Below are 59372 nucleotides of genomic sequence, written 5' to 3'. Positions count from 1 at the left end.
AAAGACAAGTAGGTGTCACGACTTTGGCCGAAGTCTGTCCCTCTCCTTGTTGGGGCGGTGTTCGGCGGTCGACGTCACCGATCTTCTAACCATCACTGAGCCACTTCTCATTTTCCATTGGTTTTGTCTTGTCTTCCTTCACACCTGGTTCCAATCCCATCAATTACACGTGGTGTATTTAACCCTCTGTTTCCCATCATGTCCTTGTCGGAGATTGTTTGTTTGTATGTTCGAGTATTATGTATTGGTGCGCGACGGGTTCTTGTACCCACTTTTATTTATGTTGAGTTTTGGTTTTGGAGTTTATGTAAGTTTATTAAACGACTCCATTTATACCAAGTCCGATTCTCCTGTGCCTGACTTCCCTGCCACCGACACACACATTGTTACAGTAGGTATATTTGATTTCAAATACGTACAGTGGCTTGTGAAAGTATTCACCCCCCTTGCCAACTTTCCTATTTTGTTGCCTTACAACCTGGAATTAAAATATGTTTTTTGGGGGGTTTGTATCATTTGTTTTACTCAACATGTCTACCACTTTGAAGATGCAAATTAAGTTTTATTGTGAAACAAACAAGAAATAAACAAAAAAACAGAACTTGAGCGTGCATAACTATTCACCCCCCCCCCCCCCCCCCCCCAAAATCAATACTTTGTAAAGCCACCTTTTGCAGCAATTACAGCTGCAAGTCTCATGGGGTGTGTCTCTATTAGCTTGGCACATCTAGCCACTGGGATTTTTGCCCATTCTTCAAGGCAAAACTACTCCAGCTCCTTCAAGTTGGATGGGTTCTGCTGGTGTACAGCAATCTTTATTAAGCCATACCACAGATTCTCAATTTGATTGAGGTCTGGGCTTCGACTAGGCCATTCCAAGACATTTAAATGTTTCCCCTTAAACTACTCGAGTGTTGCTTTAGCAGTACGCTTAGGGTCATTATCCTGCTGGAAGGTGAACCTCTGTCACAGGCTAAAATCTCTGGAAGATTGAAACAGGTTTCCCTCAAGAATTTCCCCGTGTTTAGCGCCATCCGTCATTCCTTAAATTCTGACCAGTTTCCCAGTCCCTGCCGATGAAAAACATCCCCACAGCATGATGCTGCCACCACCATGCTTCACTGTGGGGATGGTGTTCTCGGGATATTGGAAGTGATGGGTTTGCGCCATATATTTGGGGAGTCTCCCACATGTCTTTTGGTGAACACCAAATGTGTTTGCTTATTTTTTTCTTTAAGCAATGGCTTTTGTTCTGGCCACTCTTCCATAAAGCCCAGCTCTGTGGAGTGTACGGCTTAAAGTGGTCCTATGGACAGATACTCCAATCTCCGCTGTGGAGCTTTGCAGCTCCTTCAGGGTTATCTTTGGTCTCTTTGTTGCCTCTCTGATTTAATGCCCTCATTGCCTGGTCCGTGAATTTTGGTGGGTGGCCCTCTCTTGGCAGGTTTGTTGTGGTGCCATATTCTTTACATTTTTTAATCATGGATTTAATGGTGCTCCGTAGGATGTTCAAAGGTTTGGATATTTTTTTATAACCCAACCCTAATCTGTACTTCTCTACAACTCCACAACTCCCTGACTTGTTTGGTGTGCTCCTTGGTTTTCATGGTGCCGCTTGTTTGGTGGTGCCTCTTGCTTAGTGGTGTTGCTCTGGGGCCTTTCAGAACAGGTGTATATTTACTGAGATCATGTGACAGATCATATGACACTTAAATAAAGTCTACCTGTGTGCAATCTAACTAATTATGTGACTTCTGAAGGTACTTGGTTGCACCAGATCTTATTTAGGGGGGGAAATAATTTTTTTAAACAAGATATTTTTACCATTTCACTTCACCAATTTGGACTATTTTGTGTATGTCCATTTTATGAAATTCAATTAAAAATCCATTTAAATTACAAGTTGTAATGCAACAAAATAGGAAAAACGCCAAGGGGGATGAATACTTCTGAAAGGCACTGTAGTTCCACCAGCAAAATGGGATGAAGTGGAATAATAAAAAAGGATGAGAAATAACAGTAACCCAGCCTACTGTTCTTGCTGACAAGCACACTAATTATTATATATACAGTGCCTTCTAAAGGTATTCGCACCCCTTGATTTATTCCACATTTTGCTGTGTTACAGCCTGAATAAAAAAATATTAAATATATTTTCTCACCCATCTACACAAAATACCCCATACTGACAAAGTGAAAATATGTTTTTAGACATTTTTACAAATGTCTTGAACATGAAATACAGAATTATCTAATTTACATAAGTATTCAAACCCATGATTTCGATACCAGGTCTTACCATAGATTTTCAAGTAGATTTTAGTCAAACTGTAACTTGACCACCAAGGAAAATTCACTGTCTTCTTGGTAAGCAACTCCAGTGTAGCTGTTTCAAGTTATTGTCATGCTGAAAGGTGAATTCATCTCCCAGTGTCTGGTGGAAAGCAGACTGAACCCGATTTTCCTCTAGGATTTTGCCTTTGCTTAGCTCCATCCCGTTTCTCTTTTATCCTGAAAAACTTCCCAGTCTTTAACGATTACAAGCCTACCCCTAACATGATGCAGTCACCACTATGCTTGAAAATATGGAGAGTGGTACTCAGAAATATGTTGCGTTGGATTTGCCCAAACACAACACTTTGTATTCAGGATAAAAAGTTAATTGCTTTGCCAAATTTGTTGCAGTATTACTTTAGTGCTTTTTTGCAAACAGGATGCATGTTTTGACATATATTTTTTTCTGTACAGGCTTCCTTCTTTCCCTCTGTCAGTTAGGTTAGTATTGTGGAGTAACTGCAATGTAGTTGATCCATCCTCATTTTCTCCTATCACAGCCATGTTTTAAAGTCACCATTGACCTCATGGTGAAATCCCTGAGCGTTTTCCCTCCTCCCCAGCAACTGAGTTAGGAAGGACGCCTGTATCTTTGGAGTGACTGGGTGTATTGACACACCATCCAAATTGTAATTAATAATTTCACCATGCTCAAAAGGATAATCAATGTCTGCTTTTTATGTTTACCCATCTACCAATAGGTGCCCTTTGTCGAGGCATTGGAAACCTCCCTGGTCTATGTGGTTGAATCTGTGTTTGAAATTCATTGCTCAATTGAGGGACCTTACAGTGTGTACAGAGATGAGGAAGACATTCAAAATCATTTTAAACACTATTATTGCACACATAGTGAGTCCATGCAAATTAACCACATTTTTACTCATGAAATGATTTAGGCTTGCCATAAAAGGGGATGAATACTTCTTGACTCATGACATTTCAGCTTTTAATTAATTTGTAAACATTTCGAAAAACAATTACACTTTCACATTATGGGGTAATGTATGCAGGCCACAATCCATTTTATATTCAGGCTTTAACACAACAAAATGTGGAAAAAGTCAAGGGGCGTGAATAATGTGTGTGTGTATATATACAGTTGAAGTCGGAAGTTAACGTACACCTTAGCAAAATACATTCAAACTCAGTTTTTCACAATTCCAATTTAATCCAAGTAAAAATTCCTTGTCTTAGGATCACCACTTTATTTTAATGTAAAATGTCAGAATAATAGTGGAGAGAGTGATTTATTTAAGCTTTTATTTCTTTCATCACATTCCCAGTGGGTCAGAAGTTTACATTAACTCAATAAGTACTTGGTATTATTGCCTTTATATTGCCTTCCACAAGCTTCCCACAATAAGTTGGGTGAATTTTGGCCCATTCCTCCTGACAGAGATGGTAACTGAATCAGGTTTGCAGGCCTCCTTGCTCGCACACGCCTTTTCAGTTCTGCCCACACATTTTCTATAGGATTGAGGTCAGGGCTTTGTGATGGCCACTCCAATAACTTGACTTTGTTGTCCTTTTTGCCACAACTTTGGAAGTATGCTTGGGGTCATTACCCATTTGGAAGACCCATTTGCAACCAAGCTTTAACTGATGTCTTGAGATGTTGCTTCAATATATCCACATCATTTTCCTCCCTTATGAAGCCATCTATTTTGTGAAGTGCACAAGTCCCTCCTGCAGCAAAGCTCCCCCACAACATGATGCTGCCACCATCGTGCGTCATGGTTGGGATGGTGTTCTTTGGCTTGCAAGCCTCCCCCTTTTTCCTCCAAACATAAAGATGGTCATTATGGCCAAACAGTTCTATTTTTGTTTCATCAGACCAGAGGACAGTTCTCCAAAAAGTACGATCTTTGTCTCCATGTGCAGTTTTAAATCGTAGTCTGTTTCTGGTGTCTTTTGACAGCTCTTTGGTCTTGGCCATAGTGGAGTTTGGAGTGTGACTGTTTGAGGTTGGGGACAGGTGTCTTTTATACTGATAACAAGTTCAAACAGGTGCCATTAATACAGGTAACGAGTGGAGGACAGAGGAGCCTCTTAAAAAAGAAGTTACAGGTATGTGAGAGCCAGAAATCTTGCTTGTTTGTAGGTGACCAATCTTATTTTCCACCATAATTTGCAAATCAATTCATTAAAAATCATACAATGTGATTTTCTGGATTTTTTTTCTCATTTTGTCTGTCATAGTTGAAGTGTACCTATGATGAAAATTACAGGCCTCTCTCATCTTTTTAAGTGTGAGAACTTGCACAATTGGTGTCTAAATACTTTGTTGCCCCACTGTGTGTGTGTGCATGTGTATGTATGTATATGTGTGTATATATATATATATATATGTATATATATATATATATATATATATATATATATATATATATATATATATATATATATGTATATATATATATATATATATATATGTATATATATATATATATATATATATATATATACACATATATATATATATATATATACACATATATACACACACATATATACACACATATATACACACATATACATACATACACATGCACACACACACACAGTGCCAGTCAAAACTGCTATAGAATAATAGTGAAGACATCAAAACTATGAAATAACACATATGGAATAATGTAGTAACCAAAAAAAAGTGTTAAAATCCAAATCTAATTTATATTCTTCAAAGTAGCCACCCTTTGCATTGGCATTCTCTCAACCAGCTTCATGAGGAATGCTTTTCCAACAGTCTTGTTGGAGTTCCCACATATGATGAGCACTTGTTGGCTGCTTTTCCTTCACTCTGCGGGCCAACTCATCCCATACCATCTCAATTATGTTGAGGTCGGGTGATTGTGGAGGCCAGGTCATCTGATGCAGCACTCCATCACTCTCCTTCTTGGTAAAATAGCCCTTACACAGCCTGGGTGTGTGTTGGGTCATTGTCCTGTTGAAAAACAAATGATAGTCCCACTAAGCATAAATCAGATGGCATATTGCTGCAGAATGCTGTGGTAGCCATGCTGGTTAAGTGTGCCTTGAATTCTAAATAAATAACCAACAGCTTCACCAGCAAAGCACCATCATACCTCCTCCTTAATGCTTCACGGTGGGAACCACACATGCGGAGATCATCCGTTCACCTACTCTGCGTCTCACAAAGACACTGTGGTTGGAACCAAAATTATCAAATTTGGACTCCAAACCAAAGGACACATTTCCACCGGTCTGATGTCCATTGCTCATGTTTCTTGGCCCAAGCAAGTCTCTTCTTTTGGTGTCCTTTATTATTGGTTTCTTTGCAGCAATTTTACCATGAAGGCCTGATTCATGGAGTCTTCTCTGAACAGTTGTTGAGATGTGTCTGTTACTTTAACTTTGTGAAGCTTTTACTTGGGCTGCCATTTCTGAGGCTGGTAACTCTAATAAACATATCCTCTGCAGCAGAGGTAACTCTGGGTCTTCCTTTCCTGTGGCGGTCCTCATGACACCCAATGAACTCCGCATGTGGTTCCCACCGTAAAGCATGCTTAAGATATACAGCGCCTTCAGGAAGTATTCAGACCTCTTGACTTTTTCCACATTTTGTTGTTACAGCCTTATTCTAAAATAGATTTCTTTAAAATCCTCAGCAATCTACACACAATACCCCATAATGACAAAGCGTAAACAGGTTTTTAGAATGTTTTGGCAAATGTATTCAAAATTAAAAAACATTAATCCCCTATTTACATAAGTATTCTGACCCTTTGCTATGAGACTGGAAATTGAGCTCAGGTGCATCCTGTTTCCTTTAAATCATCCTTGAGAAGATCAATTGATTGGACATGATTTGGAAAGGTACACACCTGTCTATATAAAAAGGTCCCACAGTTGACAGTGCATGTCAGAGCAAAAACCAAGCCAAGAGGTCGAAGGAATTGTCCGTAGAGCTCAGAGACCAGATTGTGTCCAGGCACAGATCTGGGAAAGGGTACCAAGAAATGTCTGCAGCATTGAAGGTCCCTAAAAACACAGTGGCTTCCATCATTCTTAAATGGAAGAAGTTTAGAACCACCAAGACTCTTCCTAGAGCTGGCCGCCCGGCCAAACTGAGCAATCGGCGGAGAAGGGCCTTGGTCAGAGAGGTGACTAAGAACCCATTGGTCACTCTGACAGAGCTCCAGAGTTCCTCTGTGGAGATGGGAGAACCTTCCAGAAGGACAACCATCTCCGCAGCACTCCACCAATCAAACCTTTATGGTAGAGTGGCCAGACGGAAGCCACTCCTCAGTAAAAGGCACATGACAGCCTGCTTGGAGTTTGCCAAGGGCACCTAAAGGACTCTCAGACCATGAGAAACAAGATTATCTGGTCTGATGAAACCAAGATTGAACTCTTTGGCCTGCAAGCTAAGCGTCTGGAAAGGCACACTCCCTATGGTGAAGCATGGTGGTGGCAGCATCATGCTGTGGGGATATTTTTCAGCAGCAGGGACTGGGAGACTAGTCAGGGAAAGATTAACGGAGCAAAGTACAGAGAGATCCTTGATTGAAAACTTGCTCCAGAGTGCTCAGTCTGGGGCGAATGTTCACCTTCCAGCAGGGCAATGACCCTTAGCACACCATCAAGACAACACAGGAGTGGCTTCGGGACAAGTCTCAATGTCCTTGAGTGGCCCGGCCAGAGCCCGGACTTGAATCCGATTTAACATCTCTGGAGAAACCTGAAAATAGCTGAGCAGTGACACTCCGCATCCAACCTGACAGAGCTTGAGAGGATCTGCAGAGAAGAATGGGAGAAACTCCCCAAATACAGGTGTGCCAAGCTTGTAGCATCATACCCAAGAAGACTCAAGGCTGTAATCGCTGCCAAAGGTGCTTCAGTAAAGTACTGAGTAAAGGGTCTGAATACTTATGTAAATGTCATACTTCAAATATGCAAACATTTCTAAAAACCTGTTTTTGCTTTGTCATTATGGGGTAGTGTGTGTAGATTGATAAAGGGAAAAACAATTTAATACATTTTAGAATAAGGCTGTTACGTAACAAAATGTGGATAAGGTCAGGGGGTCTGAATACTTTCCGAATGCACTGTATATACACACATATACAGTAGCTCTGGTGAAATATGTTTTGAATGGTTTAGGGTAGAGACACAGTTTTTAGTGAAGTAATGGTATGAGTCAAATCTATGCTCAATTCTTCCCCATGGCATAGTGTCTACACTTGACTTCTGCTATCGGAGTACAACGATTGCATTGAAAAGACTGTTCGAGACGCACAAAAGTCGCTTTGTGGTCTGATTGTGTTCAGATCTGGCTGACCACCTCAGGTGGTCGTCATGGAAGATTCCTGGATGCAAAAGGCTACCGAAAGCACATCCAGTGGGCGACGTAGTCGACACTCCTCCCACAAGTCTCCAGAAAACTTGTGTTTTGGGACCTAGAGGCACCTTTTCATTATAATGTTGAAGAAAATATGTTCCTAACTTGTGAGGACCGTGTTTGGTGGCCTCAGAAAATGCTAGCTAGTATTTATAAACGAGTTATGCTAACCCGTTTGCAATGCCTTAAGCATTGCTTGCTAGCTACAGAGGTTAGCTGGCTTGTTAGCTACAGTAGAGCTACTGTCATCAGACATGGGGTTATGTTTTGCCTGTTCCACTACTTGTAGAATGTATACTGGCATTTGAACGTAGCACGGGAATCTGGAAACACAGTAGACATGTATACTGAACAAAAATATAAAACACAACAACTTCAATGATTTTACGGAGTTAGTTCATATAAGGAAATCAGTCAATTGAAATGAATTCAGTTGGTCCTAATCTATGGATTTCACATGACTGGGCAGGACGCAGCCATGGGTGGGCCTGGGACGGCATAGACTCACCCACTAGGGAGCCAGGCCCAGCCACTCAGAATTAGTTTTTCCCCCACAAAGGGCTTTATTACAGACAGAAATACTCAAATTTCATCAGCTGTCCGGGTGGCTGGTCTCAAATGATAGCGGAGATGAAGAAGCCGGTGGTGGAGGTCATTGACTGGCGTGGTTACACATGGTCTGTGGTTGTGAGGTCGGTTGGACGTACTGCCAAATTCTCCAAAACGATGTTGGAGGTGACTATGGTAGAGAAATTAGCTCTGGTAGACATTCCTGCAGTCACCAGGCCAATTGCAAGCTCCTTCAACTTGAGACATCTGTGGCATCGTGTTGTGACACAAAACTGCACATTTTAGAGTCTTTTTTTTTGTATTGTCCCCAGCACAAGGTGCAGCTGTGTAATGATCATGCTGTTTAAATCAGCTTCTTGATATGCCACAACTGCCAGGCGGATGGATTATCTTGGCAAAGGAGAAAAGCTCACTAACAGGGATGTAAACAAATTTGTGCACATAATTTGAGAGAAAAGCTTTTTGAGCGTATGGAACATTTCTGGGATCTTTTATTTCAGCTCATGAAACATGAGACCAACACTTTACATGTTGCATTTATATTTTCGTTCAGTGTAAATGCAGGTGTATATAGAAGCATCACGCTTAGACACAGCCTAATGGGACCTCAGACAAACCAGGTTTCCATCTGCCACGGTATCTGTTAAAGATGTCTACGATGAGTATGGCGTGTCTCCTCTAATGCCCAGGAAGCTAAGATTCAAACTCCCATTACAGCTCTGCGACAGTTATGTCAAAATATAGACTTCCTGTAAGTGACAAATCAACTGAAAAAAAAATGCCTTCATTTTTCATATTAGATCATTTTTCCTACTGACAAAGAAACCACAAATAATTAGGTACATTTATTATCTGATTTTATTGAGAATATGTCATTTCAAGCATTAAATTATTCTGTTTAGTTTCTGGAATGGAAAAGTCTACGACTGTATTGGTCAATATTTGTATGAAGACGAGGATCATTTTATAAATAACAAGAAAGGAAATATATAATAATCAGAAACACAGTTCCAGTGATGTATGAAAACAAGGATGGTGCCAAATGTGGCACAATGGGCTGAATAGTTGACAGCACAGACCATCTCTCTCCCATTATGACAAAACTAAGGGAAAAACACTTTGGTCAAAGGTCAAATAGGGATGAGCAAGTCCTAATGGCGCCGTCTTGATTGTAAATCTGCAGTAATCACTTAGATGGTGGCACAGCCTTCCAGGTTTACTCCCCTTTATATATTAATTGTTCATTTCCCGAATCCTCTTTTCACCATTTCCTTGCTTATGACCCTCGCAATTGAATCACAAATGGAGGGTGACCATTGCATTGTGGGGGAAAAGATTAAGTGATACAGAAAAAAAAAAAAAAAAGGTAGTCTGGACAGATTTACGCTCCAGTACGCTGACATTCTTTTCCCTCAAACATGAAACAAAACCATTTTCCATATAAACATACTCATTCTCTTTACATATACACATTACATGGTGGTGTAAGAACCAGAGAAATTTACAAGTATTTACACATTTTACAAAGTCACAATTTCCCATGGGGTGCTCTTAATAGCTCAATATCCCCAATAACACCAGAGGTTACATAACCACATTTCATACCAGTAACTGATGTGAGAAAAGACCAACAAAAAGGAAGTAGAAAATTATTTCACCAAATGGAAATCATAAAACAGTAGCACTAGTTACTGGCTAAATGACAATTTTCATATGCATCAATGTCAATTTCATGTTTTAGGTAAGAGAAGGCTTGTTTGATGATTTACAGAATGCAATCAAATAGGCATGGTCTTTACAGTTTTCAAGTGTTCATGTGTTGAACCCAAGTTCTGGAATTTCACCCGTAAGTTTTTTACCAGACTACCCTCAGTATTTTTGCCTGAAGTCAGTGGAGACGCTTTGGCACAGTACTGGTAGTCGAGGCTTTTCAAGATTTTGAGTTGGCCCTTTCCTTTAGCGCCTTCCTCCTCTACTCTCTCCTTCCCTCCAGTCTCCACAGGCCTTGCGCCAGGAACCCTCTCCACTATAATTACCTTGTTCTCGTTGGGCAGGGTGGTCTGACCAGCCACGCAACAGCTCCTCGTGGGCACCTGGAGGTTTTGCAGTTCATGTAGAGGCAGTGTTCCCAGCATGTGATCCAAAGAGTTCCACCTGCACAGCGGGGGCTGAGGCTTAGCCTTCCCCACAGAGCCCACACCCCGGTGGGCCATGGATGACATAGTCTCAAGGGAGTCTGTTAGGGCACTGTTCATTTCTGTGGAGCCGTTGCAGCTGGATGAATAGCCAGCGGTGCTCCATGAGGTGCTGCACCCCTCAGTGCAACTCTCCATCCTCTCTGGGACGGAGTAGCTACGGCTTACAGGTGAGGCATGGGAGGAACCCGGGTCCAGCCTGGGGTCAGTGTATTTAGAGCGCAGCTCCTGGACATGTGGCCAGTGGAAAATCTCTGTCTGCACTGGGCTCGGAGGACCGTTGGGGCAAGGGGACGTGACCCGTGAGCTGGCCCCAGAACTGAGGCTTGGGGCTGGGCTTGGGGTCCTCAGCTCATGCACAACCACTTGCTCATAGGAGTTGAGTGACAGCATCAGGTTAGCTCTACCTGCATACACAGAAAGACAGGGCAGAGCAGTTTTATAATTTCAGTTTTACAGATTAGAGCATCACATCAAATCATAACTGATCAGCAAAAAAAACAAAAAAACAAAGCTTACCCCAGTCTCTCTTTTGGACCTTCTCCTCATAGACAGCTGGCAGGTTCTTGGGGGCAAGGTGTTTCTCAACTTCCCTGTTCCTCTGCCTCACCACAGGCCTACTGTTCTTGATGCGCTGGCTGTACTGGCGGGCCAGCTGGAACACCTTGTTCTTCATCTTCTCCATGTCCTGCAGGATCAGGTCCTCATCTACCTCTGAACACAGACTGATTATCCTGGGGACGGGAGCGCTACTGACCCTGCCTCTCTCCCAGGACTTGGGAATATTATTCTGGCAGGACTCATGCCCTGAGAAGGGGTCTGGGGTGATTATGACAGGCAATGGGACTGGGGATTCCTTTGAGACACTGCCCATGTCTGACTCCTCCAGGATCCTCATGGGCTCGATGTACTCAGCTTCAGGGCTATCTCTGCTGGTTCCCCCCTTCCGGGATAGATGTGATCTGGGATGGAAAATTTCCTCTGTACTACTGGAACCCTTGGGTTCCTCAAGGGTCCCATTGACATCTATCGCTTGCCACACTTGGACCATGTCCGAGGAGGGTCTGAAGAACTCTTCCTCATCTCCAAGAGGAGCATCATTGACACTCTGGGACCTGGGCTTTGGGTCTGCAGCTCTCTGTGGCTCCAGCACAGGGGTATTATTAGTCCTCTGCTCCTTTTCTATGCCAGGAAGGTCGAAAGCTGACCAAAAGGTGGGCCGGATGTTCGGGGAGCTCCTCCGGTGCCCTGGAACCGCCTGGTCCTGGGGTTTGCCGTTAAGCTGCCGGCTCAGGTGTCTGACCAGGCCTGCAGGGATATAGGACAGGCTCTCCCTGCGTGTGATACTGAAGCTGGCGTCCTGGTGCTCAGCATGTTCATAGTACCTCCTGATCTTGTGGATGAGTATCCGGTCTTGCTTGGAGAGAGTGAACTGGCGCTCCACCTCCATGAGGTGGTCTGGTCTAGGGTCAGACGTTGAGGTGTTGGCCTCCAGGAGCAGTGGGGGTTCTGGGGTGGAGTTGACCAGGGTCTGGGCCTTCTCCTGGAGCATGGTGCTCAGACAGGGGTTGCTGCTGCTCCTGCTGCCCGGCTGAGGTGAGGGGCAGCCCAGGGAACGCAGCTCCTCTGAGACCACCAGGCTGCCTCTCCGGGACAGGCTGCTGACAAAATGCTCAGCAATTACACTGGCCTGGTCCAACACAGAGACAGTTAGAATGCTGCTGGGCTCAGTCTGCACCGCCCCATCCTCCAACTCTGAACACTCTCCATTGGTCGCTGATGAGTTCATCTCATCCTGTTGGTGGGCAGAGCAGTCACTCTCCTTCTCTTCTCCTTCTTTGTACCTTTCCTCTTTCCACTTCTCAAGCTCCGGTGTCTGAGATGTCTCAAGCTGTCTGGGAAGCAGGGTGGGCAAGGCATCAGGCTCTGTGTATAGGGGTGTGTTCTCGTCACTCTTTTCCATCACCACTACCTTAGGAGCACTGCTTTGAGGAAGCACCTCCTTCACATACACCTGGATAAGGAGGACAGAGTCTACATTAACATCAGGATGGTTAAGGCAATATGTACAGTGCCTTGTGAAAGTATTCGGCCCCCTTGAACTTTGCGACCTTTTGCCACATTTCAGGCTTCAAACAAAGATATAAAACTGTATTTTTTTGTGAAGAATCAACAACAAGTGGGACACAATCATGAAGTGGAACGACATTTATTGGATATTTCAAACTTTAACAAATCAAAAACTGAAAAATTGGGCGTGCAAAATTATTCAGCCCCTTTACTTTCAGTGCAGCAAACTCTCTCCAGAAGTTCAGTGAGGATCTCTGAATGATCCAATGTTGACCTAAATGACTAATGATGATAAATACAATCCACCTGTGTGTAATCAAGTCTCTGTATAAATGCACCTGCACTGTGATAGTCTCAGAGGTCCGTTAAAAGCGCAGAGAGCATCATGAAGAACAAGGAACACACCAGGCAGGTCCGAGATACTGTTGTGAAGAAGTTTAAAGCCGGATTTGGATACAAAAAGATTTCCCAAGCTTTAAACATCCCAAGGAGCACTGTGCAAGCGATAATATTGAAATGGAAGGAGTATCAGACCACTGCAAATCTACCAAGACCTGGCCGTCCCTCTAAACTTTCAGCTCATACAAGGAGAAGACTGATCAGAGATGCAGCCAAGAGGCCCATGATCACTCTGGGTGAACTGCAGAGATCTACAGCTGAGGTGGGAGACTCTGTCCATAGGACAACAATCAGTCGTATATTGCACAAATCTGGCCTTTATGGAAGAGTGGCAAGAAGAAAGCCATTTCTTAAAGATATCCATAAAAAGTGTTGTTTAAAGTTTGCCACAAGCCACCTGGGAGACACACCAAACATGTGGAAGAAGGTGCTCTGGTCAGATGAAACCAAAATTGAACTTTTTGGCAACAATGCAAAACGTTATGTTTGGCGTAAAAGCAACACAGCTGAACACACCATCCCCACTGTCAAACATGGTGGTGGCAGCATCATGGTTTGGGCTTGCTTTTCTTCAGCAGGGACAGGGAAGATGGTTAAAATTGATGGGAAGATGGATGGAGCCAAATACAGGACCATTCTGGAAGAAAACCTGATGGAGTCAGCAAAAGACCTGAGACTGGGACGGAGATTTGTCTTCCAACAAGACAATGATCCAAAACATAAAGCAAAATCTACAATGGAATGGTTCAAAAATAAACATATCCAGGTGTTAGCATGGCCAAGTCAAAGTCCAGACCTGAATCCAATCGAGAATCTGTGGAAAGAACTGAAAACTGCTGTTCACAAATGCTCTCCATCCAACCTCACTGAGCTCGAGCTGTTTTGCAAGAAGGAATGGGAAAAAATGTCAGTCTCTCGATGTGCAAAACTGATAGAGACCTACCCCAAGCGACTTACAGCTGTAATCGCAGCAAAAGGTGGCACTACAAAGTATTAACTTAAGGGGGCTGAATAATTTTGCACGCCCAATTTTTCCGTTTTTGATTTGTTAAGAAAGTTTGAAATATCCAATAAATGTCGTTCCACTTCATGATTGTGTCCCACTTGTTGATGATTCTTCACAAAAAAAATACAGTTTTATATCTTTATGTTTGAAGCCTGAAATGTGGCAAAAGGTCGCAAAGTTCAAGGGGGCCGAATACTTTCGCAAGGCACTGTATATGATAAGCCATCGGGTGCTGATGTTAAAATCCGAAGTCATTATCTGACATTTGACAAATGAACAGAGTTAAATGATCAGGCTAATCTGTTACAGCAGGCACGACTTCTGATAGTAGCACATATCGTCTAATATTATGTAAAAGGAAAGGACAGTATAATGGATAGTGGGACATTTTGATTCCATTTTTAGCTTTACAACTAATTCCTCAGATACAATTGCCACGGGCCATGCCATACACCCCTGCTGAACAAGCAATTTCAAAAATGTTGAAGACACCAATTTCACTCATGTGCAGTTATAACAGACTCATTTCCAACCGCCGTCTGGCTGTGATGGTGTGTGTGTGTGTGTGTGTGTGTGTGTGTGTGTGTGTGTGTGTGTGTGTGTGTGTGTGTGTGTGTGTGTGTGTGTGTGTGTGTGTGTGTGTGTGTAGTGGAATGCAGCAGGGAGCTGCGAGAAGGAGATAAGGGAGGGATGAAAATAACTTGTCACACTCGGCTTGGAACCAGCCGTCCCGCAGAGCACCCAGGAGACGCAGGTTCTATCAAAAATATTCCCCAATATCAAAATGTTGCATTTCTCACCGTGAGAGATGACAGGCGGCAACAGCATGAAGGAGGGGACGTTCTCATTTACAGGACATAAATACACAACCCCCTAGAGCTGGGATGATAAACCAAAAATTACCAAAACTGCCTTCTTACCGAAGCATTTTATTTAGGGTCCTAATAGTCAGTGATTTTGCGACACAATGTACCTGCAATTTTTGGTTCTAAAACCAAACTTTGCTCAACAGTAAAAGCATATGCATTATATTGATTCCTGCTATGACAGTATCTGCCTGTCCCCGTTTCCTTAGCTGTCAGCTGGTGTGAGCGAACCACCCCATCTCACCACTGTGCGCAAAGAGGGAGAGATAGTCTAAGCACAAGCATCTGACTGTTGCTCAAAATGTAATTGTGCTACATTACTGTTGTTCTAGTTATAGAGAGGAGGAGGAGTCACAGCTTTCTGAGTATACAATTTAATTCAATGGCACCACTTTACAATCGGAGTAGGCTAGTCTATGTAGTATGGTTTTGATGCGCCTGTGGAGCGGAGCGTGCCATTTGCTTGAATAGGCCTACATCAAGTAGCCTTGACCTAGCACTGGAAAGGTTTCGTAGGGCAATGGCCTACATTTACTGATAGGTTAATTGATTAGCCTACATAGCTAGATATGATCTTATTGCTAGATAACCAAGTGTTTTGAGTTTCCACTTCCCCAGGTGGTGAACAATATGCCAGTAGGCCTATGCACGAAGATGGTCGGCACATGAATCTCTAAAGAGCCAAACAGTATTCAGATCAATCTTTATCCTATTTTGACAGGTTGCACATACAAAATATCATGCATTCCCTGGATCTGTTAGATCGAATGGCTCACCAGTGCACTACATTCAGTGGGTCCTGCAGCACCCTCAGCACCCCTACTTCCCGCAGCTATGCCCACTGGTTGTAGTCTATTAAGATGCCAAGAGGACTTATCTGAATGGAACAGTGCTCATCTTTTGGGCCAACTACCAGTCTTCGTTGCTGGATATTTTCAAAATTCCCATCCCCCTCAAAATATTAAATCATTTTCTGAAAGCATTGCCTGAGAGATATAGAAGAACCAAAAACATTAATCTGTTCAGAAGAATCTCTTGAAGCTTAGTCTCTCGTGACTGATTTGGTTCTGGGTGCAGAGACCACCTCAACTTTGACCCAGCCAGTCCAAACTCTCCATACCTGGTCAGTGAAGGCCTCCACTGTAGCCATTTCACTGATCTCCTGGGCTGATGTATCCATCCTCACCCTCATTGGTCTCTTCTCATCTACAACCTCACAGTGTTCCTCATCCTGGGACAGCAGAACACAATATGAAGGGGACTGCAGCACATTTAGGTTGAACACCGTGCCTTACACAGGGGTACCATGGCCAAAAACCATACATTGGAGTATCACATTGCTATATACTCTGGTTCCAGACAGTCACAATACTGATGAGCATTGGGTTGTAAAGCACCTGTGTGACAGTACATACATTATATAGACAGCTGACATTCATATTAGAGATATTCAAAGTTCAGGCCATTTTAATCCCATTAGAGCAATTAACCTTTAAAAACCTCCTCTGTGGTTTCGGAAAAAATCAAAAGAGAAACCTTTTAACTAATGTGATTGCCAAAGACCAAAGCACCCATTATCCTGACTCCCCGATTTGACAGGCAAATTCACCTTTGAAGTCATACATCAGCTCTGTGGATCCATTGACTCAATGCAAATGCAACCGCCAACTACGCAGAAGGCTAATTGCTAACCTCTAAATTAGTCATTTCTACAATGTTGATTTTGGGTCTAACTCCCCGCAACATAAGAGAAAAGCATGGTAGTATGCATGTTAATCCTTCACTTAACCCCCCCTCAAATTCAGAACATACAAAGCCTTTTAATGACTGGAACACAGAAAATCTATATTTATAAAGTACATAATACCATCACCTTTCCACAACATTAAATGAAGACGTGATTCATCATAAATCTGATCACCAGTGACCAGATTTTCATGCTACTGATTGTTGTTACCATTCCTGGAAGGTTAAGTCCATGCTGTTATTATTGTGTGAGTTTGAAAACCAGAAGCATTCCATGAGTATGGCAAATGGTAGCTGGGTGTTAGTGAATTACATCAAGGTCGAGGTAAACAGAGAAAGGGAGAATGTTGATTGGCAAGCCAATGAAATGGCAGAGGAAATATGAAACCCATTGGTGGCAGTGAGCCTCACCGTTGTGAACCGAGCGGAAAGCAAAGCCCTGGCCCTATAGTGCCAGCAGGAGATGGCTGCCAGCATAGAGCTGGCAAAGTCGGCTACCTGGTCGTCCTCCATCAGAATATCATCCATGTTCATCTCCTCCTTCTCCGCCTCCTGCTGCTCAGTGCCCCCCTGGAGGGGCGGGGACCCTGGCCTAGGGTCCTCACCATCACTGGGACATAGCTCCTCTTGGTCCTCCTGTACACTAGGCCTCTCAGCCTTGGGCTTGCCTAGACTGGAGCCCAGCATACTGACACTAGCAGAGGGTTGCAGGGAACGCCTGTCCCCCAGCAGAGCACCTTCACTGTCCGCATGCTGTAGCGTGAAGTCACAGAGTTGAGTTGTTACTGCGAGGCCAGCATAGACGTGTTGTGTTTTGAATGCAATGTTTTGAAAATTATGGCATCACTGTGACTGCTCTAGTATAGTGTGAGATATGAAGGCACAATGTGTCCAAGTCAGCATGCTGTCCATTCCACGCTGTGAACACATTACATCACTGAAAACCCTGAGACAGAAACCTTCAACTACCACAGTTTAGCCCAATAGGGCTTAGAGTAGCAGTTCCTCTCTTTTGGCTAATTTCTCTCTGAATGGAAATTGTTTGACCCTGCTAAGTCAGGGTCAAACAACATTATCTCACTAGACACATTGAACAGAGTCAACTGATTTCTCTTTCTGCACAGAGGAGAAAAAAAACATGTCAGGGAAAATTGTACTTTCATCATTGGGAAGCTTACCTTCAGAATGGCTGCAAGTCAGGAGTAGATAATGAAGAGGAGACAAATTTTAAAAGGAGAACGTCAACAATATTGCCAATACAACAAACTCCATTTATATAACATACTGTAATAATATCTGAGCAAGTTAATTGGATAAACTGAATGAGAAATGCCTCATTTCAGAGACTCAGAAATGATGCAATTCACAAGGACAGTCCTCTCTGACCGAGGAGGATAAAGAACAAGAAAATAACTTCATTAGGTTTGTAGCTAAATTGATTTGAGAGGGCGTAAAGACTCCAAAGAGACAAGACAGAGGTACTTAGTTTAGTCCTTTCATTACTGGATAATTAAAATGCATGAGAGCAGCCCGAGCAACAGATCTAAAGCCAGGACTGAATTTGACTATTGAAAAGAGCTTGAGCATGACAAAGCCTTTCAGTAATATGGCCCATAATTTACATCATTATGTGTGAGCTAGGGCAGAGGGGTGTGTGGGGGTGAGAGAGTGGAGTGGAGTGGCTGGCCTTTTGATCTGGCTGTCCAGGGGTCATCTAGGGCAGAATGAAAGTATGGGGTGAACACACAGACTTGGTACGAGCGACAGAGAACCTGAATCATAGCAGCAGTGGCTCCAGTGTAATGAGCAGCTGTCTGTCTGGTCTCCATGTTCATTTAACGTTCAAGTCTCATCATGATAATGAACAACAAAGACCTCTAACAGGCTGTTTAAGATAATTATTATGAATAACAATTGTTGCCTTTAATACCTTTGGTTGTCCTCACAATCTGTTTCGCTGGTTCTAAAGAAAAAAAAGATATGGTCGAAGCATAGTGAAGATATTTGTGGCAAATATACTGTAATCTCAAAATCGTAAGTAACTAATCGAGACTGATGAGATGGCTTTAGTGTTGTTTTCATAAAACAAAAACATTGCTTTAGTATGTGCAGGGGGAGGGGAACTATCTTACCTGATCTCCTGCGTCCGTGCCGTCCTTCTGCAGGGAAGTCTTCAGCCTGGCAGGATACAGCGTTCTTCAGCCTCTCTGGGCTGTAACGGTACCTCCCTGATCCTGGGTCTGCACACAGCATCACTACTACTCACTCACTACCAAGCCAGTCAAAGCAATCATTCTCTACTCATCTACAGGGGACACAACAGTTAATAATTGTTCCAAAGGTTTACAAAGAAGCTAATATATTTCCAGTAAATGAATTGATGTTCTTGCACTCAATGACGGCATTTTATGTTGCTTTGGTAACAGCCGCAGCCAGAGATATGGTTAGTGCCTTTACCTTATATTAATAGCAACCGTATTCATTTATCTGGAATACTCACTGAGAGAATCATTTTCCAGGATGGCCTCTTTTGCCTATAAGACAGAAATCAAAAGAAAGCATTAGCAATAAGTTGATGTTAATGGATGGCGCAAGACTGTAGGATACTTGAAGGAAGTGGATTTGATTCCCTGCTGTTAGGTTTACCTTCTGTGGGACGATGGTGTGGTGGTTCTCTAGAATCAGCCTCTTGATATGATGAGCCCAGAGGCGCTTCTCCTCTACAGTCTTGGCCTGAAACAGACACTTGTCAATCATAGTGAGCTCTTGGAGAACTATTACAAGACAGGACAGGCATATGATGTAGTGGTAGAGCCAAACTTACCTGCACAGTGTGAGGCTGCTTGGGATGCTTGAAGTGGATCACACTGAAGTGCAGGGGGTCCTTGGCACTGTCAAGCAGCATCAGAGTTGAGCACTGAAACCAAACACATACAGAAACATTACACAAACGTTAAACCAACCTGACAAAGAAAGCCCATGCCATTCGGGTTAGACTGGTCGACTGTGCCTGCTCCGTACCGAGATGTGGGTCTTGTAGACGTAGTGCTCTCCTCTCTTCTTGGTGATGAGGAGCATCTTGTCGAAGAGGAACAGCATCCTGGTATTCTTGGCACGTTGTACCTGGAAAGTTCCCTCCAGGACCAGCTCTCCAAATGTAGTGAGGTCAGGGCCCTTCCAGTTGATCAGGAGAGACTGGATCTCCTGCACACACACACACCGCTCATATATGAGTGTATCTAGGTCTCCTAAACACTGGTTGGGTACACTACACTGGCAAAAATGTACATGAAAGCATGCACAAGGGGTGCAAAGTCCGCGTAGAGAACAGTTTTTTTGTTGTAACATTACAAAACACAGTTAGGCAAGGGAAACCATGGGCAGCAAACTAGCCATCCAATTAAAAGCAGGAATTAAAACAAAACCCAAACGCAGCAGACAAGGTGACCCTGTAGAACCTGGTGGTTGGGCCTGGTGTTTAGGAGTTTAAAAAAATATTTGATTTATTGGGTCCCTACAAGACCAATTTCTTTTTAAAGATTTAGTATTTAGACTGGTGGTGGAAGTTAGAGGTTTATTGCTTTATTGGAACAACAAATACTTTGCAATGAACTCAAAATGTGAATGTCCTCTCTCCATACACAGAGTTCATTAAACTCAGCCAGGGAGTTACTGTGGGACAGCAACCTGGAACAGTTTAGGAGGCTGGGTGACAAACATAATGGCTTATAAACAAGAACTCTAGCAACACAGTGAAACAGCATACACTTCATTATCTGATATAAAAACCTAGAGAAACATAGCCACCAGAAAATGACCTCAATTAGATGTCATTGCTGCACTACACAATGATGCAGGTACAGTATATCATAATAGTGGAAAGGGGTGGGTCAAATTCCCTTCACCCCACCCTGAGTAGCCATACTGACCTGCAGCCTGACAGAGTGCTCGTGTTTCCTCTTCATGTCATTGATGTACCAGGCCACCCCGGTCATGGTATCGATGGCCTCCTGCACCACCTCGTAGCCCTCCTCATCAGGGTCAAAGTGCTTGGCGATGTCCTTTCAGCGAGAGAAAGAGAGAGCAAACAACCACAGCATGAAGAGTCAAGACCTCTGGAGTGGGGTTGATTGTGTTGTTGTAATATGCAATACAATGCTTTGCCATCTTCTTGCTAGGTTAAAGGTTGAATGCAATTTTTTTTGCCCTCCTGTCAAAAGGACCCCACAATCAACCTGCAATTGCACAAGGACAATTCTATATAGTTTTCTTGGGCCATCTCTACCCGTAGTAAAGGTAGTAGGTAGTGAGGACCAGTGTACCTGCAGAAGCAGGTGGTATTTGAGGATCCTCTGGACAGGTTTGAGCAGGTAGGAGCCCAGGGGGAGAGAACGCTTGAGAGAGGCCTGGCGATCGCTGAAGAACTCGGCCAGGGTCTTACTCCTCATGCAGTCTGTCAGTGCACCCACAGAGCTAGGAAAAAAAACAACAAGCCAATGGATCGTACAAATGACTATCATTTTTATTTAAACATGTCCATTTTCTGGAACCCAAAGGTTCCAGAAAACCATCAATTATTCCTTCTACTTACTTGGGATAGTTTGTGCAGTACTGCGTGTAGATCTCAAAATCATCACTCTATAAAATAACAAAATGGAGGAAGACCCCAAAATCAGATCAATAACACTAGCTTGTCCAGCTTCCTGATGATAGGTTCAAGTCAGTATGTTTGTGAGTGGCCTCCACTTACCTTATCTACAAAGCATCTGGCCACAGCCACAGGGTCATTTTCACACATGTCCAGAGACTGCAGCAGCTCACTGTGGAGGAAGACCGACATACAGACATGCACAGTATCAACTATACAGACATCTGAGGTCTTGTCAGAGACAGCAAGAGGAGGAATTCAGTGTAAACTACAGATAACGGCCAAAATATTGGAAACAATAAATGAAGGAAACAAAGTATATTGAAAGTAGCTGCTCCACACAGGTGTAGTTTCTGAGTTAAACAATTAACAACCCATCATGGTAGCCCCTAGGATGATAATGCCTCCATCCACATGGCACGAGTGGTCACTGAATGATTTGATGAGCCTGCAAACGAGGTAAACCATATGCCATGGCAGTCTCAGTCACCAGATCTCAACCCAATTGAACATTTACGGGAGATTCTGGAGCGGCGCCTGAGACCCCGTTTTCCACCACCGTCAACAGAACACCAAATAATGGAATTTCTCCTGGAAGAATGGTGTCGCATCCCTCCAATAGAGTTCCAGACACTTGTAGAATCTATGCCTATGTGCACTGAAGCTGCTCTGGCCAACACCCTATTAAGACAATTTATGTTGGTGTTTCCCCTATTTCGGCAGTTACCTGTACATTCAGGTACTATGTCTGGTAACGTGTTTATGTTTTGCCTGTGGCGATACCCAACTGAATAGAATATGCATGGCTGAATGGGTTTGTTCTGGTTAACCTCATTCTGTCCATAGACCCCAGAGAGTCAGGTTTCCCACACCAGAGTGGACACAAGGAGAGAGGGGTCACCACTGCAAAACATAAAAGGAGTACAAAACCCACACAACATCACCACAAAAATGTGTTCTACGTGGTCACTGGCCACACACATGCCCAATCAAAGAAATTCTAACATCATTCAGCTGCATGGGCTGAACCAAATAATAAAGGAAACACATACCAATGTGTCAATATGCTCAGAGTACAATGAAATGTCTTTGTGCTTTTTTGTTTGAGGATTATTTTTGCCTAAAGATCATGTTCATTAAAAATGTTCCAAGATACTCTTTCATCAAGCCATTATGTGGCTTCTAGTGGCAGGGGAAGATGGTCTGTTTCAGGGGTACAAGCAGAGTAGTGTGGTGACCTGACCCGGAAACAGGTGCAGTGTGTCAGAGAAGTACTGTAGTGGGAACTTTAAATCACAACATGACCCAGAGACAGTCACTAGTTAGTCACACACATCTCTAAACTGAATGACGAGTCTAGGACCGTCTTAAAACCCTGTGTATGACAATGAACTGTCTGCATGAGACCGTCAGTCTCCAATACAATACAGATAACAGAATGCCATTCCATGTCTATGCAGAGGTTCGTACAGTTTCTGCTTGAATGAATCTGTCCTCAAATCACCTTGGGAGAGTGCATCAGTGTTGCACATGTTTTCAAACCAGTGCTGTAGAAGTACGCTTGCCTCTTGCGCATCAGTAATTTGCTCCCCCTGGGCACTTCCTGCTAATTGGCACGACTCAGTCACAGCGTTTAGCCGAGATGATGCATAGTGTGCAGTGTCTCGATCAGACAACATCCTAATAATCCATTCTAACAGACACACTTCATTTACTTTCTAAAGGTCTGTAAACACATTGTGTATTGATTCTGTAGGAGTCAGGGGGACGTATATGAAACTCCCCTTGCTGTAGATGAAACAACAAACACTAATCAAAACCTCTATTTTAGAAGTCTACGCCGGTAGAAATTGCATTAGAAAAGGCATCGGAACCTTTTTTTCACCATTTGGTTTCTATGGCATTAGACTATGATTGGGGAGCATGTGGGGAGGAACCTGACAGAGCATAGGGATGTTTGTGGCTCTTCTCTTTTGGCATGAGGCTTAGTGAGCATATGCTGACATGATAGGATCATCCGAACAACAACATATGTTGTCTATCGGGTGCACAGAGTGGGTGGTGGTCCTGATAGCATCTGCAGCAGAGTGGGCACATACAGCCATAATGTAATTTGTCTAATGCGTAACTGATCCCAATCTGCTGTGTTCTGGGCCAATCTGTGTGTTTGGTGTTGGTTAGCCATATTTTCCTCTATCGGTCTAAATCTGTTTTGGAGGTCAAACTCTCCAACACAGCCATAAAACAGAGCTCTTGCCAGGAAGCCTTTGAATCCATCTCTGTCAAAACAGCATTCCACTGAAATGGCAATGTCTTCCCAATGTATGCTTCAAGTTGAGTGTAATGAGTGTTAAACGTGTACCAAGTTGTTTTTGTGTAGACATACATGCAGTTACAGTTAATTTGCCTTGTCATTTTGGGAGAACATGGGGCGTTGACAGGTGTCTGAGGCTTACCTGTTAAACAAATAGATGTCCTCTATATTCCCAAACAAGGAAGAAACCTGGTCTGGTTGAATGGGAAGGTTGTCCATGTCTATGATGTGAGCCAGGTAATCCTAAATAAACAACAAGACTATGGTTATACTGCAGGTTCAATTTTCCCTATGAAAAACCAAAATATCCTGTGTGTGTATTCTCAGTCTAAACTGCAATTTCAAATGATTTCCAGTAGAGGGAGCTTGTGTATAGAGAAAATTTAAAATGTGCCTGTGCTGTTGGGTCGTCGTGGATTCTGCTTCAATGTTTCAATTTACTGCACATCCTGTTTGCACTTTTTATGACCAGGCTAAAAAAGACCACATAGGATGATGCCCATCTGCTGTCCATTAAAACAACACTGTATGACTCATGATCAATGTGTTCAAATCCAAGTGGTTCTGTTGTAATGTTTCAATGGTCCTTTTAAGGATTTATTCCTTGTTACTGGAGGGTAGTTTGACCCTCTGGCAGTAGTTCTGTAAAAGTCCATCAGACCAGCACACAGTGTTCTCCTCCCATGGCCCCTCTCCCATCTGGTGGCAGGACTACTCAATTTTAATATAACTGAAACAGAGGCACATTAGTCAGAGTATATGCTAGGAATGGCTGATGCTTCTCCTCTCACCCAGTAACACACGGGTGTTCCTTATAGAAACGCACCAAATACAGACAACTACATAACTCAACTGTCTTGCAAGCAGACACGCACTCACAGAAGAAAAATCAAACAGTGTTCGACTGTTCGTATACGCAAACACACGTGTGCACACAGAACCCGAGCCCCGTCAGTGCAGTGTGAAGTAGTCATCCCTTCTCACCACACACTGAACTAAACCATTTCATAGTGGAAGCATTCCCGTCCAGTGACAGCAATGCCGACTGTCTTTCAGCAGGGCGTCTCACAGTCCCAGTCTTGAGCACCACTAACACCAGCCACACCGAGGCCCCCTACTGACCACACACAGCCTGCGAACATATGTACAGCCTGCTGTCAGAACAACATTAGGTCTAGGCTTGTGAGTATGGTTGGGTGACCCATAAAAGGGTAGTGCACCCTAGGGGGAGGGGAAGAGCCATTTAGAGTGACATCTGGGAAGTCATAAGTGGCACATGTAATGAAATAGAGATGACCTAGTGAGAATTGATGAGAGGAAGACTATGGACGCTAGCAGTACTCCAAACAGAGAGATTTTGACCCTCAGCATATCTGTTGAGGTGGAAGTGAAGGTGCGATTCCACCTGTGTCACACAGCTGTTCTAAGAGCTGAGATAAGGTTTCTGCTTTCCCCAGATGTGGCACACAGTAGGTGGTATGGGGAGGCATGTTCCTAGACAGTGTCTGCTCTCCGCCAGATACACCAACAGCTTCCCGGGTGTAGTGTCGACATCATAAGCGACAGTAGCAGGACAAACAGATGCATCAAATATGTCACCAAAATGCCAAGCTTCACATCCTGGAACTGAAACGTGCACGACAAGATGCTACTGCAGAGCAAGTCATTGAAATGCTGAATTTAGATTTGGGATTGTTCAAAGAGTTTCCTCCACCACAACATTATGTGGGGGGAAAAAACAGTTGCTACTCTGCCATGTTTCTTCAGTTGGCATTGTGATGGCTGTGTTTTTGTTGGCTGTTGCCTGTAAGAGGCCGGAAAGCTCCGTATCCTAGTTTAGGTTGCAATGAAGCAGGCAGCTAGGCAGGGCTAGTTGGAAGTCCTGAGGCAGTGTGGGAGTGTTTTTCAGGAGCAGGACTGGGTGATTACTCTGGCTACTGCTGCAGCAGCAAGGGCTCAGTCAGAGCATATCACCCTCCAACACCTCCTAGGCCAGGCGCCAGCAGCACAGTCAGCCACACAGAGACAAGGTGAAGAGAGCCAGTAACACAGTCTGCGTCATGTGTTTAAGATATTATAACCTGTACGCTACAGGGCTCTCAAGCCACCATCCCTATGGTCAGTACTAATCCAAAGAGGAGAATTACCCCAACCTGAAGGGGCCAATAGGTAAGGCTGATCTGCACAGTTGGCAGTTGTTTTCAGACTACAAAGCCAGCAGCCATGATAAGAGGTCAGTTTACTTAAATGTGGAGTGGAAGAAATCTCTGTCCCATTTCCCACAACCAGGAGATGACGTTAGAAGCATCCGTTAATATCTATGACCAAGCTCATCAGGGGAGAGGTTCTGCCTTGAAAGAGGTGCTTTGTGTCTTAGCCCTGATTTTGCTTTCGAACTCAAGACCTGAGAAGATAACGAGATCCAAGTTTCAGAGCTGTATGCATTCACAGTAATGTAAAACAGAGTGCATTACATACATCAGTTTAAAAACGTATCAGTCACTTTGGAATCCTAATCCGCTGGTTTTACAGGCTACATGGTATTTTCTGTCCGATTATGAAAATGCAGTGGTGCAAAGCACTTAAGAATACTTTAAAGTACTACTTAAGTGTAATTTTTGGGGGTATCTGTACTTAACTTTTTATGTTTGACAACTTTTACTTCATCATATTCCTAAAGAAAATAATGTACTTCATACATTTTGAATGCTTAGCAGGACAGGAAAATGGTCCAATTCACACACTTATCAAGAGATCACCCCTACTCACTAAACAAAAATGCTTTGTTTGTAAATAATCTCTGCATGTTATTGTGTGCCCCTGTCTATCCGTAAATTTGAAAAAAAACAAGAAAATCGTACCGTCTGGTTTGCTTAATATAAGCAGTTCGAAAATGTACACTTTCTTTTGATACTTAAATGTATTTTTGCAATTACATTTACTTTTGATAGTTAGTATTAGATACAAGTAGTATCTAATACTAATACAAGTAGTATTTTACTGGGTGACTTTCACTTCAGTAATATTATATTAAGGTATCTTTACTTTTAGTATGACAATTGGGTACTTTTTCCCCCTCTGAAAATGCAGTTACAAAATACGCAGGGAACTGTTTCACCAGGAAATCAAACTACATCCTGGTAAAACAATCAAGAATATTTTATAGGTAGCAGACACATGTGGCTACAAGGCAAGCAGTCACTTGGAAAATGGAGAACCTTATTTGCTCTCCCATTCCTTAGTCTCTGGCTAACTCCAGTAAATCAGCTCCATATTAGGGAGGTACAGACATTAAGTCATTGCTACATACCATTCCAAGAGAAACACTCTGAAATACCTATTAACTTACACTATATCATATAGTGAAAACACTATTGCATAGATTCAGGTCAAGCCTCAGTCCTATTAACTAGAACTGAATGGACGCACGCTGAAGGCGACTCACCTCCACGATGCTGCGAAGGTCCCTGACATACATGCGCTCCGTCTCAATGATCTCCATGACCACACGGTCCACGTAGCTGAGCTTGGGGTTGGGCGCCATGGCTTCAGTGGCAAAGGGTGAGGTTGGGGTCAGAGGTGCAAAAGCTCTCCTGTTGGAGGTGTTGGACTGGGACCTGGTTTGACTGTGGCTCCGCCACTGGTCTCTGGCCCCCCCCTGGCTGAGGCCCTGCAGTTGGGCCTGTGGCTGCTCCCTGGCTCCCTTTGCAGGGCTGAGCTCCAGGTCAATGTCCTCTCTACTGGGGGGAGGTGGTGTGGAGGAGGGGAGGGCCGTGGTACTGCCGTAGAGGCTGTGGCTGTCCCTGGAGGAGCCAGAGGACAGAGTGGACACCAGGCTCACTGGACGCTTAGCCTCTCCCTCCGAAGGGTCAGCACACAGCTGGCTGTAGCCGTCTGGTCGCTCATGACAATCACTGACGGAGACGGCAGAGTACAACCGAGGAGATTCTGATAGAGAAGAGAGAAAGGTGAGTTAACATGCAGGGTTCATGGGCAGAAAATAGATCAACAAGATTGTTATCAGGACCTTCCAATAAATTTTAGATCCATTGAATCAAATACTGTACTCCGATGAGTGATTAAGGATCCATGACATTATGAACCCAGTGTCCAGCCTTCCAGCCTGAGGAGGAGTGCTTTACTGTGAAGGGGATTTCTCAAATCATTACTGACTTGCCCCAGTTACAGCACTCCACATTCTCTGGAAAACCCAGCCATTTCCTCCACCCTCCCTGACTGGTAGTGGCTTAGAAAAAAACCGAGCGGGAGAAAATAGGGGAGTGGGAACCAGAGTCTTGTTTATGGAGCTACTTCTCAAATCAAGAAAAATTGAATTCATATTCAGTTTCACATCCTTCCGGTCCGGATTGGGAATATTCCCCACAAACTTTTCCCAAATACATCAAGTCACAGTGGTTTATTTCAGAAAGTATTTGGAAGGTAAAAAGGTCTAAATGTATTTTGCACCATTTAAAACTATGATATTCTTGCCACTGAACTTGAAACCAATAAACGGAGCCATCTGGAGAACAAACCCCTTATTGGTCACAGCAGTGATTGGGCCAGGGATATTGCCAAGTGAGGACAGAGAGATGGCGTTAATACAGACTTACTTCATGGAGTCAACTGTGTTAACAAATTCTTTATGAAATCGATAAGGCAGTCATAAAATATGCTTCATTAGCAGACATCCCACATCTTATAACATGGATCTGTCACTAGGCACTGCGGGCAGCAGGCCATTTGACTGGAGATGTGATCTGTTACCAATGACCCAAATGACTTCAGAACTGAGGGAGGGTCTTTCTACATAGTAAGGATGGTATCACAAAAGTGATATACTTGAACATTTCACCTTTGAGGTATAATAAATGTAGAAAAAAATGATTATTAGAAAGTATTGGAGATGAAAGAGCTCTTTGAGGTCATAAGTCAAATTTGTGGAATCAACATATACAGGAAACAAAACAAGTCTCTCCCCCTCTACATAGGTTATATATAGACAGTCAGCTGGATGTTGCCAGTGAACTCTGGTGAATCACACTGTCACTGTAGAAGTGAGAGAAGAGCAAACACACAGGTTTCTACACAAGCCACATGCCTTCCTCCTCCTGGCATCCTCAAGTTTCCATGAATCAGGGGTGAGCTCATCAGGCCTAGAATGCTGGTGCAGTCATTTTGTGCTACACGCCAGCCTCTACAATCTACCACCGGGCTCGTCTACAACACCAGACTCAAGCATGCCAAGTCTCAGAGAAAGAAGGGGTGAGCATGCAAACAAGGGTTGACCACTTCATAAAAGCTGTTTAGAGTAGTTACAAAACCATGAAATAGTACTACTTACAGGGAGTAATAGTACAGTAGGCTGTTGAACTCAGACCACTAGGAGTTTCTGTTGTAGTATCTACTCAGACAGAAGCTCCTCCTTTCCCCATTTACTTTGGGCTGGGAAAATTACTACCTCGCCTGCTCTAAGAGCCAGCCGCCAAGGCCTCCCTCCCTATCGCCTCTGTGCTGACGTCAATGCCCAGACTGTCATGACTGGAGGAGTAATGACAGTCAAAACATCTCCAGGTCTAATAACAAACCCTAACGAGTCTCCAAGCCACTCAGTTCTACAAGTGGAGCGCAAATTATATGACCTGTCCTAGGCTAATTCAATCTTTACACAGTATGTTTCTTTACAGAATTATTAAATAATGGTGACTCAACATTAGGCTCATCAACATCATGAAAAGCCATGGCAGTAAGATGAGCCATAAAATAATAAAAGCAATGTAAGAGATGTGGAAGGTCTAGGGCATTAGTACCGGGACCAGGGATAAGAGAGAAAGCCAGCAACAGTAAACTGTACCACCTAGGGCTGTGGCAGTCATGAAATTGTCAACCGGTGATTGTCAAGTACAATAACTGCCGGTCTGACGGTAATTGACCATTACTTAACAAACATATTTAGCATCTCCTGGATTCCACACAGCCTACATGCCACTGATGCAGACCTTTGGAACATCTACATTTGAAAAAGTCTAATAAAGCCATGTTATATAGCCTACACCTTCACAATAAATCCATTATTTATTTTAGACAGGTCTAAATGATATGAAGTAAATGTAGTCTACTTCAGAAGAACAGAATAGCTTTCACTGAGTTGTCCTTATGTTAGGTCCTGACCTGGCTATGGGCTACACTAGTTCATTAAGCAGGTAAGATTTGCTTAGAATGGCATTTTATAGTGGCATTATTTTATAGTATGAAGAATACAATTGAAATAGCTGAATAAAATAGAAAGGATATTTTCTCCAAACAATTTGAGGGAGTGCGCACATGTGGCTATTCTGTGTAGAGTGGTTAAAAAAAGGTCCTCCTTTATGCTTAATTTAGACCTATTTATGCAACTTCAGTAGTGATACAAATGTTGGGCTAATGTTCAGATTTTTAATACATTCTAAGGCTGCATGACACAACTAATGATGATTTGAAAAAAGACACATGAAAGGCATGAGCTCTGCTTTGTTTCTTTCCCGACCTGTGCGAGAAATAAATACTCCAAAACATACTCTGGGACAGTTGTGGGATGCGATAGATCCCAAATTAATACCACTCGCATCCATTTGAATTATTATTATTATTATTTTTTTAAAGCAATGAGGCTGATGCAAACAGATCAGAACATTTAGCTTAATTTTGATAAACTATTAGGCCATTTCTTCACATTATAAGCGCAGCAATGCGTACACGGCAGTAGGCTATAAGGGCGAATGTTCCAAAATGCAATCATTTAGCAGGAAAACACCATTCTCAAAAGTTACCACAAATGTGATTATGCATGTAATGCTTTATTATAAAAAGGTGAATTTTTATGGTGAAAATGATCTTCCCCAAAAGTGAAAATCATGCATCCACCTATGTATGCCAGTTAGGCTCTTCACCGGTTGTAAAGTAGATTAATGTGCTTCATTTGAAGAAGTTATTTGGCCACTTTAGTTGTGATACAAACCTTATCAAAACATATTGGCCAGGCCACATGAGGTGTGGGACTATGATTTGTTAAAGTAATTTTAAAAAAATAAAAAAGGTATGAGCTGTCTGCCTTACTGCACACAACCTGGGCATCATTCACAAGCGATAGGCTAATATTGTCACCCATCAGTCACCCATCAGACTATTCTTGATTTAATCTCATCTTTACATACACACACACACACACACACACACACACACACGTGAAATTAGTTTTAATTTAGAATGAAGCATTATCATGCACCAGGGGCAAAAATATACATGTCATCTATGCACTTAAACAGCAAATGGAGGACGCTTTTCATGTGGTTCATTTTAATGCCAGCCAGGTAGGCTATACTCCTGTTGTAAAGATAAGCAATGTGCTTAAATATTAAGAAAGTTGAGAAATAAATATAGTTAGCCTATCCTAAAGAAATCTGATGGGATCCTCTTTTTAATGGCCTCCATCACTCCGTTTTCTGACGCAGGCGTAGCCTATAGAAATGTTGCGCAAAATGAGCTCTCATGAAGTGTTCGATTTTTGATCGATCTGCATTGATGTCATTAGAGTGATTAGAGAAACAACATAGTGCCTAGTACCAGACAGTTGGCAAGTTTGGTAGGCTACTAATGACCATCAGCAGAATCAGAGCTTAGAGAAGCTTAGTTACATTGACTAAACAGTCACGTGGAAATTGACTATGGTCATGTCTATGCCGGTGTGGCGGTAACTGCCCTAGTACCACCAATCTTCTCTTTCCCTGCTCAGAGTACCCACTGAAGATATAAGGTAGTTGATATTTGCCTGATCCCACACTCCATTGGTTTGAGCTCCTCCGTACGATTCCATCAACCACACGCGGAGTGGCTTCATTGTAGCAGGCAATGCTAAGGAATGCAAATTAAAATCCCTGGTAAACATGTGGGTCTGGAAATAAGGTTAGAGCTAAATTAGCAAACCTATTGTGATGCAGGGCAGTGTTTCCATTGGGCCTCTGTGGATAAGTCAGTCAGATGCAGGATTACCAGAGAGGACAGCAATGACCTCCATCTCTAGTACATCACAGGCATAAACCATGACTGACAAAATAGCAAAAAAGACTGCTAATGACTTGGCCATAGGCATTCATCTCACATACCTATATTAAGTTGAAATCCTCACATAGTGTCAATACAGTATGTATAATGTATCAGACTCCCGCTCAGAACTTAAAAAGGCAGTGTCTGGTCTATCCTGGTGCCTCAGAGTCTCTCCAGCATCTGCAAACATTTAATACTGATCCCAGAGGATCAACATATCTTTCCTGGCACAGGCCTGCCTGCACACCGCGCTGCCATGACCAATAAACTCCCACACTGGGTGATACAACTGTGATTCCACCCCCACACTGCCATTCACCAACACCTGTCCCTTCACTAACAGAGAAACAAAACGAATATGTCAGTAAACACGGCCCTACAGATGTTCAGATGAGATACCTCACAATTCTGAACACACACACACACTGATTTGACTTCATCTGAATACAGGTGGTGACCAGATGTCATCCCTCATAAAAAAGTGTTTACAATGAGAAACCTAATTTAGTTCCAGTAATACTTTAGCATATTATAGCAACAAGTCTCTTGAGATACAGAGTCAGCTGGGGATCCTTGAACAGCCCATTTACAGGCCCTGGCTGAGCCAATAGCTGCAGGTAAATAACTGCTCTGGGACCTGTTAATACTCAGAAGGGGAGAAGTGTGTGGGAAGATGCCCTGAGTCTAGTTTATGATGCATGTGGTCCTGACAGAACACAGAACTGTAGGTTACTGAGCTGAGGTATTCAAAACATAACATCTACAGACAGATGTGTACATTCTTCTCTGAGAGTGTCAGAACGAACCACTCATTTCCTCACTCATGAGGGGGAACTGTTAAGTGTTCCTCTGTAGCTTTTGATGCAGGAGATATTTAGAAAATGTACAGTGTGCACATCCATCACAGGACAACCAACACGCCATGACAAAGCAACAGCTGATTTTTCATCTTCACCATTGAGACTTCATATACACACACAGAGATACTTTCACATGGAGTATTCAAAGCTTCGTGTAAATATTTGGAGGCTGATTTGCAAGAAGATTTACATGTGTTGACCTCCCTGCGGCCTGTTCTCAGTTGGATGGTCTGCAGGTTACGGCTTTTAAAGACGTCTATAGGCATAGCATACATACAGAAGGGCAAAAAAGTATTTAGTCAGCCACCAATTGTGCAAGTTCTCCCACTTAAAAAGATGAGGCCTGTAATTTTCATCATAGGTACACTTCAACTATGACAGACAAAATTATAAAAAAAATCCAGAAAATAATTCATTTTTAATGAATTTATTTGCAAATTATGGTGTAAAATAAGTATTTGGCCAATAACAAAAGTTTTTCAATACTCTGTCATTGACAACAAAGGGTATATAACAGAGGTCAAACGTTTTCTGCAAGTCTTCACAAGGTTTTCACACTGTTGCTGGTATTTTGGCCCATTCCTCCATGCAGATCTCCTCTAGAGCAGTGATGTTTTGGGGCTGTTGCTGGGCAACACGGACTTTCAACTCCCTCCAAAGATTTTATATGGGGTTGAGATCTGGAGACTGGCTAGGCCACTCCAGGACCTTGAAATGCTTCTTACGAAGCCACTCCTTCGTTGCCTGGGCGGTGTGTTTGGGATCATTGTCATGCTGAAAGACCCAGCCACGTTTCATCTTCAATGCCCTTGCTGATGGAAGGAGGTTTTCACTCAAAATCTCACGATACATGGCCCCATTCATTCTTTCCTTTAGATCAGTCGTCCTGGTCCCTTGGCAGAAAAACAGCCCCAAAGCATGATGTTTCCACCCCCATGCTTCACAGTAGGTATGGTGTTCTTTGGATGCAACTCAGCATTCTTTGTCCTCCAAACACGACGAGTTGAGTTTACCAAAAAGTTATATTTTGGTTTCATCTGACCATATGACATTCTCCCAATCTTCTTCTGGATCATCCAAATGCTCTCTAGCAAACTTCAGACGGGCCTGGACACGTACTGGCTTAAGCAGGGGGACACGTCTGGCACTGCAGGATTTGAGTCCCTGGCGGCGTAGTGTGTTACTGATGGTAGGCTTTGTTACTTTGGTCCCAGCTCTCTGCAGGTCATTCACTAGGTCCCCCCCGTGTGGTTCTGGGATTTTTGCTCACCGTTCTTGTGATAATTTTGACCCCACGGGGTGAGATCTTGCGTGGAGCCCCAGATCGAGGGAGATTATCAATGGTCTTGTATGTTTTCCATTTCCTAAGAATTGCTCCCACAGTTGATTTCTTCAAACCAAGCTGCTTACCTATTGCAGATTCAGTCTTCCCATCCTGGTGCAGGTCTACAATTGTGTTTCTGGTGTCCTTTGACAGCTCTTTGGTCTTCGCCATAGTGGAGTTTGGAGTGTGACTGTTTGAGGTTGTGGACAGGTGTCTTTTATACTGATAACAAGTTCAAACAGGTGCCATTAATACAGGTAAAGAGTGGAGGACAGAGGAGCCTCTTAAAGAAGTTACAGGTCTGTGAGAGCCAGAAATCCTGCTTGTTTGTAGGTGACCAAATACTTGTTTTCCACAATTTGCAAATAAATTCATTAAATCCTACAATGTGATTTTCAGGATTGTTTTCACTCATTTTGTCTGTCATAGTTGAAGTGTACCTACGATGAAAATTACAGGCCTCTCATCTTTTTAAGTGGGAGAACTTGCACAATTGGTGGCTGACTAAATACTTTTTTGCCCCACTGTAGTAGACTACTTTATATCCACAATATTATTCAGTCCAAGAGATGGCAGCGCAGACTCCCACACCCTCATGCTTTAGCTCAGTCAAAGGCTTGGTAAGGGTCATTTCCATCTAAAAAGAGGACCCATGAGCACCAACATGTGAAGTTCATAGGAGCCTGTTAAATTGGGTGTCAAATGAAAGGTTAGTCTATATATATATTTTTTTAATTAAGGAATATACACACTGAACAAAAATAGAAAACGCAACATGCAACAATTTCAATAATTTTACTGAGTTACAGTTCATAAGGAAATCAGTCAATTGAAATAAATTCATTAGGACCAAATCTATGGATTTTTCATGACTGGGAATACAGACATGCATTTGTTGGTCACAGATACCTTTAAAAAAAAAGGTATTGGCATGGATCAGAAAACCAGTCAGTATCTGGTGTGACCATTTGCCTCATGCAGAGTTATATATATATATATATATATATATATATATTTGTTGTACTTTTACCCGTACTTCTCCCCAATTGGTAGTTGTGTTCTTGTCCATAGGGGAGTTTCAGCGATGGGACTCGGGAGAGGCGACGGTCGAGAGCCACGCATCCTCCAAAACACGCACTTCTTCTTGACACACTGCTCGCTTAACCTGGAAGCCAGCCGCACCAATGTGTAGGGGGAAACAGTCTAACTGATGACCGGGGTCAGCTTGCAGATGTCCGGCCTACCACAAGGAGTCGCTAGAGCGCGATGGGACCAGGAAATCCTGGCCTGCCAAACCGTCCCGGACAACGCTGAGCCAAATGTGCGCCGCCCGGTCATACTTACATATTATATTCATATTTTTGTTCACCTCTCAACCCTGTTCCATCCAAAGAAAATCAGACAAAGGCTTTGATTTCTTCAAACAGATGGAAAAGGGGTCTTAGAAACCATCTACCAGAAAAAGTCTTTAAAGGCATTAGAAATACATCAAAACACAATATTGAAGTAAAGACCCTTACCAACTTATATCAACACATATTTAGTTGAGATTTGTTGCTGCCTTCTGTTGGTTTAACAAACATTGCTTTGAAATTCTGTTACCAAAAACACACATATCGAAGATATTTTCTAATTTCTCTCCCTCATTAGGAGGGAGGACATTGAAAATTCACAGAAGTAACACAAAGATAGGACTACTGATTAGTTCTTGTTTTTACTGATATCAATTTTGTTTAGGAATTATTAAGGGATTAAAATGTGAAATTCAGTAACAGAATTACTGAAAAATCGAACAATTTCTGTATTTCAATTGGCTACAATGGGAAATCATAGTCACAAACCACAGTTGGGTCACCTGCTACTGTCCTCCCTTCCACTGGTATACTGTTATGTTCAGCTGATAACCATTTTCTTTCACTTTGTCATCTGGTGGTCAAAGCAAGAGTGTGTAAAGTATGGACAAGCCCTCCCTCTTTCCAATTAATGTCACATTTCCTGGCTCTTACTGACACCTACCCATGAGCCCCCTCCCTTTCCATTTACTCTAGCCAGAATCCTCTTCCACTGAGCGCCGACCGACACCGTATATCCATGGATGTTGAAAAGTAATTGAAATGTGGTCAGTCCGCCCTGGCCTGGATTTCAACGTCCACAGACATCTGGACCGGCCTTAAACGACAGATTTTCACCTTGTCAGCACGGGGGATCCAATCTTGCAACCTCACAGTTAAATAGTCCAACGCAATAATGACCTGCCTCTCTCTCGTTGCACTCCACAAGGAGACTGCCTGTTACGCGAATGCAGTAAGCCAAGGTAAGTTGCTAGCTAGCATTAAACCTACCTTGTAAAAAAATATTACTAGTTAACTACACATGGTTGATGATATTACTAGATATTATCTAGCGTGTCCTGCATTGCATATAATCTGACTGAGCATACAAGACTGAGCGGTGGTAGGCAGAAGCAGGCGAGTAAACATTAATTCAAACAGCACTTTCGTGCGTTTTGCCAGCACCTCTTCGTTGTGCGTCAAGCATTGCGCTGTTTATGACGTCAAGCCTATCAACTTCCGAGATGAGGCTGGTGTAACCGAAGTGAAATGGCTAGCTAGTTGGCGCGCGCTAATAGCGTTTCAAATGTCACTCGCTCTGAGCCTTGGAGTGGTTGTTTCCCTTCCTCTGCATGGGTAACGCTGCTTCGAGGGTGGCTATTGTCGTTGTGTTCCTGGTTCGAGCCCAGGAAGGAGCGAGGAGAGGGAGGGAAGCTATACTGTTACACTGGCAATACTAAAGTGCCTATAAGAACATCCAGTAGTCAAAGGTTAATAAAATACAAATCGTATAGAGGGAATAGTCCTATAATAACTACAACCTAAAACTTCATACCTGGGAATATTGAAGACTCATGTTAAAAGGAACCACCAGCTTTCATATGCTCTCATGTTCTGTCTGAGCAAGGAACTGAAACGTTAGCTTTCTTACATAGCACATATTGCACTTTTACTTTCTTCTCCAACACTTTGTTTTTGCATTATTTAAACCAAATTGAACATGTTTCATTATTTGTTTGAGGCCAAATTGATTTTATTGATGTATTATATTAAGTTAAAATAAGTGTTCATTCAGTATTGTTGTAATTGTCATTATTACAAATAAATAAAAATGTTAAAAATATATTTTTAAAAAAGCAACAAAAATACGGCTGATTAATCGGTATCGGCTTTTTTGGTCCTCCAATAATCGGTATCGGCATTGAAAAATCATAATCGGTCGACCTCTAGAGCAGATATTTAACAGAGTTTCTGGAAATCATAGTCACAAACTGATGGAGATTTTACAGAAATGTGTAACTTTTAATCTGCAGTTATTCCATTAAATGTGTTTTTGTCAAATGTTCTGTGTAACTTGTTAAAGTAGTCCTTGTGCATAGAGTTGTAGGATTTGTTAAAACTCTGAAATCAATGGTTTTTAAATTTGGCATAGATTTTTTTGTGAAAAATCTTAGTCAGTGCAATTCTGTTATCGTGGAATTGCCCCAAGGTCGTTTTAGTCAAATTCTGTTTGAGGCTACCAATTGAATACAATCATTAATCTAGTCAAACAGAAGTATTAACCAAGTCAAGGTTAAAAACAGAGTGTAGTATTTGGAGTATATTTTAGCCTAGGCCTGACCTTCAACAATACAGAGTTACAAAGTATGACCTCTGTTTCAAATAGCTACAGTATGACAGAGGAATAAGTAAAAAATAAGTCACATTGTAACACACAGTACAAGGGATTACATCTGATCAACTGCTTCTGTCTGAACGGAGTATTATGGGCTGTTTCACTAATCACCCTGTTGAGGTAAAATAGCTGACATGCCTGCTGTATTCATTCTGAACCCCTAGCTGTAATTATTTGAATTCCTGGTTGCTACAGCCTATTAAACCAAAGTTAAACTTCACAGACTACTGAATGTAAATGCCACAAGCATGACCTCTGTTACTTCTTGGAGTCCACAGCCCGGCCCCTGGGAAGCTATAGTTCAACTTATTAGAACACTGTTCAACAGTATCATCTATGGGAATGGGGCCTGCATGTTTTTGACTACTGAACAATGTCAGGCATCTTAACAAATGAGAATTACAGGTCCATGAGATTTCCCTTTGAGCCAAACCAGGTCTAGTTGGAAGAAGAGCTCTGGGCCCGTTTTCCTGAAAGCATCTTAATGCTAAATTCATTGTTAGAAACAATGGTTCTAATGATGAAGTTATCCTTAAGACACTTTTGGCCCTGGTAATTTATGGCGAGTACAGCAGCCCCTGGCTTTGAACACTAGTATGGTATTTCCACAGACTGAGATGAAGGTGAGACGTTCTGAAGGGTCACTGAGTAATCAGACAGTCTAGAACAGGTGTAATCTACAGATGTTTCCATTTCAGCTTTCATTTGTCAGAGGTTGACACTATAAAACTCATATGACCCTGTCTGTTTGTGATGACAAGATTGATGTCAACGACATACAGTACCAAATAAGGTAGACATGTACTGTAGTTCTGACAAGGATGTTGTTCTGACAACACCTTGTTGTTCACCTTCTCCACACTGAGCATGCAAATTGTCTCTCAGTAAAGACATCCCTCAATGGGACATTTCACTGACAGCATGACATTTGTCTGTCTTGTTAAAGAGCACTATAAGTCAAATATGAGAAATAATCCCTAATTTTCTCACATGGTCCCTGTGATACAACAGGATTAATTCCCATCAGGAAGCTTTTTTCTTTTTCCAACAACAACTTTTGTTCACATCACTGAGAAGACTGCATTACCTGTCGGTTTCAAAACATTGCGAGATTGACATGTGGACGTTTGCAAACCAACTTGCTCTGGCTTCCATGTTCATATGTAAATTCTAGATTGGAAAAAGGGTCGTTTTTCCTCATGGGCTATATTTACAGCCCAGTCAAAGCAGTTGCTATGGAGAGACTCAGAGCTCTTAGACAGTTCTATCTAAGACACATTACACATGTCCCGCATTCCATAGGAGGAACTGATTACATATGTTAAAAGGACTCAATGCAAAGATGTCAGATAATAAATAACTAACTAAAGGGTATAAAAAAAACATAACAGAAGGGCCTAAATCGATCCATAGTGATGTTGAAACTAAACTAAAACTGGGATTAAACCATGACAATTATACTTTTGATAGAGTTTCTAATGATATCTTATAAATTGAAAAATACACTTCAGAACAAATATTGAAATGAAACGTACTTTGTAGAATCTCTGGACATACCTTTAACAAAAGAGTGCAGTGACTTGGTCCTCACCACCCAGGTCCTCACTATGACGAAGGTGAGAAATTCCAATGTTGTCCTAAGTCTGAGACATCCCACCCTTATTAGGCATGTAAGTATAAACTCCCTTCTGCTCACCTCCAATCTACTGAACCGCAGTAGAGAGTCAGGGAAACTTTCATCTGATGAGTGAGCACCTTCCCTCCCTTCCCATAGGAGTGTGCCAGACACACTCCTATGACTCTACATCTGCAGCTAGCACCCCTCACATCCAGTCAGATGTTTCCTTATGAACAAAAGTGGACCGCATAATGGATACTTGGTAGTCATCAGATTCCTTTTGTTGTTTGATAGGAAACCCTCTCCATTACAAGTGACCCATCTTCATCCTTGAATGTTTCTAACCAAATCAGGAGCTAGGACCGAGGAACATGAGTCCGTCTCCAACATCCAGAATGCAAATCCCTCTCCCTCCTCTAGTTGCATGGGCACCTTTGAAAACAGAGGAATATGTCCTCTTCGCTCTCTAGAGGTTGAGAGCATGAGGCACTCTGTCTCCAACACCATAGTGTTATACAGTTCTCCTGATCCCTGGACTCATTTCCTGTTGAGGTCTGATATTTGCATGCAAGTGGCATGGTGTTCGCCAGGATGAAAATTAACCATATATAAAAGTCCCTTCATTGTGTGTGTGTTCTTCCTCCTAAGCAGGCACCAATGTGGCCCCACCTATTCTGTTAGTACTACTTCACATAGTTGTTCTTCTAATCATCCTGACTCATGTATCAAATGAAGCTGTGTGATTATTGAAGAAGGTGAATCATGTCCAACAAGGCCTTGTGATTCTGTACCAGACTTTGACTGAAACTACAGAGCACTCTGCTGGACACAGAATAAATATAGGATCTTATTCACACCGTTGAGGCAAGGGTTCACAAAATGGCAAACTGCCATGCCAGACAACTTATTATACAACCTTTTTGTTGTAAAATCCCAATAACATTTTGTTCCCTTTATTATGCTTTGATTCATAAGAATAGTTATAATCCAAGATCATGTTAAACCCTGTCAAAACAAGTTGTAGAAATACTTGAGGAATTTACAGTTCACATGTCCATGAGCACGATATTTACGTTCCTGAATAACTGCTGCAAGGCATTCTTGATTTCTTCACATCGGTTTCTCTTGACTGTGCATTCATAATCTGAATATCTAGCGGAGAATCCCTTCTAGCCATAAAGGGGACCTCCTCAAGCCACATAAACGATGACTACTTTTTGTATGTTGTCATTCACTCACAGGAAAAATCTCCTGTGGATCCGAAGGTGCCCCTTAAATCGGTTAACTGATCCTTTCAGAGTCAAGGGCTTGGCGTCACCCTGTTTTGCTATAGGATAAAGCCAAGAATGGCATTTCTCTCTACATCTTAATGACCGCTTCAATGCCCCAATATTCCTCCATCCTTTAACACACACCCTTACAACCCTGGCCGGGGTTATCAGTTCCTCCACAGAGATCAGACAAAAGGAACATGGGGTGTCTGGAGTTTATCCCCTTGGGAAAGACTCCTCCCCACTTGGCTGTGGTGAAAGACTCCTCCCCAGGAAGCAGCATATGCACAGAGATTGAAGCTGAGGATTAGTCATAAGTCTACACCATCATCGTGCACATTGCAACCAAAGGACAGGAAAAACTCAATACCATAGCCATGAATCATCACTAGCGACAAGACAATGATTCTTATTTTTCTTTCTTAAAATTTGTATTACAACTTCTTATTTTTTACATTTTGTATTTGGGCTTTTGTAATTAAGAATAGAATATCGTACTGCATTGAGGGGAGTTAAGCAATCTCTTTCTTGCTTCTAGACTTTGTTTTATTTACACTTTACTTTTACCTCTAAAAGGACATTAAAGGGGATGTTAATCATTAGCTTGGAGGTCAGTAAATAAACCCGAATAGCAGCAGTGACTGAGGCTGAGCACACAACCTGAACCTGCATTCCACACGAAATGTCAAGGTCAGAGATCTAGCTAGTTGTTGGTAAGTTTGGAGAACTCCTGTGCTTACAAGTGAAACTGTTTGTGGTTGACATTTTTTCCTAAGACACCGCTTATCCTTCAGACCTGTTCTTAAATATTTGAAAGTTCACTGTACACTTGTTTAATGTGCATTCTTCCATTTCAGTTACCTGGTTCCTGACAAGGAAACAGGTAAAGCTCAACTGTCAATTATATACATTCACACTATAATTTCCCACCAACCTGATAACTCAAAAACAAACCTTGTAATTTACAGTGATAAGACTGAATTGGGGGACAGGGGAAACATTTCTCTGCACTGCACCACCATTCCAATACTAATAAGGGAAGGAGAAAGTGGTTGAAAGAGATTCAAAGTTTTAAACACTTCTGTTCAAAAGACCCTGATTTAATCCTGTTAGTTTACTTGCAAAGCAATGTTTGAGGGGTGAAGGATCCAGCAGTGTCAAATTGACCTCAGTGCACAGGCATGTGATGATCCACTTATAAGACCCCATTCAACATGACCCCCAAAGAGCCACTTCAGCTAGGGTTTATTTAAAGTCCCATTTCCTCTGGACAACACTGGGTCTGATGGAGGTCCGAGATGTGAGCACATTGTAAACTTTACCACCAGGCTGTGTGTCCACAGACAGGCCCATGGCCCATTAGCACTTCCCTGCAGAGTGAGCCCCACTGAGGGAGGGCAACATTCTGGGGGACAGCTGGGCAGAGAGGAGAAGTTGAGGGGGGTCAGGGAGGGATGTCCTGGGAGTTCCCTTGTGCCCTTCCAGGACATGCAGCATATGTTCTCAACTGAGGTTAACTGACAGATATCACACAGGAAAAGGAAAACTCCAAATACAAGCAGCATCACATCACAGAGGAAACTAATGTGGGGTTTTCTAAACGGAACAAGATTCTGGAGAGCTTTTTTAACAGACAGCACAATAACAAGGCGAACTTCCCCAGACCTTGGAATGAGACTCAGAGTCTATGACTAACTTGCGTAATCTACTGGAAGAGTTCTGGGTGGAATGTAATTGTAAGGGGCAGTAAAATCATTCACATTGAAATGAATCAATGTGACTGATTGTGGGGAGTGGGAGGCAGGGTCCTGAACAATGCAGTGGAAGACATTGAATGTAGTGCTATATAAATTCCTTGGCAACAAAAGAGCCCAGACCTGATCCTTTTCACCATCTGCCCAAAAACATTGATGAATAGGAGGTTGTCTCTGGAAATATAAGTCCAGTGTCCACCTTACAGTTTGTGTTGCATAGCTTGGTCCCAGATCTGCATGTGCAGTCTATAGGTCATGGCATGACAGTAATAGAAGAGTTTGCTGAAGCACATACAGATCTGGACTAGGTCATACTAAAAGTCACTGCCAGTGCCACTGAATGAGACTAGCATTAAAACCCTTTCTAAGCAGTCTCCACGTGGGACCAGTATGCATGTCACCAGATCTGGTGCAGCCAGCTAACCTATGGCTGACTGATAGAGGAGCAGAATGAGGGGTAAAAGAGTTAAGCTCTGGAAGCCCCATTAACAAGCAGCACTCAGAGAGGAGCAGTCATCCCTGCCTGGCCAGGTCACCACAGTCTGTAGCCCCAGGCCCACTGGGCTGGAAAAGCTGCTGCTTGGACTGGTTCCCATCAAATTCCTCAGTCTCCTACCCCTTTAAAGCTCCATACATTCTGCAAACACAGATACATTCCAATTCCAGTCCTCATTACTAAGTAGGTCAGGGGTAGCTCTCATCTATGGCACCCTGGTCCTGAGGTTTGTTGGTACTGGGTTCAGACATGTTGTTCCATCAGCAGCTTCACACAGCGGTGCTTTAGCTTTCATTCAGCATGGAGATAGACTCACACCCATTTGGTTTGTTCGTTTGCTTAGAAGAAGTCAGAGTTTGCTTGGGAGGATAATGCACCAACAATTGATCTAAAAACACAGATAAACACCAAACAAAGAAAGCTTAAACAATGCTAAAATGTTGTTTTACTTCCTCCATTCAGACAACAGTCAATTCAAAAATGTATTAAATGACTCTGGGGGGGGGGGGGGGGGGGGGGGGGTACTAATCCACCACAGCCTGACTGTATATATTAAAACATTTCAGCTGATATATCAAATGAAATAAAGCCATCTTGGAGCAGAAGCAGACTATTGAACCCAGGGTTTGTCCCATGCTAGCCATGTCAGGTGTACAGTAATTGTAAAGCTGTAACCAGTAAAACCAATCCCCCAGATGTTCTTTCAGCTGAGTGGTCATGTTATAAACCTTTGGGCTCTTTTGACCCGAGAGGTGAATTTGAGCGGGATAGTCACGACAATGACAGACTTCATTGTTTACCTTTCAACACACATTCCTCTTGCCTCTTCACTTCGACCAATCATTACCTCAAAAGAGAGAGACAGCATTCCAAGCTGCCTGTTAACAGTTATCCATCCAAAGCAGGAGACAAATCGACAACTCCACTCCACACACTAGTCCAAATGAGCAGCAAGATGTTTTTTTAACTACAATATGAGGGTGGGCTAAATCAAAAGTTGAAATTTGTTTTAGAGGCTTCAATTGTAAAGGTAGTCTGAATGCAGTCTGAGCTATAGGCAGTCTGATGGAACGGGACAACTCTTCATGAGGGCGGCACACGTCCCCCCCTCCCAGCCACTGGCCTCTTTTGGCCGTGGTGGTGGCAAAGGGACGGGTGGGGAGGAAAAACAGAGCCATTGACACATTGGCATTCTGCAGCCAGAGTGGAAGCTCAGTGCCAAAATGTATTCAGTGGAGAAGGGGGGGGGGGGGGGCACAGGCAAGTTCTTTTACTGAAGATAATTAGCAATTGAAATACCATGGAATTTAAGGAAGCACCCCCCACCATGCAGGTCAGCTACATATGCTGGCCAAAGCATAATCATTGTTTTAGAGTCAGACACATCCTGATCCTTGTTTTGGTCTGAGCTATGCAGAAGGGACAGTCCAGCTCCGGAATCACACAAAGCGCCGCTCTGCCAGGTCAGCCCTGACAGACTGTGGGCAGGGAATTCATGGGTCTCTGAGCTCTGCTTTTCCAATCCTTCAGATGTCCTTTATTCTGCAGATTTCTAGACCTTTCCACCTACCCATGCAGTACTTTGGCTGACGGCAAATAATCTGCAATTTTGGATTAGAATGCCCTTCTATCAATGTTACATTAGCTCTCCAATGCCGGGACGCCAAACAAACATTACATTAAGTCAAAGGAGGTTAGTAATGGACTTTGAGCTGTAGACTGCCAAGTGATCATTGTTTGCCAGTGCATCTGAGATGTCACATACTGTACGACTAACTATAAAAAGGTCAATAAGATGTTAAAAAGGCTGGTCTTACCTTCCCCCATTGGGCCCTTATGGAGAGTACTGTGGGACGACTCTGGCATGGCACTCAGGCCTCAGGACCTGCCAAGACAGAACAGAGTCAGGTCTCAAGTCAGCACAAGTGGACTCATTGTAGTAAAATTAACATGAAACTTAAGCTTTCACATAATAATGCAACTGTTTTATTTTTTAACTAGGCAAGGCAGTTAAGAACAAATTCTTATTTTCAATGACGGCCTAGGAACAGTGGGTTAACTGCCTGTTCAGTGGCAGAACGACAGATTTGTACCTTGTCAGCTCGGGGGTTTAAACTTGCAACCTTCCGGCTACTAGTCCAACACTCTAACCACTCGGCTACCCTGCCTCCCCGGCAGCAACAGAACAAAACATTTTGTTCCTCTGATGTATGGCCAATGTTGTGATGCCCTGTTGTCAGTCGCCTCAATCTAGATTCTACATTCCATAGTATTGATCACAGCATGTCCATCTCCCAGAAGATGATCACCAGAATCAGAGGTGTACACCTTTCCCATTGCTCAGCTGCCCCAGTTATGTGCTTGTTACACCATCGTATTGTGTGCTTATACAATCTATACCATGCTAGACAAACTCATTCATTCCCCACTCCTCTAAGCTTGCACAGGTGTGGGGAAAACTAGCGGGATTCTTATCAGCATTTAATACAGAAATTCCTCACATTCCACTGATTACTGCATGGTTAGTCTGTGTTTGAGTGGCTGGCACAAGCTCTGACGTATGGGGCTCCAGAGGGCTTTGTATATTCCTGAGATTACAACATGAGCTCATACCAGACCAGTGACTGGAAGTCTGGGGGAGTGACATGAGACAGAGCTGGAGGGTCCTAGCTGGGATGAGACATCCAAATGCTGCAGCCACCTGAAGAAAAGGTTGACGGGAATGGTGAAATTCAGTCAAATTAAAGCCTTACAGTAACCAAACCACAAAAACATTTCCAATAGCTAGCAATCCTCTTCCATAAATTGCCCTTTGAATTAGTAAGGGCACGGATTTAAATGCATCTAAAGCTATTTTTCAGGCATAATTGTTCAGGCTACACAGGTTGACACAGGAGGCTGTTGAGGTGAGAACGGCTCATAATAATGGCCAGAATGGAGCAAATGGAAACCATATGTTTGATACCATTCCACCTATTCCGCTGCAGCCATTACCAAGAGCCCATTCTCCCCAATTACGGTGCCACCAACCGCCTATGGTTGGGAACTTCAAACACAGTGGCCTGCAGTTAAGTTTAGCCCTCATCATGCCAAAGTACTTTGGTCTTACTGATGAGGAGTGTCACCGCCAGGCCCAGCCACCCTGCCAGTTTCCCACATCACTGCTTCTTTCCCTCCTTAAATCAAATGAATACAAAATACTGGGCCTGAGAACTCGTCTCCTGTGATTCCTAGTAAGCTTCCATCTTTCAAACAATCACATATTTCACCGCAGCTAGATTGGAGAGGCAGGAATTTGTCAGGGATTAGTATCGTGCACTGTTCCGAGTGCAATCTGTGGCCATTGCCCTGAGCAAGCTGACTCGCTGAGGCCAAGCCCACTGCCACGGGAGTTGGTCAACTATGTTGCACAGGAACGCTGGGAGAAAACAAGACCCCTGCTCAACACATTATATTCACTTGTTTAACAGTGAGAAGTGTGCCTGCAGCGCCTAGTGCATTGAGCTACTGAACAAATTCACTTTCGACAGGTCTGGAACTCTGACCTCAGAGCTAACCCAGCTGAATAACCACGACTACACTAATCTCTGAACCCTCACCTGGTAAATGAGTGGATAGACAAGCAAAAAAAATGTTGAAGGTAGACTTCTATTAAGACACACGTTCAAAAGTTTGGGGTCACTTAGAAATGTCCTCGTCTTTGAAAGAAAAGCACATGTCCATTAAAATAACATCAAATTGATCAGAAATACAGTGTAGACATTGTTAATGTTGTAAATGACTATTGTAGCTGGAAACGGCTGATTTTTAATTGAATATCTACACAGGCGTACAGAGGCTCATTATCAGGAACCATCACTCCTGTGTTCCAATGGCACGTTGTGTTAGCTAACCCATGTTTAGCATTTTAAAAGGCTAATTGATCATTAGAAAACATTAGACTTGCTACAACCTAAACTATAAATTCACAGCGTCATTTCAGTACCGTGAAATTCCCCATGTACAGAAAACAGAGGAAACAAACTTGGATGGAAAAATGTAATATTAATGAAGTGGTCTTCTAGCAAGAACAAGGTCAGCCGAGCAATTTATCACACCAACATAGTTGTACTGCGTTTTAAACTTCTATTATCCATCATCTCAGGTTTGCTGAGCTATGAAAACTGTAAAATCACTATTTTCATAAAAGGTGGGAAGCACAGCTTCCTTCAAATCCTTAGGAAAACACTAGCCAGGCTGACACAGTCATGTGAAGGGGGCCCCTTGTGCTGGAGCCAGCCTTCGTTACACACAAATGGATAGCATTTGTTCCCACAGCTGATAAGTGTGTTAGCCGCAACCTGAACCTCCCTTCTGGAGATCTGGAGCTTGTTCTCTAAGTGGACCCAGATGCCACCACAAATAATCTAATGGTTGTTAAGTTAGAGCGCTACAATGGATCACTTGGTCTGTAATATCCCTTTCAGCGGAGTAGATAATGTCCCTTGTTCCTGTGATCTTACGGTTTCTGAGCTTGAATTCCAACTGGAAACTTTTTCCTAACAGACGGCAGTTGCGACAGGCACATGTTGCCCTGAGATAGACTGTGCTCAGTTGGAGAAAGGGAGAGAATGAAAATTCTAATTAGGTCACTGTATTAACTGTGTCCAATGTCCCACCACAAACGGATAACCATAACAAGCGGCCGACACGGTCTTCCCTGTACTTGAGACCCAACGCCTGGCATTCTTGGGGAGTGATTACTATCTGGGGAATATCATTCACCACTGACCGCTCCCAGTGTTGGGAGGGAAGTAAAACCTTGAACTAATAACAGAGGGCAGATTATGGAGGGTAAGAGAAGCCCAGGCATCTCCTCTGGGTAGACATGCCACTCTATGTCTCTCCAGAGAGGTTTACAGACAGAGGGCACAGACTGAGCAAAAAGGAAGCGACATTTAACCAACCTGGGAATTTTCTATTGAGCACCAAGGATAACATCAATAATATTGATTTATGAACCATAGGGAATAATTTCATATCACTTACTGACTCCATAGTGCCTCTGTCAGAGGCAATGAAATACAGTGGGGTTGGAAATTGACAACCCTAATAAAGAGGAGCGTAAATTACTATACTAAACAGTTCAAATAATAAGCTATGGTATACTCAAAAAGTAGGAAATTATATTATACTAAACAAAAATATATTTTTTTAAATGCAGGGTTGGTGCCATCTCTCATGAGCTGAAAACAAAATAAAAATACGGGCCTCCCGAGTATCGCAGTGGTCTCGGGCACTGCATCGCAGCACTAGCTGTGCCACCAGAGACTCTGGGTTCGCGCCCAGGCTCTGTCGCAGCCGGCCGCGACCGGGAGGTCCGTGGGGCGATGCACAATTGGCCTAGCGTCATCCAGGTTAGGCCGGTAGGGATGTCCTTGTCTCATCGCGCACCAGCGACTCATGTGGCGGGCAAGGCGCAGTGCACGCTAACCAAGGTCGCCAGGTGCACGGTGTTTCCTCCGACACATTGGTGCGGCTGGCTTCCGGGTTGGATGCGCGCTGTGTTAAGAAGCAGTGCGGCTTGGTTGGGTTGTGTTTCGGAGGACGCATGGCTTTTGACCTTCGTCTCTCCCGAGCCCGTACGGGAGTTGTAGCGATGAGACAAGATAGTAACTAACAATTAATAGTTAAGATAGTACTAACAATTGGATACCACGAAATTGGGGAGAAGGGGGGTAAAATAAAATAAAATAAATTCCATACGCATAAAAAGCTTATTTCGCTCAAGTTTCACACAAGCTTGTTTACATCCTTGTTAGTGAGCATTTATCCTTTGCCAAGATAATCCCTCCACCTTCAAAAAAGGCTCAGTGCCATTGTCCTCGCAAGGTGAGGTATTGAAAGGTATTGAAAACAGGGGTGCAAATAACTGTGATCCCTCCCTACCTTTGAGAGAAAAAAAACATCTTAGTATAAAATAATTCCCCCCTTTTCTTTTTGCATACAATATAGCTCAACATTTGAAATGTTGCTAATCTTTATCAAAAGGTGTGAATCTTTCCTCTGTATGTGAATAATAGCTGAGTGAGGGAGAAATGACTTCACTTTTGGCTGCTGTGTCAGAGCAATTTCCTTGTTGCATATACAAGTAACTGACAAAAGAAAAGAAAATGCTTGAGTAAATGAGGGCTATAAAGTATATTGAAAGCAGATGATTCCACACAGGTGTGGTTCCTGAGTTAATTAAGCAATGAACATCCCATCATGCATAACAATGCCCAGTTCCCCATTATTTTGGCCTCCATGGCTAGAAGACATCTCAGTGACTCAGTAGCTCAATCATGTAGAGAGAACCTGCTCCCTATTACATGCAACTGTAAACATGTCTTCCCCCATGAATGATGCAGCCCCCCCCCAGGCCAATTGAGCGATTGCGTGTGACTAACAAATTTCAGTTAATTACTGTAGCTCCCACCTTGGGCCAATCAGTGTAATTCTGTAAATGCCAGATCTTTATGGCAAGACGCATCATTCACCCAAGTTTAGTCAAAATCGTGCCAGTTCAGCCTGAGATATCACGTGTGACTAATGTACGAACATACTAATGGCCGGGGACAGATCCACATTCCCCTCCCCGAATTCATTGTGGGGGACAATTCACTTGGCAAATTAACGGTTTCTGCATGCGACATGAATCAATAAAACATAATAGGAGGGGGCAGGCTGAGAATACTGCAGTAGAATGTAGGCTGCTCCACCTTTCTCACAGTCAGACTACATCACATTCCCTCTCCAACAAGTCTCAAGGGATTCTGGGAATACTACACAAGTCCCTGGGGATGTCCTCATTCAGACAGAACACTGTCAGGATGTTTATATTCAGAAAGTGAAAAATAAAAAGCTAACCGAGCTGACAGACAGAGCCTTTATTATTTCAGTGGTAGGGCCGTGTTTATCTTGCTTGACCTCTCGCTTACCCCTGTCTACACCCACAGAGGAAAAAAAAAAAAACACAATTCTCTGTGTCAGAGAATTACCCTCTTTCCCACATTACTCCTGCACTATGTCCTTGACACAGCCCACAAGAGACCAACAGCCTTTCATTCACAGGAGAACACAATAAACCAGACACATACTCGCACTCGATTTCAATCAAACCAGCTCCTTCTAGAATAGCATCTTCGTAACCTTCGACTTCTCCCAGACATTTAACATATGGGTCGTTCCACCTCAAAAAGCACTAGAAAATAGGTTAAAATCCTTATATTATTTTGATCTAAGAAATAAAGCAAATAAATGTATTTAAAAAATGGGCTTTTGAAATAAGATTAATATAATTTTCAATAAATATAGCACCTAACATCCTAATATAGCACATAACAACATTTAGACCAAACTTCCTAAAAATGAGTAAGACATTAGGAACCCCCCCCCCCAAAAAAACATTTTTAAATGCCCCTCAAGGACCCCCCACTCCAATCCCACTTAAACAACCAGTATACCGTATCAGTTTTCTATGTCTGACAAGTAGTATGGAGCTGCAGCTCAGAATGTTTTTTCCACCATTCAGAGGAATTAGTAATTGAAGTTGTTAGGTATAAGTCCCATCATACATCCTGACTACTAGATGGTGCCATTCCTGCAAGTCGGTGGAATTATTTTGCGCGGGTAGCCTACAAGGAGTGCTTTTTTAAAGTGATGAAAACATGACTGGTTGTGCTAATGCCACATTAAAATGGTAATACATGTAAAAAGTTAAGAAAAAAAGGGGGGGGGGGGGGGGGGGGGGGTAGTCCCGTACTGGTTAGAAATACAAATCTACTTTCACCCATGCATCTTCTTAACAATGACATGAGGAATGCATCCCCCCCAAAAAATGTATGCCCCCCACATCCCATGCCAAGCCCACCCAAACCACCAGTATCAGTTCTGTTTCTGACAAGTACTATGAGGCTGCGGATCAGAGTAATGTTTCTTCATTCTATGTAATTCAAAAATATGTAATTTCCCAGTCAATTTGTTGATGATTTTTTACCCCCTGTTCAGAGAAATTAGTGATTGAAGTTATTAGGTTTATGTCCACTCATACATTCTGATACTACCAAGCTCTGTTCCTGCTATTATGTGAAAAAAAGTGAACAATCTGAGATTGAGATGGCTTGCTGAAATGACATGGCACGACCCATACGAACTCTTTACTTTGGGCAGCTTTGTACACTGAACAAAAATATAAATGCAATATGTAAAGTGTTGGTCCCATGTTTCATGAGCTGAAATAAGAGCCCAGAAATGTTCCAGTTGCACACAAAAAGCATATAACTCTCAAATTGTTCAGATTTGTTTACATCCCAGTTAGTGTGCATTTATCCTTTGCCAAGATAATCCATCCACCTTAGAAAAAGTCGCAGTGCCATTATCCTCGCAAGGTGAGGTATTGAAAGCTATTGAAAACAGGGGTTCAAATCATTTATGGTTTAGATAGGTAAATGAACATACCTAATGAGTGGAAAATGCTGTCTTCGTCATTGGCAAGTTAGGACGTTACTGGTGAAGAACTGGACTTACGTACGCAATATTTTTAATGGTTGTATGCTTCACTGTCTGATGCCACAGAGGGAAGTGGTCCCCCATAATGTTCTGCAGCATGAAACTTACCAAGAATATGACTGCCAATAGATAAATCTCACAGTGGAAGGCCATTCCTTCTCTTGCTAGAACAAAAGTGGTACCTGCTACCCAGTAGCAACAAACCTATCGATTCTACTTGTGGAATCGCAATGCTTGTCGTGGCCAACAACTTGACTTTGAGCCAATCAGAGAGCACAAACCCCCACGACATTGAGCCATAAAAAATAATAATCTCAGTACACAACAGACGAGCCAGTCACACTTCATATACAATGTAGGCTATGGGATGGTAGCTAAGTGCACAGACAATGCACACAACACTAAATACTTCCTCCAAGCTAGCTAACCACTGTAGCTGACAATGCTGGTCATTTATGAACATTTTAACATCTTGGCCATGTTCTGTTATAATCTCCACCCGGCACAGCCAGAAGAGGACTGGCCACCCCACATAAACGTAGAGAGGAACCAGGCTCTTCCTAGGTTTTGTCCTTTCTAGGGAGTTTTTCCTAGCCACTGTACTTCTACACCTGCATTGCTTGCTGTTTGGGGTTTTAGGCTGGGTTTCTGTACAGCACTTTGAGATATCAGCTGATGTACGAAGGGCTATATAAATAAATTTGATTTAGCTAGTATTGACATAACTAGCTAATCCATTATGATTCAATGTTCATGAAACAGCTGCCAAGTTAGTGCAGTGTCCTTAGCTAGCTAGCTATGTTGTGCTAGCTGGTGCATATGCTAACACTAGCTACCTAAGCATTCGGCTATGTGCTGGCACTGGCAGTACAGGATGTGGCCATCTGGCTAGTATCTACAAGGCCTTTCTACAAAATAGCAACATTATCACAGATAGCTTTGAATTTAGACCATAAGCAATAGTCATGATATGCATTGTCCAACACCACCACTGCCACCTTCTGGTTTGGAGTATTTTTACAAGGCTGAGTGGCTGACAACTTTCAAGGTCTTTGCTGTTTGAACACAAGAGATATAACAGTGTCGGCAGTCAGAGGTGCTAAGTATTGTTGGCAGGCAAACATTTAACAATCCTACCTTTGTCTGAGCTTTACCATGTTTTGAGAGGAGATGGGAAGCCTGCCGGTCAAACTTAAAGGGCAAGTCCTTAAACTGAGATAGAGTCTGATTTAAGTGCAGTTTTATAGCACCGTCAACGTTATGATGGCACAAACACTTTATCTGACCTCAGATCTCCAGTCCTAAATCACACTCCACTTTCAAAGCAGGCTAATGTTTATCTTCTACGTTGACCTCTAACTCTGTGCGGAATCCTAACTCAAACTTTGGAGCCCAGGAGGGGAAAACCCTCAATGTTTTCCACTTTGACATTGCATGTGATAGTTCTCATTTTCAATTAAGTGTATTCAGAACCAACGCAGTCTTGTTTAGTCCTTAAATATATTGAATAAGGTGTTGAGTCAGACATGACCAGAATCTATTATCCAACATTAATCCTAACCCATGGACAAGGCTAAGCACATCTTTGTACTTTTCATGCAACACCAAACTAAGCTACTGTTGACCACCAAATAACATGCGAGGTTTGTTTGTCCAGTAACAGACTTATGCAAGGCTCTTGGTGGTTTACTAAGATATCTATAGACATAAATGCTTGAGTCATTTTGCGAGTGAGATAAGGGGCATGAGTTGAAAGACGTGTGAAAGTCACCCTCTCTCTCTGCAGCTCAGCCCTTATCAGTGTGACTATCAGGAAGCAGAGAGAGAGCTAGAGCAACCCAGTGTTCTGTGTAATGTGTACATACAACAAGTTGCATGTGTACAACAGGCTAGTAGAGAACAAGACGTACCTGTCTGTGCCACCGACAAAGAACAGTGCATCTCCTCCCAGAAGAACCATAAGACACTTCACCCAGTGTTGCCCTTGATGTTCAGTACTGAAGATATTCAATGGAAGTAGGTTAAGCGCTTTCTACTTGGAATGGACAACACTCTTCATGGGGGTCCATAGAGTGATCGTTTATCTATACTGAACAAAAATATAAAAACAACAATTTCAAAGATTTGACTGAGTTACACACAGTTCAAATAAGGAAATCAGTCAATTGAAATAAATTCATTAGGACCTAATCTATGGATTTCACATGACTGGGAATACAGATACCTTAAAAAAAATAAAAAAATAAATTAAAAGTAGGGGGATGGTGCAGAAAACTAGTCAGTATCTGGTGTGACCACCATTTGCTTCATGCAGCGCAACATCTCTGTCGCATAGAGTTGATCAGGCTGTTGATTGTGGCTTGTGGAATGTTGTCCCACTCCTCTTCAATGGCTGTGCGAAGTTGCTGGATATTGGCGGGAACTGGAACACGCTGTCGTACACGTCGATCCAGAGCATCCCAACCATGCTCGATGGGTGACATGTCTGGTGAGCGTGCAGGCCATGGAAGAACTGGGACATTTTCAGATTAAAGGAATTGTGTACAGATCCTTGCGACATGGAGCCGTGCATTATCCTGAAACATGAGGTGATGGTGGCGGATAAATGGCACGACAATGGGCATTAGGAGCAAGTCACAGTATCTCTGTGCATTCAAATTGCCATAGAGAAAATGCAAATTGGGTTTGTTGTCCGTACCTTATGCCTGTCCATACCCCCACCACCACCATGGGGCACTCAGTTCACATCAACAAACCACTCTCCCACACAACGCCATACACACCGTTTACCATATGCCCAGTACCGTTGAAACCAGGATTAATCCGTGAAGAGCACACTTCTCCAGTGCGTCAGTGGCCATCGAAGTTGAGCATTTGTCCACTGAAGTCGGTTATGACGCCGAACTGCAGGCAGGTCAAGACCCTGCCGAGGACGATGAGCACGCAGATGAGCTTCCCTGAGACTGTTTCAGACAGTTTGTCAGAAATTCTTCAGTTGTCCAAACCCACAGTTTCATCCGCTGTCCAGGTGGCTGGACGATCCCGCAGGTGAAGAAGCTGGATGTGCATCCAGGCCTGGCACAATTACACATGGTTTGCGGTTGTGAGGCCGGTTGGATGTACTGCCAAATTCTCTAAAACAATGTTGGAGACAGCTTATGGTAGAGAAATTATCATTAAATTCTCTGTCAAGAGCTTTGGTGGGCATTCCTGCAGTCAGCATGCCAATTGTACACTCCCTCAAAACTTGAGACATCTGTGGCATTGTGTTGTGACAAAACTGCACAGTTAAGAGTGGTCTTTTGTACCCCGCACAAGGTGCACCTGTATAATGATCATACTGTTAAATCAGCTTCTTGATATGCCACACCTGTCAGCTGGATGGATTATCTTGGCAAAAGAGAAATGCCCACTAAAGGCGTCAGCATGCTTCAGTTCAGCTGGCGGCTAGCCAAATTCATCCAGGCGAACAGAACGAGTGCGCTTGCAAACGAGGAAAAAAAAGAGCACTAGTTCTGTTTATCCATTTTGAGACAGCGTAGCCAGTAAACACTTCCTCAAAATGGTCAATTAATTTAAGATAACATCAATTAATGACATGAGTTTTTGCCAAGGATATCTTATTTATGCAATTTTACATGAATTAAGATGTTTGGTGCAGTATTTCTCAATGAAAAATGTGCATGAAAATGAGTTGTACCTTGTTGAATGACAAAAGACTTGATTGAAGAATCCCTACTGTTGACCAATCACTGACGAAGGTGCGTAGACTTCAGCTTGCCTCTAGAAAAAAATGTTTGCCCAAACAAGTCAAATGGACTTTTCATGAACCTTAATTGTGTTTAATTCCAGTGCAACTGCTGCTGGGAAATTTCCTTTGATTATAAAAACAGCCTGCAGTCAGGACCTCTTTGTTCTATTGTAACGCCCATCAGCTGAAGCAATTGGGTTCACTGGGTCAAGGATTGTCAATAATGAGTAACTTGGGAAGAAGCGATTTCAATACAACTAATAAACTAGGAAAATAGTAGAAATGTTTAAGACTCATCCAAGTGCAAAATATAAATCTAGTTTATACACTATATTGGTCTCAGATGTCTCCAGCCAGAAAAGGTGAATTTTAGAAAGCCTACAGATCTCTGCAGCTGGTCAACATTCAGTCAAAAAAAAAAAAAAAAAAAAGTGTTTAGAATATAAACTCTTACCCTTTGTAGTTGAGTTTAAGACATATGTTTCAGAAGAGGTACTTTCCTCAATTTGCCTAAATCTTGTGAAGTTCCACAGGGTCCAACTACCAATCCCCTGTTGAAGGGGTGACGACTGGCATGACACGGAGCCTTAATTTGACATTTTCTCATGTAAAGTGGACTATTAAGGTTGGGTTTTTAAAGCCAAAAGCTTAACTCTACTCTTCCACCTTTCATCCTGTCAAAACACTTTGGCAGATGTGTGTCACGAAGACCCCGTCTGCATAGTTATGGAATTTAAGAAATACAAGGACGGTCTTGAGATGCTGGAATTTACCAAAACAATTGCGGCTTCGATTGAATAATTTGATGGGCATGAAAAAAAGAAAAGAAAAACACGCGCCCTAAAATCGAGGTATCGGCCATTCACTCCTATGCTGTAGTTCATCATAGGGAAATTCGAGGTCCGACTTTTTTCTGTCGAACTGTTTCTCATTCAGGATCAGAAATGTTCTTAGCGTTAAAAACACTTACCAATTGTTTGTGTGTGTAGTCGTCTCCCTGTGAACTTCTGAAAGTTTAGCTGTAGTTTTTCAGTAGACTATATTATGAATTTGGTTTTACTTTTCCAAGTCCTTGTTTTCCATAGATCAACTCACATAGTCAAACACAGAAATACTCCCGCACATCCCCAGTTGTCCTCTACTGATTATTCACAGCTGAGCAGAACACATAGCGAAGTACAGCGAGCGATGGTCAAAGACCGCCTACTTCCAGAGCACGCTTAAACGGGAGAGTGGTAGAATTTGTCGTCTCAAATTGTCCAATTTAGGATTAGTTTTTGTGTTATTTGCCTCAAATAGTGAGTGAATATTATCCCAGATTGTTTCTGTATTGAAATAAATGTGTTTTCTTTTAACGTCTTTTAACGTCATCACTGTTTATGGGCATCTGGAAAATGTCACAAATTCAAGTTTCTACCAATCCCCTTATTCAAATTAACACAAGCTAATATTTAGGCCTAAAATCGGACACACTTTAGAGCATGTTCAACCTCTTCCTCTCAGTCAATTGTGTGGATTACTCCTGAGGGCCCAGGCAGGCAACATGACAAGTTAATAAACCACTTTCACACACCATCACTAAGTCTTATGATCTTTTGATGAGGGTATCCAGTTCCTCCCTATACTGTAAAAGATCCCTACAAAGAATGGCAGACAGATAACTGGAGTGAATCAATTGAAGGAACTCCTCACTTGTGGCTATTAGTAAAGGGATGCACTTTTCTCTGTATTCCCCTCAGAATTCCCTTTAGCAGTCTCCTGTCAGACTTGCTTCTATTGAGAAATGTAACCTCTGAGCTAATCTACATAACAATGACTAAGGATGTCCTGTCCTAAAATGGACATCTTGTCAGCAGGGACTGTATAAATGGTGCACCTCACTCTGGTAGTTGATGAAATTACAACTGACTACATTTAGGCCTACAGGGGGGGCTGTGCATTAAAGTCAATGTTTACATCTGCTGGTAATGGTTGGGTAAATAGGTAAGAGCCCATCATATATTACCGTTTATGACACAAAACTAATTAAACTGTTTCTGATTCAGGAATGTTTGCCGGGTTATTAATGGTCATTACAAACATTTACCAAATGTGCGAGTGTGGCGAAACAGTATTCATTTCATGATTACATTTATTGTATGTTAAAGCCCTCATGCAGTCTTTCATTTGATTTTTTAAATCATCACTGTATGTCTAATAAATCACTGTGATTAAATAATCAAAATATATTTTAGCATTTAATTCCCTGCACCTCCTTTGGCCATTGAAATGCTCCGTCTGATTGTGTGGGCTTTATGAAACAAATTTGAAGATATTTACATACACACTGATTGGCTGATAGGATGGTGGTCTATAACCTACCTCCTTACCCAGATGAACAGTCATTGGTCTATTATAATCACATCACATTGTGACATGATGTGGGCCAAAAGTCCCATTACACCTGAACAGTTATTTCGACCTCGGAAGTTTCCATCCAATTGGTGAAAGACTTTCATGCGAAAATAAAAAAAATCTGCATAAAAACTATATGCACAGACCTAAATACCAATCAAATATATTTGTTGAGGATAAAAGGCTGTGAGTGATCATGCACATAAAAGTACCTTTTGCGGTTAAATTCCCATGTCACAAATAAAAAATACAAGTTAAATGGGTTTCCATCGCATTTAACTCTACTGTTTTTCTCACAATTGGCTCGTGCACTCTTGCCAACAGCTCGCAGATTCAGTGTGGGTATAGCATGCCCTATAAAATTAGATTATTATGGACAAAAGGGCACTTCCCATTTAACCTCAGATGATGGAATGTCAAATTACAGTAAAAGGGTTCAACGAAGTACAGTTACTAATCACAATGTGCTGAAAAAGCAACAAATTCAGACTAGCATGCCTCATCTTCAGAACAAACACATACTGGTAACCTTAGTATAATTTTACAGTGCCTTGCGAAGATATTTGGCCCCCTTAAACTTTGCGACCTTTTGCCACATTTCAGGCTTCAAACATAAAGATATAAAACTGTATTTTTTTGTGAAGAATCAACAACAAGTGGGACACAATCATGAAGTGGAACGACATTTATTGGATATTTCAAACTTTTTTAACAAATCAAAAACTGAAATATTGGGCGTGCAAAATTACTCAGCCCCTTTACTTTCAGTGCAGAAAACTCTCTCCAGAAGTTCAATAAGGATCTCTGAATGATCCAATGTTGACCTAAATGACTAATGATGATAAATACAATCCACCTGTGTGTAATCAAGTCTCCGTATAAATGCACCTGCACTGTGATAGTCTCAGAGGTCCGTTAAAAGCGCAGAGAGCATCATGGAGAACAAGGAACACACCAGGCTTGTCCGAGATACTGTTGTGAAGAAGTTTAAAGCCGGATTTGGATACAAAAAGATTTCCCAAGCTTTAAACATCCCGAGGAGCACTGTGCAAGCGATAATAGTGAAATGGAAGGAGTATCAGACCACTGCAAATCTACCAAGACCTGGCCGTCCCTCTAAACTTTCAGCTCATACAAGGAGAAGACTGATCAGAGACGCAGCCAAGAGGCCCATGATCACTCTGGATGAACTGCAGAGATCTACAGCTGAGGTGGGAGACTCTGTCCATAGGACAACAATCAGTCGTATATTGCACAAATCTGGCCTTTATGGAAGAGTGGCAAGAAGAAAGCCATTTCTTAAAGACATCCATAAAAAGTGTCGTTTAAAGTTTGCCACAAGCCACCTGGGAGACACACCAAACATGTGGAAGAAGGTGCTCTGGTCAGATGAAACCAAAATTGAACTTTTTGGCAACAATGCAAAACGTTATGTTTGGCGTAAAAGCAACACAGCTGAACACACCATCCCCACTGTCAAACATGGTGGTGGCAGCATCATGGTTTGGGCCTGCTTTTCTTCAGCAGGGACAGGGAAGATGGTTAAAATTGATGGGAAGATGGATGGAGCCAAATACAGGACCATTCTGGAAGAAAACCTGATGGTGTCTGCAAAAGACCTGAGACTGGGACGGAGATTTGTCTTCCAACAAGACAATGATCCAAAACATAAAGCAAAATCTACAATGGAATGGTTCAAAAATAAACATATCCAGGTGTTAGAATGGCCAAGTCAAAGTCCAGACCTGAATCCAATCGAAAATCTGTGGAAAGAACTGAAAACTGCTGTTCACAAATGCTCTCCATCCAACCTCACTGAGCTCGAGCTGTTTTGCAAGGAGGAATGGGAAAAAATGTCAGTCTCTCGATGTGCAAAACTGATAGAGACATATCCCAAGCGACTTACAGCTGTAATCGCAGCAAAAGGTGGCGCTACAAAGTATTAACTTAAGGGGGCTGAATAATTTTGCACGCCCAATTTTTCAGTTTTTTATTTGTTAAAAAAGTTTGAAATATCCAATAAATGTCGTTCCACTTCATGATTGTGTCCCACTTGT

General features: G+C 42.6%; 1 protein-coding gene across 12 annotated transcripts; it reads right to left on the bottom strand.

The window, feature by feature from the left end:
• Positions 1-9106: 9106 nt before the first annotated feature.
• On the bottom strand, positions 9107-56715 carry LOC110505479 (pleckstrin homology domain-containing family G member 3). 12 transcript variants are annotated; one of them, XM_090220729.1, is made up of 22 exons: positions 55892-56637; positions 54871-54953; positions 53081-53254; positions 45255-45342; positions 44459-44526; positions 26956-27458; positions 23653-23753; positions 21299-21368; positions 21140-21186; positions 20871-21021; positions 20478-20609; positions 19570-19752; positions 19373-19465; positions 19195-19281; positions 19049-19082; positions 18681-18788; positions 18479-18511; positions 17727-17737; positions 16960-17301; positions 15923-16033; positions 10981-12475; positions 9107-10868 (listed from the first exon to the last, which is right to left on the bottom strand). In XM_090220729.1, exons 5-22 carry the CDS (start codon positions 44505-44507, stop codon positions 10045-10047), a joined length of 4374 nt encoding a protein of 1457 aa, XP_090076855.1. In that variant the 5' UTR covers positions 44508-44526; positions 45255-45342; positions 53081-53254; positions 54871-54953; positions 55892-56637; the 3' UTR covers positions 9107-10044. The 12 variants fall into 12 exon arrangements, with proteins under 12 accessions (XP_090076855.1, XP_090076850.1, XP_036818259.2 ...); XM_090220724.1 differs by having other exon boundaries at positions 53081-53259; positions 55892-56253; XM_036962364.2 differs by lacking the exon at positions 45255-45342 and having other exon boundaries at positions 53081-53259; positions 55892-56715.
• Positions 56716-59372: the final 2657 nt, after the last annotated feature.

The sequence above is a fragment of the Oncorhynchus mykiss genome, chromosome 25, assembly GCF_057628025.1.
Source record: "Oncorhynchus mykiss isolate SJ-2025 chromosome 25, ASM5762802v1, whole genome shotgun sequence".
NCBI classification, from domain to species: domain Eukaryota; kingdom Metazoa; phylum Chordata; class Actinopteri; order Salmoniformes; family Salmonidae; genus Oncorhynchus; species Oncorhynchus mykiss.
The sequence above is the reverse complement of the archived record's forward strand: the minus strand, read 5'-3'. Positions and strand labels throughout refer to the sequence as shown.

Excerpts from the sequence above, each read along its gene's own strand:
- LOC110505479 (XM_036962364.2), bottom strand. The coding sequence starts at position 44,507 with ATGCCAGAGTCGTCCCACAGTACTCTCCATAAGGGCCCAATGGGGGAA. Across the intron at positions 21,187-21,298 it reads CCAGATGCTTTGTAGATAAG|AGTGATGATTTTGAGATCTA; the intron begins GTAAGTGGAGGC and ends GTTATTTTATAG. Across the intron at positions 10,869-10,980 it reads GGTCCAAAAGAGAGACTGGG|GTAGAGCTAACCTGATGCTG; the intron begins GTAAGCTTTGTT and ends CTGTGTATGCAG.